At 35.7% G+C, this 72,089-nt stretch overlaps 1 long non-coding RNA gene across 1 annotated transcript; it reads right to left on the reverse strand.

The window, feature by feature from the left end:
* Nucleotides 1-6,420: 6,420 nt before the first annotated feature.
* LOC122838882 lies at nt 6,421-17,570 on the reverse strand. The gene is made up of 3 exons (XR_006371960.1): nt 17,491-17,570; nt 6,824-6,907; nt 6,421-6,483 (listed from the first exon to the last, which is right to left on the reverse strand). It is a non-coding gene; the product is annotated as an uncharacterized LOC122838882 (long non-coding RNA).
* Between the last annotated feature and the right edge of the window lie 54,519 nt (nt 17,571-72,089).

Consider the following 72,089-nt stretch of genomic DNA (forward strand, 5'->3'; position numbering starts at 1 on the left):
ACTATTACCTCCCAGCAAAGAAGAGATGAGAATACTGACTTCCAACGTTCCTTATGCTGGTGCATAAGCAAATTCCAGAGGTGTTCAGCAATTATTACACTCAGCAAAAATAATGATACCTGCAAATGGCCTTTTGTAGTTATATAGATGACACCAAAAACCTGCTGCTGGGGACTCATCTGTGTGGCTCTCTAGCCCCTGTGAGTTATGTGAAGGACCAAAGCACTTCCATTTGCTCAGCGCTGAGACAGATAGTCATTAGGGGAGGTAAACATTCACTTAAGCCTGCACGTGCCTATTGAAGCCACTCAAGAGCCTTTGTGAGGAGTGATCAGGGAAAAGAATGAGTCAGAGGTTTTAATTAGCTAGAGAACCTGTCAGGCTTTGACAATGCTTTGTCACAGCACCAAGGGCTTCACCTCCTTTTTTTTGTTTTTTTGTAGGTATATTTTAGTGTGAGAAAAACACAATGGATTAAACTACTTTAGTGTTTTCCAATGTCTGTATACTTATCATAACTCAAATGGATCTAAATGAAAATAGTATGCTAAAAACTTAATTTTATTATGTCGGAGTACTTTATTTTATTCTGTCAGTGTGCATACTTCACAAAAATACCATTTTTTGTGAAGTATGAAATGTTTGCAGACATCAGTAAAGAAAACCCTTTTGGGGTCAGAAGCATAGCTACGGCAGAAACTGTAGGCCTGACTATACTTTAATCTGAAGGATGATTAGTTGTTGTGGGCTGCACAGTGGCACAGTTGGTAGAGCTGTTGTTTTACAGCAAGAAGGTCCTGGGTTTGATTCCTGGCCTGGGTCTTCCCTGTGCATGGTGGGTTCTCTGGCTTCCTCCCACAGTCCAAAAACATGACTGTCAGGTTAATTGGTCTCTCTAAATTCTCCCTAGGTGTGAGTGTGTGTGTGAATGGTTGTTTGTCCTGTATGTATCTGTGTTGCCCTGCGACAGACTGGCGACCTGTCCAGGGTGAACCCCACCTCTCGCCCGGAACACAGCTGGAGATAGGCACCAGCAACCCTCCCGACCCCATTAGGGACAAGGGTGAAAAGAAAATGGATGGATGGATGAATGGATTAGTTATTGCTTATTTCAGTCATCAAACTGTCTATTAATCAATTAAAGAAACCAGTCTTCTCCAATCTCATTCTCTTTCTGGAGCATCTTCAGGCTTGCTTTATTTTATTTGCACAAACTGCCTTATTAACATCCTCCTTATATTTTCAAACTTATTGTATTTTTTACTTGCATTACACACACAGAGACTAATTAACTGCTGCAGGTGTTTTTGATTCTGTGATGTGTTTTACACATTGTATGCACTGATGTGAACTGTAACATGGAGCGATACTAGACAGTTTTCTTTTATTAAGTAAATACCACCTTTATAAAATAATGCTCTAAGTAATTTTGTTGAGTAAGTCATCTTTTGGCAATAAAGAGGTTGTGATTTTTTTCTGTCACAACTACGTTTAGCAAAAAATTATGTAGAGCATTATTTAAGTAAGTTAACAATATTTAAACCATGTATAATATTCTTCTCCTTCAAATATATAATTTTAATTAGTCTTTTTATACTTAATTTTTTTTGCATAATAGTTCAGAAAGGTATTTCCACTTGACACTCCAGTGAAAATATATTTAACTAATTCCAAATTCCATTCTTGTGGCGCCACATTTTTTAAAGCAGTGACATCCAAAGTCTCTTCTTTTCCTGGTTCAACACATCAAACAACACACCAAATCAAATCAGCAAATGCCTGTTATTTAGCCAAATTGAAATTAGCTGGGCTGAACAGGGAATTGCCTAAAACACCTGGATCTAATTACGGCCTGATCTCGTTGCCTCTGACCCGAAATGTTCACTATTCACCACTGTGCTTTGGATTCTTGGAGCTTTGAATATTGGACTGGTGTCTGTGAACCCACTTAACTTGCTACTTCAGGTTATTTTCTCTATGATGTCTTGTTCAAATTAGCTGAAGAACAAAATGCCTACAGTCAAGCACAGTGGCAGTAGTATGTTGGTTTGGAGCTGCTTTGCTACTTAGGACTTGAAAGACCTGATAAGCTTAAATGATGGAACTGTACTCTGCCTTCCAACAGAAATTTCTACAAGTAAATGTTCAAACATCACTTTATAGCTTTAAGCTCAAGCCCACTTTTGTGTTTAAGAGAGCGAATGTCCAAAAGCACACCAGCTACATCAGATTTTTGATTTAATTTATTTTTTTTTTTTAAATCATGTACCACAATTGCTCCCAAAGGCTGTGAAACCAGTTATTTGGGGTAGGGGATAACTATTTCACACAAGCCAAAATTATTTTGAATGTTTCTTTTGTTTGTTTTTTTTTTTCATTAAAGATTTTAAAAACTGCATTTTGTAGTTGGGTTATATTTGATGATCAGAACTATTTAAGTGATCCAAAAAATGCAAATGGAGGAAATCTGTGAGTTGCCAAATAACTTCATTGTACTTCCTGGAACTGTATTTTTTTCTTTCTAGTTTATACACATAGGACTTGATTTTCACAAAATTTCATTATAAACCCCTAAATATCTGGTGTCTCCCTCTTGTTACTTCTACAATTGAGTGGTTTTGACATTCATATTTTTAGTCATGACTGCAGCGAGAGCAGGTCTCGTTACGTCTGCTCATAGATGTGCATAGATCCTATGATAGTCTCTGTAAAATCATTCACCACTGTCAGAGCTGGTAGACTTTTCACCTCATCAGAGACTTGACTTCATTTGCACAAGCAAAATTGTTATTTGCAAGTGTGGCCACTTCAGTTGGGAAACCATTAGCTTCGCAGATTGAAAAATATACTGTGTTGCATAGTAAACAGCAAACATTATTGGTTTTTTATTGAGTGGGAAAATACATTCCTCTCTAGCAGATGGCAAACTCCAGCACATGTAACATCTAATATGCTGCAGTTTAAACACATAAAACTGTGTTTAATGTAGATTGGATACACTACATATTCACATTCTTAGAAAAATTGTTGAAATCATGTCAGATCTTTCAGTAGTATTATAGAAAAAACAAATGAAATGTACTTAGAACAGGAAGATTTATGATTCTGTGTTGCCACTGGACATAAAAAAATGAAAGCATATGAATAAATAAACACAGAAAAATAACCAGCATCAGCCAGCAGTTCAGTCAGCAAGTGCATACATTTTACATACATTTCCAAGATGTTACATTGTCTTGATGATTTATGTTACTTCACAGAAATCAGGAATGTCTCAGATGCATTTCTTAATTTTTTTCTGTAGTGGACTCCAGCAGAGGTTAGTGAACAGTTCCCCTTAATGACCCATATAACCACCCACTGTGGGATGTTGTTTTTTAGCTAATTTGTAGAGTTGATTGAATTTCAAATCATTGCCTAAGTGAATTGTTTTACTATAATAAAATACATTTCTTTCAATTTACATGAAAATACCAAGCTCTATCCTTAGATAGCCGTTGTAAACTGTCACGCCTGAGATGGTCTTCTTCCCTTCCTCTCCCTCCTTCCCACAGGGTTTGAGCTGCAGAAGTAGTCCCTGGTGTGTGTACATCTGTTGTTGGCTACATCTTGTTCTCCTGTTCCATAAATACGTTTTGCTTCCAGATACCACCAGATTATTGGCAGACAGACACTAGTTATGGGACAACAAAGCTTTACTTTCTGAAAAAGCTGGTTTTGCTTGATATTAACTTTAAGGATTTGTATCACATCTGGTTGGTGGAATAGTAGAGTCCACCATGTCAGTAACAAAAGCTTTGCTTATGCTGAGTAGTTTAAGCTTGAGTATAAATTGAAATTATGCACAGAAGACATTAATAGGGTTAAGAATAACAACATAGAAAAAAATGTTCATGCTATATTAATAGCACTGCCTAGCAGTACCTAAATTTCTTATTGCTAGATTTCCTTATTTTTTCATTTTTTTATTTTCTTCTTCACGCTTTTACTTCTTGATGGTATGCTGAGTTTGCTGAGTGGACCAAGGACTATACATTCCCTCCAGAGACTGAAAGGAAAACAATTTACTATTGGGAGACTTTTGTAGAATAAAAAACAGTATTATAACAACATTGTCATGGTTTATAGAGAACATTCCTCAGATAAATAAAATACCCTGCTCCTGCTTTTAGTGGCTGGCTACTGATCAATGACCCCAGCCAAGAGTCCTCTGACTGTAGAGTCCAGTAGCAACACCCAACAGCTGTGCAATGATCATCCACATGCTACATGCATATTGTATGAAAATTTCTCATCCAATGTAAGTGTCATAGCAGTATAAAAAAATGCTCCTCTCTTTAGTATATAACTACGCTTTGGCAGTGGGAAGACATAAGTGATTTTCTTTTGCATGTATATTTTAACCAATAACCAAGCACTCAAACACTTTAAATTGTATGTCATAACCAGAGGGGCAAGCTAGGAACACAATCTTCGCCAAGGTTAGAGGTGTTTTTGTTCAATTAAGAGTGAGCTGCTCTAAAATATAATACATATTTCAAACACTCATGTGCCATCTCTAAATCAAGTTTTATATCTATCCCCAGAGATTTTGCATAATTCTGTTGAAAGGTAAAGAATGCTAAAAATATGTTTCCACCCTGATAGCTGCCTCCATAAAAGCAACAAATTTCAGCAAATAAACACAACAATATTTTGTATTATTTAGTTATTAACAAAGTATTGACTCTGAAACGAAAAGTGCATGAAGCATTTTAATTAGAACTTATCCCATGTGTTCATTCATAAGGAGACACAAAAAGTATTAGCAAGCATGCCACTGTGACATTGTATATGAAATATATTGTTTCAGAGAATATGTGAAACAATATCTGTATGGGCAAAATGGTACAGTAATTAGGAAAATAAACAAAATGAATAATATTTACTATTCATGTATGAATCCAGTCTAAGTCTATTTGAAATTCTTACAAAACTGGTAACATTTGAAGGACTAAGTAGGGATAGAAAAGGAAGGAATAGAAGAAAATCCAAAACTGGCAAAAATATATTTTATGGAAATAGTACCTCTTTCAAACATATTTTCCCTGACCAATTAAAAAGAAAGTCAAAAATATATTCCCATATAAAAAACAAAATAACCAAGTGTGACATAATTTCAAAAATGTTTAACAGTTTTTCAGAACAGTGGTGTGTGGTGGCCTGGTATTTGTTTTTATTATTCTTAATTTCTTTTTTTTTTTTCTTTTTTAATCAAGACATGGTTTATAGAAAATGTGCTGAATAATATTCAGCTATTAGTTCACTATTATGTGTCACTTAAGTGAACTATTATGTGAATATTAGGTTTGCCATATTCATATTTCCCCATTGTGTGCCACTGGATAAAATGAAGGATGTTTGTCTTTAAGTCTTGTTATAGTTTAAAAAATGAAGCCATTCTTGCCTTAGGTTGGTTAGATTGCTTTATATAGAAACTCAGCCAATTTCTTGTTGCTGTTCTTAAAATAGAGCTACATATGTGTGCGTTTTCTGAAAGAGAGTTGTGATCACCTTTAATTATAACATCCTTCTGATTGCATGTACCAACAAGTAGCATCTATATGTTGATGATTTGCTATGAATGCATATACCATTATGGTCCTTTTTCTCACAATGGCTTTAAGCTGTAGAGCTTTAAGCTTCAGACCTTTATTCTTGACATTTTGAAATAGCAAGGAAACCTGGGAGCCATTGAGAAGTGGTATGAGAGCCTCAGAAGAAGTGCAGTGGAAATAAAAATCTTGGCTATAATGAGATAAATATTGGAATGTTCAGTTGTTGGACTATGCTGCACAAGATGTTTGCAGTAATTTTATGGTCATTGTTTGCCCACATTATAAATAACCTTGTTAAGGTCACCATTGTTGGGGGCCAGAAGCTGCATTGGCTAACTCATTACGCTATAATGACATGCAAAGTCCACCTGAGTCGAGGGCTTTGAGTCTTCTCTTCTCTTCTCTTCTCTTCTCTTCTCTTCTCTTCTCTTCTCTTCTCTTCTCTTCTCTTCTCTTCTCTTCTCTTCTCTTCTCTTCTCTTCTCTTCTCTTCTCTTCTATTTTCTTTTCTTTTCTTTTCTTTTCTTTTCTTTTCTTTTCTTTTCTTTTCTTTTCTTTTCTTTTCTTTTCTTTTCTTTTCTTCTCTTCTCTTCTCTTCTCTTCTCTTCTCTTCTCTTCTCTTCTCTTCTCTCCTCTAGTTACTTAGAAGCTTGCTCCATATTCCATGTGGTGCAGGCATTTCTTTCTTTATTACTGCAAGCTATGTTTAAGATGAGATGGCTTAAAAAGGATGGAATAGAAAGTTTGAACAATACACAACCAGAATTAAACTTTGAAACTGCAATTAAAATGATCACCATATCATGTGAGTTGCTCCAGTGTTTCTCATCTTTAAATTCAAGTTCTGCTACACTATTGGCACATGTTCTCCCATCGCCAAGTATAGACTATAAAATATAAAAACATTACACGACAGCAGGACTTTTCAATATCAGGCATCGAAGGGCATTAGGGTAAAGGGACAAAGGATGGCAGATGGACTAGTGGTTAGAACTAATTCAGCTGTAAGATGGACTGAACTGGGGAGGCGTAGTTCGCTTTGTATGTGTTACTGCTTGTATGGCAGACTTTCTGTGAGTCTAGCTTTGAGGCATGGCCAGATGCTGTTTTGGGACCTGATCTCAAGGGAATTAAAGCCTTGGCGCTGTAAGACCTCATCAGCTGCCATCAACAATGGGACAGTGTAGAAAAAAAATAAATAAATTACAAGAGATCACAAACACTTACCAAAGAAATGGAATGTTGTGATCTGAAGGAGTAGCTGGAGAATGACTGATGCAAGGGAGACTGCAGAGACCTAAACTGTCACAACTAGGACCAGAGAGAGGTAGAGAAAATAAAAAAGCAAATTACAAGCATGGAAGGAAAAAGATTAAAAGTGTGCAACACATAAAATATTGCACTTAAAGATGTGCCATCATACACTCAGATTGGCTACAGTGGTACAGCATATATCAGCGTGCTAGATAAACTAACATGACTTCGGCAAAACATCAGGACGTTCATCAAACTCGCAGTCCTGGGATCAAGCTACAACTGTTGATATTCCTTTCCAGATTTTATAGAAAAAAAAGCTAATTCTGTTATTTTGGTTGTGAAGTGATTGACAAAAGCCACAACTAAGACAAATCAATGCAAAAATAATACAAGTCTCAATACTGTCAGCAAATCTAATTCATAATATGAGCAGGATTTAGGACAGATATTTATATTTAAAATAAAATGTAATCTTAATTAAATATCTATTAATTGGGTTCTTTACTTGACAGGACAGTTATTCTCTTCACACAGTACTAAACATTCAGAGTAAATAAAGTGTTGAATACAACCTTCCTGGGAGACTCCTTTTAATGCTGCTGATGGGCGAGTGTAAGTATTTCATTCCACTTAAAGTGTAACTAAAGCTCCTCTGACAGCATGACCCTGCAGCTAGCAAATTTTGAAAAATTCCAGCAAAGTGGTCGGAGCCAAGAGATATGAGCGAGTGCGGGGTGAGAAGAGAGGGTGGTGGGGCTGCAATCAGGACCACAAAAGTACTTTTGTCAACATATCCACTTTGTCGCTATATTTATCAATTTTTCAGACTCTTTTAGAGATTTTTTTCCAAAACAGCTAGCGGTAAATCTAACGACTCTTTTCTGTGTTGTTGGCGACTTTTATGGTGACAATGCTCTACTGCAGCTCGACTTCAGGCAGCCTGTCTGTTCTGAGAGAGCAGCGAGAGTGGCCATTAGCTGCCATTACCTTCTCCCACCTCCTGGAACTGCTGACTGCACTGCTGTCAGTCTCTCATAATCATCCACTCAACACCATATCTTTGCTAATTGTCAGAGGAGAGAAGACCCATCCCACTCTGTGTACACATTGCAAATAAATCACACATTTGTAAAACTGGGTAAGGCTATCGATCACTGCTCACTGGTCACCATGTACGGCAACACTTGCTACTCTATATTCACTTTTGGGCAAGCAGGGGCAAAAAGAGATGGGAATGCCGTGCTGTGTTTTTATATCCGACGTGACAAAGTTGTACCAAGTTGTACCGCTGCAACCAATAGGAAACCCAAAAGCTTAAGAACAGTTTTACCAGAGAGGCCAGTAGAGAGCCGTGTTTAAGGCAAAATAATGTCAAACTAAAATGTTAAAATTTGCACAGAAACCTGAAGATTGAATCTTCTGAGAATAACTTGTTTAGACAGTGTATCAACAAAAAACCTTCATTTGGGTGTGGGTTTCCCTTTATGGTGTGTTCATAATAAAAATGTAAAATGTGTCAGATTTATCAATTACCAAAGATTCTTTTGAAATTTTATAATATAAAAATAACTCTGAAACTACTTCCTCCCAGAGATATTTAAATATTAAGTGAAATCACTATTATTTATACAATTTATCAATGTCATTTGGATGGCAATGAAACAATTTTCCCTTACAAATTCTAATATAAACAAGTGTCTTCTTGAATAAACTTTCTTTTTTTTCCAATCTTGCATAAATATGTGGATGTCCTTGTTGCAGGCAAGGTCAACGTCTAGTTTCAGAAAACAATCTGTTCCAGGAACCCTTGGTGCCATTCTGGCAATAACAGCCCTTTCTCCAATGTAACCCCCTCAATGACAAATCCAAAATTCCTTGGGACATCAGCTTTAAACAGCTTTCAAATTTTTAACATTTGAATATGTATTTTCAAATGTTAAAAATTTGGGAATAAAAGGAATAAAGATTTTATTGAAAACAGTTACTTGTAAAACAGTACTTAGTACTAAGAAATACTAGGTATTACCTAGGTATTTCTTAGTATTCTAGTTGGTAAAAGCCAGATTTTTACCAGAAAAATGTAGTATATGGAGTATATATAATCAGTATACGGAAATGTTTTTTTCTTGTCTGTTAAAAAGTAGCAGTGTGCTGCAGGATAGCTCATATATCATCAGCCAAAGAACAAACATGATGATGATGATAGTAGAAATAGCTAAAGTCTCCTATCCACATGCCATCATGTATTTAATAGCCTCACAGAATACATCTACCATAGAAATAAACAAACATCTGCGTGGAGCAGTGCCTTCCAAAATCCAATCAGCAACATTAAAAAAGAACATGCACGGCATCTATAGAAAAGTCAGAATTGGAGAAAGCAATCAATTCACAGAAAACAGATGAGGACTAATTCCTCATTTAAATCCTTGGAGTTTAATGTGTGTAAAATGTGAATCCAGAATGCTTCCCTTTCCAACAAGAGTCTGTCGCTGTCATTCCTTATTTAAGGATGAGATACCTTTCCGTACCTTGAAAATATCAAGAAAACTTAGCTTGCCTACAATAAGAAAAATGAATACAGAGTGCTGATTATCTATTTTGTTATGCTTCTTATGCTCTACTAACCTGGCCATTTCCTTCCTGTGCAATTCCACTCAGGACTTTTTCCTCTTTACTTGGATTCACTCCAGTAAATTTTCTACAAGGCTAATCAACGAACAGAAGGAGAAGTTGTGAACGATGACGTCAATTTTCTGCGCTGTGTTAGAAATATAGTCTGCCAGTGTCTTAGCAATAGCAGCGGAGGAAGTGAAGGAAGCCATTCAGTCCGGGTTGGAAACGCTTACAAATATTAAAATAACATTAAGCCACCTTGTTCAGCTCTTCTCTCTTTGAGTGATTGTTTACAGTGCCAAGATTTTCATGTAAGCTTCTTAGCATTGAGCTGATGTCTTACATTTATCACTGGCAAATGTTAGTGATTGGGTAACATTTATAAGTTCAACAGAGTCCAGACCTCCCAGAAGCAATAACTTCTCAATGGCCGAGAGCTCAGACCCTCAGTACAAAGCAAATAGGATAGAATAAGGGGCTGGTTTTTGTCAGGTTTGTGCTCTATGTAGCAGTCTACTTGTTTTTATATTGGAGTTGTGGGCTCTTACACAGAGAACCTCTTTCTCTTGTGGTTCCTTGTTTTATTGACTTTCTGAGAAAGTTCATATTCTGAGAAAGTTGAGATTTTCCTGAAACTCTCTGAAATTTTAAGCTAATTTCTCCTCTACTGAGTATATAGGGATGTTTAACATTAGAAACAAGCACATCCTATTTATGTGAGTAGAATGAACATATCTCACTGAAGTAACAGACTTTTTGAAGATAAACAAACCAGCAGGTTTTCTTTGAGAAACCTCAGGTTTCCTCTTGTCCATGCCTGACTGAAGTAGACGTATCACAGGAGTTGTAAGAGGTTTTCTATCCCCCAAAATACTCTTTATCTTTAAGGCATTACTTTTTCAAATTTCAAACATTAAATAAATAATGTTCACTTATCACAAAAACCCCACAGCACTAACATCACCTCACATCAAAGCATATTGTATGAGTCACGCTGGCCTTTATATGCAAATGAAGGCTTTCTGTATTTATATTAATACAAAAAACTTTTGAAGACAGCGGTTTGATATGCTATGAGAAAAGTATCCTAAGTGCAACATTTACATAGAAACCTATAATACCAGACATAAATTCCACAGGATTTTAACAGGTTAGTTGATGGTAAATCGAAATTCAAAGTTAGATTTTCATATTTCATTAAATAAATAATAAGCAGTCCAAATGAATTTTGGACTGCAGTGGGATCCAAAACGGATCCCACTGCAGTCTCAGACAGGGATTAGACAATATTTAATTTATACTGAGGAGCTTTCATATGTCATGGGGTGCATAAAAAAAAGAATAGAGCTGCTTCTGCAGAATATAAGGGAGAATGTGAATAGGAATGTGATTACAACATCCCTGTTCACTTGTTAACAACATTAAATTCACATCAGAAGAAGCTTCAATTCACAGGGCATTTGCATGCAATGTCAGGACTGTATGGGAAGCCGACCACAAGCATAAATCACGAGCATGTGATGAGGACCTACATATTTGCACAATTATTCCATTTTTTCCTGTTCAAAAAACTCCAATGTATCCTTTGCAGGAGTTCACTGGACCCTGATGGAGCACAGAGGATCCTCCTAACTCAGAAAGTAATTTTCAACCTTTTGAATTTTCTTTTATACTGCTATTTCATCTGTTTTTGTCTGATGTACTACACAATACACAAAACATTTCATTCTGTCCACCACTCTTTAATCCAAGTTCTATACTCTAATCATAAATATGGATCAATGCTACATGAATGCAGGATGGTATTTGAAGTTTCACATTCATTTGGGCTAGTTTTTCATTCCAAGTAAACACAAACTTCAAAGAGGTCTTCTAGCAGAAGAGCTATCATAACTTTTTTGGTGTTTTTTTTTTTAGTGGTTGCTATAGTGAATCAATTTATCTGTTCTCTGTTGCTGATGGTTTTAATTGTACCTGTGAAGAAACCTAGCTCAATATTCAGACACTCAAGGTTGATTGAACTTATTGACAGCGGCTCTTCTGCAAGCAAAACCCTTTCCACATTGATGAATAGTTTTGTAAACAACTTTTCTTAAGATCAGCAAAAATAATCTAAAAAGGATTGGACCAGAAAAGACTCGCATCCACAAAACATGATGGATGGCAAAGATGAAACTCCTGGATGTGACAAAGGGCTGACTAAACTTAGAGCTAGGCAGGAAAGTAGCTTGAGCTAATTATCAGGCTGAGAACAGCTGAGAACAGGAAGCTTCTCTGTAAAGAAGAGACAAACAAAGGAAGAAAATAACAAATGGAAAGCACCAAACCAACAGGAGACAAAGAACCTCAAAAACAGGATGAGTAGGAAGTAAATAAAACATAGTGCATGGAAGAATATAGATCATCAACATAAAGGAACAACATTGTTGTTAAAAATGGAACAAATATTTGCATTTTTAAGTTGTTTCTGATTTGTTTCTGAACTGGGAACCACACTGGGGAGGAAAACAAACAAACACAAATAAACTTCAAGTTCACAGACAACTAACATAAGTAAATGTAAACACATAGAAAGAAAATACATAATGACTATTAAAAAAAAAACAACACACCAATCTAAAGGTAAAGGCAAAAATATTACAAATCCAAAACAACACCAGAACTCAAATCCAATTATCGCTTTCATGACGATAATATTTATTTAATCCGGACAAGAAATATATGGACAGAACCCCCCCCCCACCGCCCCAAAATCTGTTCATCTTTAGAAAATATATTTTTATGTTTAATCTTATTTGCAGGCTATTGTATAATAATACTTAGAAATGTATTTTATGTTGTTTTTATTCAAGACTCCTGCTTTTCATCCACAATAAAAAAAATAAAAAAATCTAGAAAAGGGACTCCTGGCGATTAAGAATTCAGCTCTCATCTATTTTTCACAAGGAAAAGTGTGTTTTGCCAAACAAAGTGATAAAACAACAAGCAAAACAAGATGTACGTAAAACCTTTCTGCCACAAGGAGCGAGTACATTTTAGTTCTTTTGGATCACTACTGGATGCTTCTCTGCAGTAGGATCAACAGATGTTTTGACACCAGTCCAGCTCCTTCTGCTGCCTTGATATTTTCACCAGGGTCCTTCCCTGGTTTTATTTTTAACCGTCATGAATAAATTAATCACTTGAGAAGGGCCAATAAACTAAGCTTTCTGTGAAAATAATGCAGTTACCCACACTGTACTACTTTACCCCAGTGCAATACTTTCAGGATCACATACACAACAACACACTCGTACCTGCTCATAAATCTCTCCCCCCCAAGGGACCCACTGTTTCTAATTGCGGTCATGAAACTTGTGTATAGCTGTGTTGTTTAGCCTGAAAAAGATTAGTACATAACTTGCAACAATGTCAGAGATGGTGCTGCTTGATTTATGTCCAAAAGTAGATGTTTATGCAAAGACTGTAAAATGTGCAAGTTTGGTCTTAGGGCTAATGCCTTTGATATAGAAAAATATTCCTCCATTGTACTGTTTGCTTTTCTTAAATGTTAATGTGAAATTCTGTTTACTTACTTCTAAATGAAAACAAAATAGCGAAATACACTGAGCAAGCTTTACTGACCTTTTCATTTATATGCTTTTAGAGTAACATTTTTGTCTTTCTTTCTACTATGTTATTGCTCTGTGGATTGATTGTTTGTGTACATAAGTTACACAATGTTTTTTTGTTCAGATTTTGAAATCTTTGTACCAAGCATTTCTCCATCTTGGAGAAATGCATGGTAAAGTAAAGTTTTTGTTCATGGCAAATTTGATCATAATAGTTTTGTTATCTTTGATATATGGTAAAAATAAATAACTGAACTGGAAACCTGACTATTTTTTGATAGTCTGTACTCAGGGCCAGCCCAAGCCGCTTTGATGCTTGGGCCAAGGCGAGAGTTTCTGTGCACAATCTGTCTGCCTATTGAGTCATAAACAGAGAGCTTTTTAAATTCCTTTTCACACAAATAATCAAGCATACAAGGCAGCGGTCATGTGAACTCCTCAAATATCTTTGTAGGTGAACCAAGCTGTGTGGTTTGAGAGGAAGGTATTTGATAATGTTACATGCTAAGTCCAATGTAATTGAAGCTTGTAGCTTGTCCAACCACTGCATCTTTTTAACACTCTCTGTGTCCCTGGTAAATTATCTTTGCGTCTTTTACAGATTTTAATAACATTTTTCTTCTTGGTTATGCATTTAAAAGAGTGGGTTTTTCAACAACTTCTTTTGTCTAGGTCTACTTTTACTTGACCATAGCATCTAAGATAATTTTATGCTTCAGGCATCAGAAATGTGCAAGTGTGAATAAATGTAAGAAAACCATATTTAATATTGACAAAAGCAGATTTATGTGACTCTCAGTCAATATGTTTATTTTTTTAAGTCTGCGTTTGAAGTTGTTATGTCTATTATAGGAGATTAAATAAAAAAAATGTCAATACTCCACTATAGCTTTTTATGCTGTGTTTTCTTATTTACTCACTTTTGCTTTGAATACTTTTTATGTTTGGTTATCTCTTAAAGAGGCGGTGTTATGTATTTTCCAGGAACATTATAACATAACATAAGGCTCAAAAAGCCAATTTGTCATTATATTGTAAGCCCCTCTTTAAACACATGTTTAAAAGATGTGTTTTCATCAACACTTGGGTTTGAGAAAAAAAAAAAAAAAAGATGAGACATTCATTGCACCAAAAATTTATTTTGCTTTTAACTTAATGTTTCAAAAGTTCTTGGAAATACACATCTAGAAGTGATTTCATGCAAACACAGTTAACCTTGACATTTTTTAGACAGCATACATATTTACTTTTAAAGCAGGTGTCATTGAAACTCTGGTTAATGATGGAGGAGAGCATTATGAATTCATGCTACTACACCACTTACCGGCACTCAGTCACCCTTGACATCGAAATCTTCTAAAAGACACAGTCCATTCACCGAAGGATTGTTCAGTAAATTAACCAAATCCCTCAACTGCAGAAGTGTCAGGTAATGATTTCCCTAATTACACTTTAATTCAATTTTGTACTCTATTGACACCCTTCAGTGCATCCCTGACTCTTAGCCAATCTCTTGGCATTGCTCTCTCCCACCGCCTAAGTGGCAAGAGAGAGCTCAGTACTCATGTCTTCCCTTCAATGTGGGGTTGCAGCTGTTGCACTAAACTTCTGTTTTAACTGAGGGCTTGCTACAGGGATCTGTCCATTTTGGAGCATTTGTTTTGGATTATTGGATTGAAATTGTGTAAGCAAAAGTTGCATGCTAATTTATTGCTTAGTGATCCACCACAACACTGCAAAACCCTTTATTGCCACAAGCTAAACCTTTGGGTCAGTGGCTTGTGCAGCTTTTACAGCTTATAAACACAGTTTGTTTTTGTTTTTTTAAGGGACCTGATATCCCAACATGAGCTATTATACACTAGAATTTAGCTAAGGCTGTAGATTTTAGAGAAGTTTGCAGCTTATGTTTTGTCCCCCATACAAATAAACAATAGAAACTGCATGATGGGAGAAATCTGAACCACAATTGATTTTTGTTTTGTTTTGAATATTTTTTATACTATTGGTTATCTCTTAAAGATATTCAGGAGAGAGCTGTGTGAGTGTGAGCACACTGTAAAGTTAGCCTGCTGGTCACTTGTTTTTTATGACCACCAGAAAACAAATGCATTACTATGATTGTAATCCAATTACTTTTTTCAAGAAACAACTGCAACTGGAAAGAGTGGAAAGGGTACAACAGTATAGTTACTTTGATACAATTTTACGAAAATACATATAAAATTACTGGTGTAAAATGTACATAAACTTGTACTTGTTAACATATAATAACATGAATATTTGAGAGAGCCATCCAACCATTATCATACACGTTTATTCCTAGTGGGGTCGCAATGGGTGCTGGCGCCTATCTCCAGCAACTAACTCCTCTTCATCCCTTGAAGCTTTTTGGTGACTTTTCTCATCTTCAGAACCTGACAGTTCTGATCTTCATCTTTTCTCTAATATATTCACTCTCCCTTCGATCTAGTAGTTTTTTTTAAAAAATCTCCATAGTAGCACCTGATCCTCTGTTTTCAGTTTTAGCCATTACAAATTGAAATCAAAAGTACCAGTAAAAATGATACATTTACATTTGTGAAAATATTGTTCATAATATTTATGGTTATGCTTATCATCTTCAGCATAAAGCAACCTTGGTACACAGTGTATGATAAACCTGTTGCCTTTCTCATACGTTCTCTCCTCAGGAGTAAATTCGAACTCTACTCAATTTTTTTTCTAAAATCTCTGTCTTTCAGTAGAAGTAACACCACAGTATCTTAATACTAACCCAAACAAAGGATCAATGTTAGTCATTAACAAATATGATTTCAAATGTAACTGAGTGAAATACATTACTCAAAACACACTTGAGTAAAAGTAAAAGTTCTGCTTTAGTACACAGCTTTAAAAAGTACAAACAAGCAAAACCATTAGCATGTGATGTGCACTGGAGCATGGTAATGAGAAACTCATTGAGAAAGCACCGGAAAGGTCTTTTGCTTTATAGCGTGTTTTTGACAAGTAACTTCGTAAAGTATTAAATAAAGTATCTTATTGGAAAAAGGTAATCAGTAAAGTAACTGGATAACTTTACTCTGGAAGTACTCAGTAATTAGTAGCTTGAAATTTGAAACTCTACTTATCAAAGTTAAAAATATGTAGGTGGAATTTTAGAAATGATAAAATTTTTAGATCAACAATTTTAGTTGAATTTTTATCAGTCTTTTAACATAAAGTTATCTATATTTACATACCAGTAGAATTATGAATGGTAAACTGTCAGAGACTTACCCTCTATTCCAGGAAATTTCAGAGAAAATAACTGAACTGCTCGGACTCTTTCCCACCCACTGCAAGTTTCACCCACCCATATTAATGCTGTATCATTTGATCCTCAATAAATGTAAACTTTGCTGGTGCTGAAGCAGCATATTGAACTAATTTGCAAATAAAGTAGCAAGAAACTGAATATATTTGCAACATGTGCATGTAAAAACACAAACTAGCATATGTATAGAGGTAACAAAATTTATTTCTGTAAGGAGGAGAATTTTTTTTCTTTTCACATCCTATCATCAGAAAAATTTGCATATCTCCTAGATTAAATTTCTGGTGGATTTTTCTGAGATAGACGTGCAGGACAAAAAGCAAGCAAAATTCCCTCAACCCTGCCCAAAAACAGGAAAAAAAAACAACAAAAAAACAACAGAAGCATGTTAGGAAGTGAGATGGCTGGAGCAGGTGCAAATATTGCCCATGAAGAGGCAAAACAGAGAAGCCAGTGTCAAGCACATGGAAGCATTTGTGCGAGTGCAGAAATATTTAGAAGGCTAAAAACAGTAGTGACACTTAGACTCCACATCCATCACAAAGGAGACTGCTGTGTTTGTCCAAAGGAGAGGGCTGTGTGAGTGTGAGAAGACTGCAAAGTTAGCTAGATGGCTAGATGGCTCGCCAGGAGAGAGAAATCTTTTGGATTCGACACGAACAGCTTCACTTTCTTACACACATACACACACACAACAGTCCAATGCAAAAGGATCCCCAATATTGTTTAAAATCTGGTTTGCAGTACAAAATTTAGCACCATATAAAATTTTAGTGCTGTTGTAAGAAATTAGGAATGCATTTCAATTCAATTCAGTTCAATTATATGGCACCAATTTACAACAAAAGTTAATTCTATCCAATTATAGATACATTAATAATGATCCTACTTATCAAACAATGTAGTCATTTGAATCAAAGATTGTTCAGATCTCAAGTGATAAATTCCTAAATAAATTTTAATTGTTACAGTAGCTTGTGGTTTATTAAATCAATATCTATCAGACTAAGAAACAGTCTATACAACTATCTAGAGAGATTATGACCAGATCAACATGATCCTAATGTTAATGAAAAGTTACTTAATAGACAAACCTTGTTTGCACAAAGCATTGTTCTTGACTCAGTGGGTGTTTGCTTGGGTGTTTAACAAATTTGCTGAAGTACTCCAAAACGTTTTTTTAATATGAATGTAGCCATTTGAAAAGTGCATCATACAAAGATTCAATTTATCATTTGTCTGTTTCAATGGCTTTTATACTGTGTCTGCCTTCAGAATTTTACAGTATTTACAACCAATAATCTTTGTGATCAAACATCCTTAGCCTGACTGTCTGACTGTATTATATGCATTGCATGGTTATAATCTTTGGGGGAAAAAAGAAAATCTGTTTTACATTCAGGCTCAATCTGTGGGATTCTTTTGAGAAGGTCTCTGAAATGTCATTGCTTTCTGTCCTGAATGGCTGCTCTGCAACTGGTGCCAATAGAAGATCATTTATAAAGGCCCAAAAGCCTGAGTGCATGTAACGGTTCCGTTTCTCTGGATGTTTTCCAAAGTTGCCTTGGCAAACATAAAAAGTCAAAAGGTCCCCAGCTTGAAGTATGGCAGCCCAGTGGGAGTTCTGCTTTTCAGGTCTTCCCAAAGTAACCAACAGTTCACCTTTTTGCTGTGGCCACACTACTTATATGTTCCACCAAGAGAGCTCACATTATCTCAACTTTATATTTTTTAACTTGGCTACATATAAATTTTAGGCTATGTTTCAAAATTGTCACACTAAGATGCAGAGGATTAAACATCCAGGCCCCAAATTATGTATGTATCTTCTCATAAAATTTACTGCTGTTCAATCTCTTTGTTTTCAAGTTGTTCCAGACACCAGATTTAAGACCAAGGGGGACACAAGCTTTCAGTCTGCAGCACCAAGGCTGTGGAAGTCTTTCTCCACAGCATGTTTAGTTGGCTAAACATACTGTGCTTAGCCAACAAAAGCATTATAAGTGCTTTTTGTGCTGTTTCAAAAAGGACTTGTAATGTTTTTAAACCTAATTTCTGTTAAATGTTTATTTTCTTTGTGTGTTTTCAGGAGTTCAACTATTTTATCAGTTTTGGGGGAGGAGGGATTGAAATAGTTTTGTGATAGCTTTGCCTGTGAAAGGCACCTACTTACTTTACTTTTAACTTTTGTGACTTTATTATTTCAGTTTTTTACTAATCAAAAGTAATATAATAAATTAACAGCAAAGATAAAGACAAGCACAAAAAACACAACAAGCAACCTACTTGACAGGAATGAAACAGTGTCCTAGGTAATAAAGGAAGCAATATTATATTTTATTGATTAGACTTTAGCACTATCCAAACTTTGTAAAAAAAAAAAGAAAAAAAAGAAAGAAGAAGTCTTGTATGAAAGACCTATGCTTAATCTGATGCTGCCTGATTTGACAGAAAATACGGTTTGAAGTTCTCTTCCATATCCATTCTTATCAAGTTCCAGATCAGTAGAGCGGCACAAAATTTTACCACCTTATGTCTGATTGGAAAACTGAGCAATTCTCCAGCTCTCTAGAGCTCAGGCCATCAGCTAGCAGACAGGATAACAGTCCTGTCTCCTGGTCTCTCTGTCAGGGGAGTCTTGGTCTGGAGACACCAGGTTTCTATCCAGCAAACTTTAACATTGGGATGATATTTGGATCCCAGTGGGGCTGAGATATCAGTAAGACGGCTTAGGTCTTACTTGCCAGGTACTGTGACAGAAAGTTTCCCAGTGGATGAAAAGGGAACAGTCTCTATGGTACCTTACAGAACTGTTTCCTCTCAGGAACCTTAGGAATGTTATAGACGGGAACAAGTGATACTGAAGAAAATAAGAAAATTAGGGATTTTAAGTGATGCTTAAACCAAATTACCAGGGTGAACATGTTGATAGCAATTGTCAAACCCCAAGCTCACAAAATCGTACACACTGACTATTAAAAACAGTGGTATTTTGTAAACTAGATTTGGTGATGGCAATCTGTGATGAGAAAATAAAACAAAAAACTTATACATATTTCAAAATCAACAATGGTATTTTACCTTGTATGAAACAAAATTGCTTTTTTATGAGATATTGATCTTATTTTTGGTACAAATGCATGCATACACAATGCACAGAAAAAAAAAAAAAAGATAAAAACTACGCAAGCAGATGATGACATTCCAAATTGGTCAATCTTCCATGTTCCCTATCAGGATCGACTTGTGTACACAAACATTTTTCAGTTTAACCTTTGGAACCCTGTGTTGTCCACCAGATGGTGGCAATCTATATTTATGATTCAGCGCATAGTCAGGATTAGAGGCTATATTGCTAGTTCAACCCACCATATTGGAGGATGTCCTACAATTGTTGATCACAACTTTATACAATGAACCAATCTAGATGTTTCAGCAATGGACAGATCTTCATTCCACACAATGTTACAGTACAGGAAATTACACCACCTCACCTAATATCATCCTTTGTTTTGTCTTTTTACACAGGAGTTGGAAAGAGGTTTTTGAAAACAACAAATCAATCATAGTGTCAAAGTATTTAAAAAACCTTATCCGATTGATTTTCTTATCATGGATGGTAATAGAAATTTTATGAAAGTAAAGAAATTGTCTCTTTTGTGTGTTCTGCTTATTTTAGCAACACTATCATGAGTCCATCAATCTTGTTGTGTGAGGGATGAATTGAAGTAAAACCAAAGTATGAATTAAATATTCCCCATTTGGGGAATAGGGTAATTTAGTTATGCATTAATTTGGTGTATGTATACAGTCAAAAGTTATATAGTATTTAAACTTTTTATTTCATTTATCATTATTTAGTATTTCATGAAAAGTTCAGCTGGGTTTTCAAGCATCAGATACAAGTGATTCTACCTCCTGCTTCAACAAATATAACTTTATACAACCTCTTGCTGGTGGATGGGTTGATTACATGAAGATATTTCTTTACAAAAGGGGGAAAGCACATCCTTGCAGAAGGTAGGAAATGACGCAGGGTTGATATGAAATACCTCCATGCAGACCATGACATCCTTCATACCAAAAGTAGAAGTATTAAATGTTGAGGGGGCTAGAAGTGCAGGTAAATATAAAGCTTCGGGTTATAATTACGAAATGGAAAACGGGTGAAGAGCACTAGAAAAGAATGGGAAATCAGGTTCAGAACCGGAAAGACAGTAAAGTAGCATCCCCATACGAAAGAAAAGCCCAAGGGAATGACAGAAAGATCGTTTGAGAGATGGTGGCAGAGGACAGAATATGTGACAGTGAGAAACCAGAAAGGGAGATGACAGGTGTTTTTTTTTTTTTATTTTTTTATTGTACTTCCTTGGGAGTGGCAGCAGAGAGGACATTAAAGGACAGCTAGCTTGAACTGGACCAAAAAAAAAAAGTTGCCTCACTGTAGTTGGAACAATAATTTTGGACAGTAAGCTGCAGCAAAGGAAGAATAAAATATAGCACCTGTCAGTTTCCTGTTAAACCACCAACCCAATTCTGCCTGGTCCACAGCCAGCCTCCAACAGCTGTCAAATAGCTAATAAAAGTTAGAACTTACACTGAACAGTTACAGGCTGATATACATTAGGCTTGCAGTGTCTCATTATTTAGTTCCAGGTTTCAGCACAGTAGACCACTCAGCTCAAACCTGCTCCTCTTTAGCTCTATGTAGTCGCATGCTGTGTATGACCTCAGCCGATGTCTTAATGTGTTTTTGTCAATTGTCTTGCAGACATTATGGTAACCATTACAGTTAATTTAAAGCAATCAATTGTTCTTACAGATAGGTGTGTATCTACCATACTGTCAGTCCGCCGACATCTAACTGGTTCAACGTCTTCCCATCAAGGCTGTCAGTTTGAAGTGATCACAGCAAATAATCAAGTCAGTCATTCTTGAATGACAAATTTTTATGTCAAATTAAATTCTATCGTTCTAACAAGGATGCTCAAGATTAACACCTGATAACCAAAGATCCACTTGATCGGGAATGGCCAAAGATATTTTGAATAAATGACAGAGAAGTCTTAATAAAGACCAACATTGACATGAACATTAACAAGAACAATTTCAACAAAAAGAGATACTCTTAGATCAAAGTAAATAAAATATTGCTGATTTACATCTATCTAGTTAAAGGGGAGATGAGGGCATTTAAAGAAAGGTAATAGTTGTGCCTCGTCATCATATATATATACATATATATGTGTGTGTGTGTGTGTGTGTGGGGAGGGGGGGTGCGTATGTGTAAAAAGAGAGAGAGAAATATATACCAATATACCATCAAAGTCTACATTTAGAACATGAAATTTTGATGATCCGTAATGTTCTTCTTTCTCTTAGTCATCCATTAGTAGAGAGGGCAGTCGCAGTGCTGCCTACTCTATGGTAAGTGACTGAGGTATTGACTTTCCTACTAGTCGTTAAATGATATGATTGCCCAATTTGCTTACAAGGCAAAAAAAAAAAAAAAAAAAAAAAAAAAAACTAACTGTAAAGTGAAAATATTGCGTCAACCAGGACTGCTGCTTGGGGAGTTTGTAACCTTTGGGTGCTTTGGAACACACTTCTCATTGAGAAAAGGAAGAACAAAATAATTTCTCACTGGAGTCTACAAGATTTGCCCTGCAACAGACCGGCGACCTGTCCAGGGTGTACCCCACCTCTCGCCTAAAACGTTTGCTGGAGAGAGAAACCTGCAACCCTCCCAACCCTATTAGGGACAAGGGTGTACAGAAAATGGATGGATGGATGGAGTCCACAAGATTTCTCAATAACACCAGAAGACATTAGGTTTGTTTCTAGTTTTTTTTGTCCCAATGCAGCTTCATCTGAATACTTGCTAATGATATTGACAATGTGGCTAAGTACGCAACACTGATCCCAAAAGTTTTGGATGAGTTCTAGACAGGTGTGGCATGGAGTTGCTCTTGTAAACCAAGGATAGTTCTCTGAATTTCACAATGGCTTTTCATCATTCAGCATGCCTCTAAAAAAACATTTATGACAACAGAGTGTAGTCACATCTGGTGTTTTAAGACTTTTGTGGCATTTTTTATGGCTTTGGCCTGGTCTTAAATGTTAACATGAGGCTGTTTAAATGCTACTGGCAGTTGGATTGGTACTTAAGCTTTTTTATTTTCTTTGCACAGGTTATATTTCTATAACAGTATTGGCGTTTCAAGTGAGAAATTAAATTTGATGTGGAGCTAGCTACTTGCCTTATTGCTGTTTTAAAATTGCTGAGACAAAGATTTTATTTCAGTTCTCTTTTCTTTCTCATTGCCACTATAATTGAAGTGGAAAGTATTCCCAAACAGTAGGTTTGGAGACAGGGTGGTATGGCTATGGATTTTCTCTGTTCTTTTTGGTGCCATTGTGAGATAAGGTGCACAGCAGAATGCCGAGGTCTGCACATAAATGTTCTTCATATATACTGGTTTAAAACAACACTTCAATATACTGTTTAAAACAATACATGTAAACTCAAAAGACCTGTAGCAAAAACCTTCCGTGTAAAAGCTCTTATTCTTCCAACCTCGTTAAAAAATGCATTTTGGAGATCGCTAGTAATCAATTTGGATTTGGAATCCAGAAGTGGTATTTGTTCATTCCAAGTTAGAAGGAGCAAATGATAGCTTTCCTTAATTAAAGTTATGTGATTTAATCACATCCAGAAACAAATGAAAAGCAAAATAGATGGAACATGAATAATTGAAAGTGTTTTTTCTTTGATTGGATTGTGTTATTCACCTCTTTGTACAATTTAAAAATGTATGTTTTTGTCAAATCTGTCCTATCACCTTATGTGCCCCATTTTCTTTTTAATTCAGCTCTGATGCATCAAGACAATTCGTCTTCACTATATAGTCCTTTAAGTGGATTTTACAAATTCCAAGTGAGCATAATTTATTGTGTTAGAGTTTTCAGGCTCCTTTAAGAAAGGAGGGGAGCCAGTATTCCCACTTGACTTTTGATGAATAATCCTCTCTGCCTGAGCTGGATGTCTTAGTCAGATAAAATGTCATGCATCTTAAATTGGTGAGAAAATGACCATCCAGCAGAACACAACAGGCCAACAACCAAGACCATCAGAAAGTTCCATCAGTCCCATCAAACGGCGCCTCCCCGCCTGGTTAAGAATAGTGGCAATACACAGGTTGACATCAAAGGTTTGACGAAAGTGAGCAAACAAAGATGGAAAACTGTGTGACTCTCATAATGATAGCTGAAGTTAAAGCCATGCATAATGTCAGAGTTGTTGCCGCAGCATATCACATAAAATTACATCTGCCTGTTGTGATAACTCCAGCACTTTTGCATCATACTGGTAGAGCCGTTCATGCTTGCGTGTTTACAACGGGAAGATGTACTTCATGATTTATTCATAAAATACTGTATCCCTTCCTTTCACCACTGGCTACCTTTGTTAATATTTTTGAAGTTTGCTGTTGTAGTGAAACAACACTAGTGTTGTAGTGTTGGAGATAAGCCTCTTCATATTGTTTCCATTAATATGAGTTAGTAAATTACATATATCCAGTCTAAAACTTTATGCTCTGAAATCAGTCAAAATTATGTGCAAGAAACTCAAAATGGCAATATCTATTGTAGTTTATATTGTTTGAGATGAGACAAAGTAATCACTTCATGAAGCACAAAGTACCAGATTTAGCTACTTTAGCTTATTTTTTTATCTCTAGCCGCGAAAGTCTAAAGCATGATGCAATTTACAGGTTAAACTGAAAAACACCTTAGTAAGGAAAATAATGACTATAAAGCAAAAGGAAGATGAACCACTAAACTAAAATAGAAGAATTCAGACATTTAACATGATGCTCAGTTATTTTCTCATGATTTCATTGATAAATTGAAATATTTTTGGTAACTTTAAGTTACCATCATTCCAAGTTAGAAGGAAATATGATCTGTTTTAATTTTAGAAATGAAGGTGTACATGTCTTTTAATACTGTTTATGAAAACTAATTTTAACTGAAACTAGCACACCATGTGGGGCAAAAGTTCAGTTTTCAATACACTGCCAGAGTGGCTTCAAATAGTCAAATAAACTTAAAATAATTCATTGGAAAATATAGAGTATAGATTTGCAACCATTTCAAACATTTGATATGGATATGTATGTGCTTAACCACTTTTTTCTTGCTCTCTGTGTCAGCTATGTTACACGCTAACTCGTTGCCATAGCAACTGACAATAATGCAACCATGTTGTTTCAGGATTCAACACCAGAAAACACTCAAACATTTTCCACACAAAGAACAGAACATTCAGTCTGTTACAGTATTATGTTATAGGCTTGATGTTTATTTTGCAATTATTAATAAGTTACCATTATTAATAAGATCACTGTGGTAGATTAGCTACTGCTGCCAATAGCTAATCTAACACTGCGGTGGTTGATTAGCTAATTTAAACATCTGCTCTACTGATGATCTATCAGAGTTGGTGTGCGGGCTGCTTTTTTATTTTGTAACTGAACTGAAACACACCGAATTCCACATCACATCTGCATGTTAAAGCTGTCAAAGTCAAGCAAGCATAACTGAACTTCTCTTTCCCTCCTTTTTGTTTTTACCCACCTTGTTAGCATAGCAAAGTGCTGGACCTCTTTTTCTTATGCATATCAGACATACATTTAAGATCTAAAATGTTATATTGACAACTTAACAGTTAAAAATACTGGTAGTGATTGTTGGGGAGCAGCTTTCTGCCCTCCAGCAGGGAGAGGAAGGCAGGCTCTTCTGTATGCGATGCCACACTGCAAGCTGTCCATAAGGAGACAAAATCTTCAATCATACAGAGAGAAGACCTGCATAGTGTGATAAGATATCAAATAATGTTATTACTAGGTAATTCCTACAGTATTTGATTAGTATCTATGTGAATTTTATTGTAGTTTTACATGTGCTATACCTGCAATTTCTCTGAATATCAATACTAATATCACTGAAAATACCAAAAATCCTTGAGAGTTTGGCTTAGCACATTAAGTATGCTACACTATATACTTGGGACAGCAATGGGGGACTATGTTAGGGTGGGGGAACTGGGAGCGTTGGAAATGAGAACATATTCTACCAGAGGTGAGTGAATAAATTCTTAGTGAAGGCAGAGAGGATGAACGACACTGAGGAGTGAGAGGAATCTGGAGGTGTTGGTCTGTGATGTAACAGGGAGACAAGGAGTTGAAAAAATGATGGTGACTTGGATGACAGAAGGGCAGTACATCTGCTGTGGAAGCTGAGAGTGTTGAAGCTGCAGGAGTGGACGAGGCTGGACAGGTAGTAAGATAAAGGAGCTTAGGAAGAGGAGCCTTACAAGTAGAGAGAAGTGAGCCAGACATTTGTTGTAGGTTTGGTCTAATCCAAAGCTGAGGATAACATTTAAGGAGGACAAGGAAAAATTAGTGAAAGAATAAACGCAAAGGGAACTCTAGGAAACACAGAGTACTTCAGCTTTACTACATAGATTAACATACCTATGCACATGCAAGCACACCTGCAGAAATCAACCCTGTGTTGTTCCTGCTACCAGATTTCTCTGTCTCACCCTGTGGAGATTTAAGGGAAATAATCAACTACATATACACAACATATCAGATTGCTGACAAGTCCTTAAGCTCAAAGTGGGTGTGTAAGACTTCTCAATTAGTAAATTTGGTGTTAAAGTATATTGCATATACCTTGACTATTCAAAAACTCTTAACAGTTTACTGAATTACTTGATACTATCATAAATGTTTCTCATTAGCAATGATTTCTTTTTAAACAAATCCTAGACGTTTTCAACGGGCTGTCAGAAAGTGAGCAAGCAGTAGACTGTATGTATAATGTATTCACAAGAATTGCCATCTAAGACATAGATCAATCACAGGTTTTATGTAATTCAATTAAAAACTACTTCACACAGTACATATGCCACCAAAAGGGGATCTGATGAAAGCAAGCATTAAGATGTATATTACAATAGGAAAAAAATCTTACAAGTAAAATAATAGCTTGTGATTTCCAAAAAATAAGAGCGATTACTAGATATTTTCAAAACCTCTGTGTCTAAAATTTCTTCTTTCAATTGCATGATTTGAAAACAAAACAAAACAAAAATTTGTTCGCTTTTGTTGTGGTCACACTGTTTTCATATTAGACTCCACAGCACATCTAACATGTTGTTCAGTCCTGTGTCTCAATATCTTTCGTACAGGACATCTGCCATTGGTCTGCTAATGTCCTGAAGACATTTATCTACACATTAGATGCAAGGCAGATGAACCTAGAACAAGTAAATTCTTTGTGGACAAACAAAGGGGCCATGACAAATATTTTTGCTGCCCTTGTATGCTTCCATCCTAAAATCCTGCAGCACACACCGCCTCTGACTCGCATCCTCTTGAGATATGACATCTTCCACATAAGACCTACATAAAACTGCAGAAATAGATAGGTCGGCAAACTTTGTCCTCTGTCTTGATAAACATTGTCTTCAAGTGCCAACACTATGTCTTTGTTTTATGAAATATTGATAGTCTTTTCTATTATATCCTCCTCATAAAGTTCAGCTTGATAAAACTGTAATTTCTTTACAGGACATTGAATTAAATTAGATACTGTTGCAGATGGAGCAGGGTATCCTTCCTTTCATTTTTATTGCATTGTTCTTTGCCATCAAAAACACATTTTGCTACCTCAAGTGCTTTCCTTTTTCTGTCATCTCTCTTCATGTAAAATTAAATCAAGACGTTATATCTTTTGCTGCAGTCATTACTTTGTCATTACTTTGTAAACTTTTGGCTTTTCTAAGCTAATACAAGTGTCTTTCAGCTGCATTTATGCATGCTTTTGTGTGCACACACTCAGACTCCTTTCAGCTTCCAATTGACTGAACTGAGTTGCTTGATCTTGTAGAAATACATGAATTAAAATTAAATTAAACTGACTAGTAGGATTTTGAAGTAAGCATTTATTTAATACTGAATATGAATAAAGCATTGTATGCCATGCAGTGTCGGCTGGAAACATAAACTGGGTCATGCAACCTTGACACTGAAAATAGGCTCTAAAACAACAGAAGTACATAACATTTTTGTATCAGTAAAAACATTTTTTGATGGCATGTGTCTGAATTATAACTGTTTATAGAAGCTATTGCCCCAGGCTTGGCATTTTGAAACTTACAGTATTGCTTTGGACACTTGCTACAAGTCAAGTAATCATGCTCCATATATTCTGCCTTTGGACTCAAGTCTGCCAGCAGTGTTTAAATGTTTCATCAACACCACCCAGCCTTTTCCCAGCAAAATCCATTTCATCCTCTCTGCAAGCTCAGTTACAGACAGATAGAGCTTTTCATCCCTAAAAGAGGTACCCTGTGCTTCACTGTAACAGTGTGACAGACAAAAGCTTGGGGGGTTGCCTGTAGCTAGCTCAAAGTCTTCTCTTCATAATGCTAGTTTCCTCTGCCACTGCATATTACCTCCATGGAAACTAGGAGTTTTTGGTTGTATTGGTAAGATGCTGGCAGCAATAGAAGCAGCATATGTAATAACACTATCTGTCTAGTATTGACAAAATGAGATAAACATTCCCTCCTTCTAAGCCACATGCATGGCAGTTAGATTACCAAGAATCTATAACTCCATGCAGGTAAAAATAAGGTAAGGTTGTAAGGTCTTTGGTTTGTGAGTGGACAAAGACCTGAGCATATTGTAAAAAGAAAATAGATTGTCCTGGTGAAATAAAGGTTCATAGTAATAAAAATAAAATAAAAGTGAAGCTTTTGGGCCACAGTTACTATATATATATATATATATATATATATATATATATATATATATATATATATATATATATATATATATATATATATATATATATATATATATATATATATATATATATATATATATATATATATATATATATGTATATATATGGGGATACTTTTCTCAGAGAAGTCCTGAATTTTGTCAAAGTATCTGAAATAATGAACAGTCTGTTTTAACCAAAAACTTCTGGTGTTTGGTAGAACTTTAAAGAGGAAGCAGAATTTAATTTTGAATCATCATACAACTAAATCTACAAAAATAAGCTTCCACGGTAGAACATGTTAAAAGTTTTGAAACAGTCTAGCCAGAGTTTAGAATTATTGGAAATGTTCAACTTTTTGTAACTCTGTTATTTACATTTTCTTCATCGTGTCTTTAATTTTTTTTTCAGTTTGAACTACTCTATAGATATTTTACCTTCATGTTTTCTTTACTTTCACCAGATTTCCTTTGCTCTTTATTTTCTAAATTAGCCTGCTTGTTTCCTTCCCATTTATCTTTTCAATGTTTATCTCTAATTTACTTTTTTCTTATTTCTGTCTATACTTGCCTTATTGTCTTTCTTGCTTCCAGTTTTACCAACTTCTACTTCCTTTTAACTTTGGTCTCCTTATTAATTTTTATTATATCAACTCTTTCCCCCAAGAATTTGTAATTATTTGTGATGAGTCTGCTTGTTTTTTATAGACTTTCTTCTACACATATACACTGAACAGCAGTGCCACATGCTTTTCATTCACAGGCAAGCAAATACAATACTTCATTTTCCATCTCTTGATCCCTGTGCCAACAATTAGATATAACAAATGGCAGTTGTTACATAGTGTATTCTTTCCTTAAATTACATTAAAAAGTCAATTGCAAATATATAACAATAACAGATAGTAACAGTCTGAAATCTATAATTTCATAGCAGATGAACCCTGATTAAATAACAACCCGATGATACTTCCTACAGTTTGTTTGCTCATTTATTTTTAGAGGTCCCTGCAGTACAGAGAAGAGAAGCAATAATCCTGGCATAGTCGCTGCTTTATAAATCAGAACACTGAAGGACCAGAACAGATATTGGAGTTTTTCATATGTATGAATGCATGTGTGTTCTTCAAAATTAATATCCCAAAATTAATGTATTGTGTTGGTATAAACTTGCTGTCTGTCTGTCCTGAGAGAGTGTAAATGCAGCTCCTGTGAAAATCCATCATGTGCCTGTAGCTTTCTCCATGCTCGGTTTATTTAGTCTAGAGTTATGGGTCATTGAGGAGGACTGATACTTTACTAGACTTTGGAATGACAGTGAATTTAAAAGAACAGACCACAAAGCATCTGTGTATGTGTAATTAATGAACATATAAGAAAAATGTTATATGGGCGTGAGTTTTTGGGGTTAGAACTCACACCTTGATAGAGCATTTTCCTCATAATGGTTCTCTTGCTTAAAATCAAGTGGTAGTTTACTGACAGGAGATAGTATTTATTCTTTAAACTGTAAGCTGTGTCTATCTATGGTAACTCCACATGCCTAAATAAGAAAATCAAGGTTTATCAAATCCCCTTCCTCAGCCAGAATAACCCCTTTTGATGAAAAACCTAGTTGAAGGCATAGGTGAAAGGAAAATAAAATACTGGATCTTTTTGTCTGCTACAAGTTTGTCAGCAACGTTGTTGGATTGTCAAATATATTTTTTTAAAAACTCATTCCACCCAAGTTGCACCAGATGTCAGTTTCAAAAGGCAGTACATGACCTGCTATTTTCTCGCATACTTTTTTTATCTTTGTTCTTATTCCACAACAGACATCTGAAGGGCAAATATTCCAACACACATTCTTTTGTATTTAGAACAACATCTCTGTTGGTTCCTGTACCAACTAGACAGTAAGATCAAGCACTTCTTTTGAAGTTGGAAGCTGAAAGGAACAGTCTTAAATTGTAAAGCAGACAAAACTTTAACAGAGCTTCCAGTGAAAACCTTCAAAGGTTATTGATCTAAGCAAAATTATTCAACCACATATTATCACAAAGAAGTAGATTGAGTCAGAAACAATATTCGGTACAAATCTTTGTATTTTGGGCTTAACTGCCCATTTTGCAACAGAATCCAGTCATAAAGCAACAGCCATGATTTACAGAGCATCAGAAGCTTAGTTGGCTTCTTTATTGTGTACCTACTATCCTCTATCCTCATTTGTGTGATTCACCTCAGCAAAATATGCTGAAGAATGTGTTGCTGTCTAAAATGCCTGAAGGAGAAAGGACCAGAGAGAGGAGGGAGGAGGCTTGCGTGAAGAGCTAGTGAGGATGCACTTGTTTATCTCTTGCATTAGTGTCAAAGGTAGGGCAAGGTGATCTTTTATTATCTGGGGCAATAATTGGTACCACCAGTAGCCACTGGCCCCCTTTTACATTCTAGGCATCTGTGATTTCAAAAGGCAGAATGAGGTGTTAATCCTTGTGTCGTAAAATACATTTAAATAAAGAGATAGGCTTTCAAATATGCTTCTAATGCTCACCTGTCAGGAATGCCAAAATAAAGCAAATAGGGTGTAGCAAAATGATGTGACTGTCTAACATATCATATTTAATTGGCATTGGGTTGAAAGAAATGCTCAATTAGAAATGACTTCCACATTTACTTCTGGCTTCTACTGACTTTCTCTTTCTTCTCAACTCAAACCTCTGAAGGGAGGGGCAAGGAAATTCACACCATGACAAAATCTTGCCTTGGGTAAGGATCGAAGTGCTTCAATCCCAAAAATTAGACAAGGGGCAAAACTTATGAGATTTGTGTAACAGGAAACAAGACCAAAATCTATGATTCTGCAACAGACTGTGAGAGAGTGTTTCTAATGTAGGTAATCCTAAAATGTTCTGGTGGGCAAAGTAGCCTATCTGGTGATTCCAATAATATATTACTCCAGTAAAAAATCCAAAAATCAAAGATCAAAACACACACACACACACACACAAAAACATATATATACTGGTATATATTTGTGTGTGTGTGTGTTATATATATATATATATATATATATATATATATATATATATATATATATATATATATATATATATATATATATATATATATATATATATATATATTGAGAGAGAGAAAGAGAGAGAGAGAGAGAGAGAGAGAGAGAGAGAGAGAGAGAGAGAGAGAGAGAGAGAGAGAACATGAATACATACCAAGCAGCCAGCAAAACCACAGATGTATTAATTTATGTCATACAGGCTAGTACTTTATGTTGCCTTTTCTCTTCTGAATGCCACATTTTTTTTTGCTATATTGACTCACAATCTCTACGCAATTGTAGTAAACCTATATCTTTCAGCCCTGGGGCACCAGTAGTACTGGGATATGGACAAGATTACACTTTAATAATGTGGCTAATTCCTATTTGACTCTGAAGCTTTATGAACTGGTTTAGGTCACCTAGAGCACAAAGCATGCAACACATTCCCAGGATAAAAAGTAAAATCCTTTTCCAAATTAAATTCACACCTAGCCATTATCTTGTGTCCCGGGGGGATAACGACCTAATTAGAAAGGGAACATTGGTCTTATGAAGTCAAGGAGGGTTGCAACAGCTTGCTTTGTAATCACCTACTATCAGAAGAGTGTAGATCCTCTTAGGGATTCTTCTTAATATCAAGCCAATTTTGAAATGATTTACCTGCAAGAGAAATAAGCACTCTAGCTATCGCTTTTATTGATTGGACAAAAATTGCTTATAGTACAAGAAGAAACATACCATGAATAAACTTAATTTTAAAGAATGCATGGAAGGTATTTCTCCCCCTTCCCTCACCACAGATATTGTTATCATTGCTCCTCATTATCTCCATTACCCGATATAACCAGCAATAATTCACATTGTTTTTTTCTCTTTAAGTGTAATTGTTACACTCATTACCATTGTGGATTTCCAGCAGTTTATTACACATGTTTCAAAAATGTAATAGCTATAATCACTGCACAAAATAGACTGTTGTCTCATTTTGCTGACCCTGACTCTGCCGGAACACCTTTCCGACATACATACAGGTCTCAATTGTCTCAAGGCAATGACTTGTAGTATTGGTGTGGGACAAAGTGACCTTTCAGTCCACAACTCCATGCTTGTTGTGACACTTGCTTGCAGCAACAAATCTCATTCCACTGATCCAACAGAAAACCCAGAGTAGCCATTTGGCAGAAAAATATTTCTGTAAAAGACAACTCTGTGTTGACAGTACCAATAGTAAATTATGAATATATATATAATTTCAGTCTGAATTCTTTTTGTAATGAGGTTGAGGGAAAAATGAGAGTTTTTATTTTTAGTTTTTTAAGTTTTTTTATTTAAAAATAGCTAAATATGAAATTAACATTTACTTTAAAATTTTGTGTTTTCATTCATAGTTCTTGCAATAAATTGAACACATTGCAAATTAGAAAAATAACCAATATTGTGAAAGCTTTGGTGTGTTTTAAAAATGCACTATGGCATATTTCTTGAGGCTTGAGAGATATTTTACATGTAATATTATGAATTGTTAAAAATAAGTCTTCTTTTATGTTTTCATTTCCATGAGAAATGTTTATTATTCATAACTAATATGCATAACTCTTTAAGTTTTTCAGGCAAAGTTATACTTAACTAGTGGTTCGTGGTTGTGTATTTTATGATGTTACCTGGGGATTGGTCATGTCTCTCTAGTTCTTACTGAAAGCTAAACCTCTAACCTAGTCTATTTATAGAGGTTTTATTTTTAGCCTATATTTTGCTCCACCTTTGAATCAACTTTGTCTAGTGTCCCTGCTGAAAAAAATGTTCCTTGCAGCATGACGCTATGAATGTCAGACTATCATATAAAATGCAGATACAATAAATTAGTTTGCTGTTGCATCATGCCAAAATTAAAAAGGTTCAAGAAGTAAGAGTCCTTTTGTAAGGTAATTTATTTTAAAATATTTTAACAAGACCAAATATTGAGATTATAAAAATGCATTTTGCTATTTTGTGAGGATATGAACTATTTCCCACAGTTGGTAACAATTGCTAAATTGTAAATTCACTCCATTTGCTCACATCCTAGTCACAATTTGACTAAGGCATGAGAATTACAGTTATGGCCATTAGAAATTAACAGCTTCTGATGTGTGAAGGGACATGAACCCCAGGAAGGCAACATACTTCACAGGAAAGTGGTCAGCTTCTTGCACTGGTCCGTGAACACTGAACTAATTCAGTCTGGAAGGATTAGATATACTAAAATAGATGTCTTGTTATGACAACACAAGTATGAGTTGTCTGATGTTGACTTAGTCAGTACTGTTCTCCTGTTGTCCCCAAGAGGGAAGTGTCCAGCATGTAAAAAAATAACAGTACATTTTAACAATGTTCTTTTCCTGCAAATAAATCTGGAAAAGGTAGATAGTAGAACCAACCAATCAACTAAGCCCTGTCACATTTGGTCGAATTTCCACATCAGAACAAATGTTTTTTGGGGTTTTTTTTCAAATGGGTGTAGACTTATTGAGAGGGAAGAGTGACAAATTACAATAAATAAATAACTTATGAAATAATCATTCAAATGTGTCATTAATTTATTTACAACAAAAATAAATACAGAACATATAATAAATAATAATGTGTGTTTCAATGAGATGTTCCTTTTTTCTTTATTTTAAAGTTACACATTTTTTTCTTGATTTAATAAATTATCATATTGAAGCACATCATGAATTAATTCAAAATCAATTCATGATTTTCATGATTCATGATTCTAAATAAAACTCAGTGGGCGTGAGTAGGGTAGCTTCTACATACAACCTGAAATCTGATTGGCTGCTTCAAATAGCAAGTCAAGGAAACTTCTTCCAAATTTGATATGACTCTGAGGTTAATATCTTCTCTGGAAAGTGCATAAATAAATTTGATCACATAATGAAATCATTGCAATTTATTTTCCACAAACTATGGGTGAAAAGCCTCAATATTTGATTTGAAATATATCTAATAAGTCCACAAGAAGTTATCAGGTGTTAGTCAGAAGCCAGGGTTAATTATCCCGAAGTGTATGTAAGTGTCCCTCACAGTTAGTGGAGATATTTCAGACCAAAGTAAGTGCTGGAGTTTGTATTACATAATTTGCAACAATTTATTGAAGATACTGTCACACTTCCAGTGAAAATAAGACTAGAAACAGCCCTAATCTTGCCCAATGAGTTGATGGGTGAAGTTGACAGTTTAAATTAATTCATGATGTGCTTCAGCACAGGAACACTAAATTATTTATTAAATCATGAAATAGTTGTATCTCGTTTTAAAATGAAATAGGTAAATTTTATTGAGGCATATAAAACTAACTCTATATCAAATGATTATTTATTTGCAGTTTTAATAAATGAATGACACATTTCAATAATTATTTCATAATTTATTTATCTACTGTAATTCAGCAGTTTACACTCTCCATATAGACCAGCAGATAATACAAATAGTTTTTGAGCTGTTAAAATGAGAGATTAAAAGTCCTCTAATGCATTGAGCAAATCATTTGGTAAGTACATATCCTACACATGTGCTATGTAACTTTCACCCTAACACAAATAAATAACCAGGAACTATATGACTCACACACCAAATCATGATTCACTGTGTCCTTGTAAGGCATGACATTGCAGCCCTCCAGATGAACTGAACACTTACTGTGAACTGGACTCTACATGACTGACCATAGGAATTCAGTGACCCTTTCAGGGGTCAGAGCCCTGATATTCTCACTGTTGGTGGCATTCTTCTTGAATCAGTTTATAACTGCACAGATTACTCTCTATGCTGAGAGCGAACACTTAAGACATGTCAGCCAGGTTACACTATCTCTGTAAGTGTAATGACGCGTGAGCATATGAGGCAAAATGTAGATTCACCAGTGCGAATGAAAGTAATAAATTATTCTTGCAAGATTTCATTTCTGCATAAGTCAGGAGGAGTCACCGGGGGGAAAACAGATTGTAGATTGTTTTGTGTGCAGAGAGGAAATGGGGGTGGTTGGCTGTGGCATTTAGATTAATGCATCTGCCCGCTTTGCAAAATGTCTTTGAATTTGCAAGTGCAATATATGTTCAAATGTTCAGTATATTACAGTATGTAATTAAGCAGCGATTTCCCTGTTCTGTCAGAAGGGGAAAAATGTTACTGAGCATATGATTTTCAGGGAGTGCAGAGATGAGCTCTTTGACACTCATTGAGATGTGGCACGCGGAGGGCATTGGTTATGATTTATGTCATTACCCTCTACACTGGTGGAAGGAAGTAAGAGGAGGATAACCCTGAAGGATCAGAGGGTCCATTTGGAAGAATTTTACATTTAAAGGTGATAAGGGAAACTAATATTACCAATGCATTTAAGGCACAAATTAGGTTACTGGTATTTCAGAAATCTAAATAAAATGTTTTTTTTAATCAAAATTTTATCAAATTTATCTGTCATCTGATAATAGTTTATTGATTTTGTGTTATTTCCTTTACAAATAAAATGTTCATAAAATAACACATTAGTAGATTTATCTTTTTAATGATCAGTGCAGCTGAACAAACTTCTATTTGAGAAACGTATTTATTTTATCTGTGACTCTGATATTTAATACTTCCGCAGTTAATTACATTTTATAAGATAATTTTGTCTTCAATGCTTGGTCATATTCTTCTGTTTCACAAGCAATTCTAATTGTTTAAATCAAAAATCTACCCAGAAATGAACTCAATCCCAGAATATTTTGTGACTAAGAAATTCAAAAACGGTACGTAGCCCAGCAGCAGTTGACCTTGTCAGCATAATGTTATACAGAATTCCAGGTTTGAGTTAAGTCTCTGCAGTTTTAGGGGAAGAAATGGATTATCTGTGCATGTCTGAGACATGAAAATTGATTCTTGGCCTGTGAAGTTTGAAGACTAAGGTAGAGGTTTACAGTCACAGATCAGGTGGTACACTCTTGGATATGGCCACATTCAGAGCTTCAGTACCAACCTAAGTCTAAATCTCAGGTAGAATGTCTTTTTATTTGCTAAAGGCACATGTTGACTCATACGAGACAAAGTATATCTAATTAACAGTGTGGAATCATGGTTGCACTTCCTGATTAGTGTCTATGCCTCAAACTCTTGTTTTATTTAAACATTTCAAACCAAAACTCCACTGCGTCTATCAGTAGATGTAGTTTTATAGCTTTGATAATATTGGTAAAGTAAAGGTCTTCTTTTGCAATTACTATTCTGTTTTAACACAGCACTGAAAACACACTTGTGATAACACATTGTTTCCTTCAGATTTATATGACGCTGTCAAAAAAAGTTTTTTGTTTTTTTCCCCCCAAGACTATTCAAGCTGACAGATGGCTGCTATACTTTCTTTCCTTCACATAAAACTATATGTGAAGGCATATGGACTATTCAGAGTAAATGTTACTACTAAGGGTGACTGTGGCTGTATGGTAGAGTAGTCGTCTTGCGATCGGAAGGTTGTAGGTTTGATTCCAGCTTCCTGGAGGACAGTGTTATTTGTCCTCTTAAGTGGACAACAGAATTTCCTGCTTCTCATTTCCTTTTTTTGTTTTTTAAATCATTCTGATAAATTTTTTTTATATGAAACACGTAGAACATTTGAGTAATAACATGTAAAAACTTCTGTGAATGACTGAAAGCTACAGTATGCAACTTTTATCAAAAACATTTTTTACATCTCAAAAAGCAGTTTTTCTCACATGTCACTGTGCCTCTGGGTAAGGCACTTAACCCTAAATTGCCTACCGATTTGCGTATTGGTGTATAAATGTGTATGTGTTGTGAGTGCGAATGGGTGAATGTGACTCTAGTATAAAGCGCTTTGAGTGGTCAAATGACTGGAAAAGTGCTATATCGGTTCAGTCCATTTACCATTTACTTATCAAAAATGTCATGTCAGATGCTTGAATATTCTGTTCAGTGTCTTGGCTGATTCTAGGTCTGAACTCTCCAAGACAGAAATCTAAAAGGTTTCTCCTGGAATCTATTAGCCAATATGCTTTAATGAGGGTTAGCACTCCAAGAGCAACACTAACTACCAGCTCCTCTGAGGTTATGACTTTCCAAAATTCTTCTATTTCCTCTCTGACACCTTCGCGTTTTTCAAACTTCCCATGTTCCTTCTTCTCGATGCTGCTGCTTCCACAAATTGCCAAGTCTGTAACTCTTTTCTGCTTAGTCCACCAACATAGTGTCTGGTTGTAAAGCCATTACCGGCTTAACTGCTGCCATTTGGCTCATCCACAAAAAAAGATCCAAAATATATCAAACAATTAAGTTAGTAAATTGTTAAAGTTAAATGAGCTTTTAATTTCCAAAGACACATGTTTTAAATAGACACAGTGACTTTTTTAGGAGTTTTTACAGTTAGATTTATGAACTATTGTGGTGACATCAACATATTTTTTGTAATTATAACAAGATATTAATACAACCCGGTTACATGAACCCACTATATGCCTATATTTGCAGAACAGAAGATCTCAGATTAAATGTGGGCATAATTACTTTTTATCTGATGCCCCACAGCAGACCCTGCCCTCTGAGAAATTAATATCTGTGTGTCCGCTGCATCCAATCAAAATTACATTTCTGCTGAAATGTATTAGCTGCCATCCTACTTGTTAGAGCGCAAAAATCAAAGTGCACATAGCTGTGAATTATTTGTTATGCTCGAACAACCTGGAGAGCAATGCTGCTGCATACTGTTTGTATTTCTACATGCAGTAAAAATTGAAAAAAACATTGATATGCAGTATCTGACCTTAAGACTGCATAATATTTACTTTTTTAACAGAGCAAGTTGAAATTTGTCAGTTAGACAAAAGTTCTAGAACAATTGCTGAGCTCCCAAGCCACATCGGGTACAAATTGAGGCAAGTAGTTGCAACTGTCATCTAGTTGGCTTTTATAGAAATTAATAAATAATCTAAGAGCTAAAGTCTTCACTGCCAAGTGATGCAACACTTAACTACTTTTTGTGTCAGGCAGAATAACCTATTGCAGTCTTACAAAGCAAGATAAACTAGAAATATTTGCATGGGTATTACATATCGCCAGTGTGTGGAATAGTCTTCTAAAAAGATTGGATCAGGATCAGGAAGTAAACACTGATTTTGAATCTTTTTAAGCTCTCAAAAAGCAGTTTTTTAAATAAAATATTTAATATAGTACCAGTCAGTTTAGACCACAGGTGTCAAAGTCCAGTCTTCAAGGGCTGATGTCCTGCAGTTTTTAGATGTGCCATAGATACAAAACGCTGGAATGAAATGGTTTAAACTCCTTCTTGTGTAGATCAGTTCTCCATAGCCTTGCTAATGACCTGATTATTCTCTTCAGGTGTGGGGCAACAGAGGCACATCTAAAAGTTGCAGTCGCTGGAGTTTGACACCCCTGGTTTAGACTATGTCAACCAAAAGACCATAGGCATGCGATGAGCACATTCACAAATCAGGCAAAGTTTGAAAAATTAGGAGTATAAGATAAAGAAGAGCAACCAAAGTAAAAAATTAGGGCAAATATATCTAGCATCACAAAACAAATTCCAGAATCAGACTAGCTTATCAAAAAACCTTTAGCCATATGTATTAGGAAGGCAGGGAACTGGATACAAAGATGTTGTTGGAGAAGGAAAGGAAGGGTCCATATACTTCCGGGGATAAGAGCCAGAACATCCAATTTTGACACATTTGACTGGTGAACAGAAAGAGTTCATTTATGAGTTGGAGAGAAGATAGATATAGTATACTGTCAGTCCAAGATATCATGTGGGAGCTGGGTGTAAGACTAAGAATGTCTAACATTGGTTTACATCTTTCTGACATAGTGTGAAAAGGAAGTGAAAAGTTTTAGTACTGAGAGTTGCCCGCAGTGTTGTACAAGAGAAGGCTGTGTGATTGCAAGAGTTTGACAGGTATTTGTACATAAGAGCTAAAATTTAGGTGTGAGGGCTGTATATCTATCTGGGAAAGAACAACTGTTTGATGGAGTCCTGGTAGCCTTCTCAAGGAAGAGAGTAGTCAGCCAAAGTGATCAGTCAGCAATGTTTCTGTAGAGAGATAAAGAATTTTCCAATGTAATTTCTCAAGTCCATGGAAAATCATTGAGGGGAAAGTTCAAATCAACTCTTAAGTCTCTTTCTTGTTCAACCGCATGCAATGTTTGCCTTCAGTGTTACATTGTTGTAAGTTAGGAATTCAGACTCTGCAGTGTTAGAAAAATTAACACACTGATATTAAACGATTTGATATATAATGCAAAAAAAAACAAAAACATGCTATGTTTTGTTTCTATTATTGTGGAAATTGTCTAGGGTTACCTTGGTGTAAACATAAATATTAATTAATTTTTAAAGAAATAAGATTAAAAGAAGGAGAGTAAGTTGAATTTCTGAATAAATCAAAGTACTTTTTATTTTGTCTTTGTAATGACTTAGGAGCTGATAGCTGGTATGTGACAATCAAGAACGGAAATGTGTTTTCTCCAGGTCACAATTCTACAGATGCTTTTCAGGTTTAGCATTGTTTAATAGTGCAACAATGGCAGGAGTGTGGAGACAAAGTGTACTCATATCATTTTTAAGAGATTCTGAAATGTTTGCTGAAATGTTTGAAGTATAGAAATGTAACATCAACAATGATGTTACTTTATGCTGCTTGAATAAAGTTTGCAAGCAGCAAAAATAATTAAAAGAAAGAAACATTCCAAAAAGAAGGTTGCTATGAGAACCAGGATGAAATGACCCTTGAAGAGTGCAGTGAAGGTCTGAAAAGTTGGTTTTAGAGAACATCCAATAGGGATAAAGTGTGATATCCCAATAAAAATCATGAATGTCAGGATAGTATGGAAAGGTGATGGGGGGATGGTATCAAGGCAGTGAGATTGTAGGAGGAGTGCAGAAGAAGTGACTGACTGTTCAGGGTGATGCAGGGATAACATCAAGGTTCTGCTCTCTGCTCTTTCTTAGTTTCATTGCTGACGGACAAGCTCAAGTACAAGATCTGGCAAGGGTCCCTCTGCATTATAAGGCATTGTGAGGCAGCAGGTTGGTACAGAATCTTTTATTGTACAGGCACGCTTCAATGTAAGGAGGAAAGAAAAAAGTGTAAAACAGAATACTTGTTAATAAGTGACAGGAAGGACAAGAAAATATTCCACAAGAACCATTAAAGGTCAAAAAACAGAGAAGTGACTGTAATTTTTTGGGGGGGTATCAGTTTGAGTAATTTTGCAATAAGGGACATCCTTTCCAGTGTCTAATAAAGTTATTACACTTATTTTAAGATCATTATGATTTTTTACCAGCAAGACTGTAGTCCTCATCTGCTTCCGTTGTGGATTTAGGGAGAACAACATACAAGAACACCTAAGCAGTATCTTTCTGTGAGAATATTGAGTCATATTTAGCAAATTAGTTAGATGTATGACATCTGCTTCTTAAACATGCAAACCTTTCACAATGAACAAGTAGATCATTTAAAATCATGGGGATCATATATCTTAAGGCATACTGTTGACATTGGGAAAGCAAACAAACGTGGTCTGTAACTCTGCACCTCATACATTAGAAGTTAGACTAAATGGTCTGACTGAACTTGGAATTACAATCCTGTTGCAGGCCAACCAAAGGGATCCAAAAACAAGAAAAGTTATTTAGTGCCTTCTGTAACTTGTTAATATTTGTGTCTCATTTCCGTTTAATAATCTAGTTATCCCATTAGACAAACACTGAAGGACCATAAAGTTGGCTGCTATCATTGCAGCTGCAAAATTACACTTTGCTACTTCCATCTTTGCCTTCTATCACAGAATATTACAATCCACATAGTCCCTCCATTATCACTTCTGCACAGCTGTGTGACATCAATATCTTTCTCTTTCACATGCAAGTCACTTTGGAGTTGTAAACTGTTTACACAGAAGTCTGATTCCAGTCAAATTTGTTTAGTAGTATGAACGGCAGAGCAAAAAAATGAGAATTGAGCATCAAGATCCATTGTGTGAACATAGCCAAATGAGTTTCATTTTCTGAAAAATGTTTCAACGACATTGTACTTTTTGAAATGCACCTAAAATCCAATGTCATACTGGAGGATAACAATCAGAATTCAAGAAGAGAAAATGGGAGAAGTAAAAAAATTGAATGGGCAAATGACTCCATTTAAACTTAAACAAGCCATTAGCTTTAAAAAGTCAAAACCTGTGAATAAATTTGTCTTTTATGTGATTTTCTGTTGGGCATTCAGAAACCCTCGAAGGCAAAGGCAAAAAATACTGTGTCTTTGAATGTGGGAGGACTGCTGAGCTGCACAGAAGATAAGGCCTGCCATAGTTCCTGAGGTCAGACAAAATAAGAAGGTCTTTTTAGATTTGTTAAAAGATTCTGAAGGTTATGGGGGAGTTTTTATTTTATGGAAAGATTGAGATTTAATTTGTGCAAGGGCCCCTCACAGTGGTTGGCTTTCTGGAGATGTCACAGGATCTTAGTTTGTGTCATGATGACATGATCTTTTACTTTTTGTGACCTTCAAAATATTGACATGTGATCTGATGAATTTGAGATGACAGTTAGGGGGTTTTAACAGGACAATGCTGTAGTCCAACAGCAGTATCAGAAAGGGCAAATTCCAGTAGAACAACATGAATGCTTTGGAAAACCTTGGTTGTTTTCATTATCTTAAATCTTGTTGAAAACATTTAGAGATAGATGGAAAAAAGATATTTACAAATATGAATACCAGTTCCTGACTCCTCACGTCCACTCTGAAGTTAAAAACATGGACCAAGCCTTCTGGAATCACTTGTATTAAACATAAAGCAAAAGTGGAGAAAACCAGTTCCACTTTTGAGTCTTTTCTATAATTTATTTAGATTTGTTTTTAAACATTTAAAGGTCTGGTCTCATTTTGAGAAAATTTTAAAAACAAAATGTTGTTTTGATATAGTAAGCTTAATTTGTCAAAGTAAAATAAATGTTAGGAGAGTTAAGTCTGTAAATGCAAACTGCTGGTTAAAGAAGTAGTCTGCATTTGTAGCAATTCCTGGCTCTGAATTGGGACAGACAGTTAACATAACTGTCTGGATATAATTAAAAACAGTTTTGCCATAAAAGGGCTTGGCCATTGCTAGTTCCTCCCAAATAAATAAATAAATAGATAAATAAATAAATAAAACCTTGAAATAAATGGTTCATTAACAAACTGAAAAAGCTTTCCTATCCAATCGTGCCATACTGTGAGAGAAAACAAAATCCCATTAACAACACAAAAGGTGCACAATCCCAACAGCTTGTGGTCATGTTTTTATGGCAGTGACGGACAGTTGTAACAGCAGTAGCAAAATTGTTCAGATTAAAGACATTCACCATGCAATCCTCCGGCCACTGCTTAATCCTCTCAAGTAAATACCTGATGCTCAATTTTCACCCAGGCCTTGCAGTGCAGCTTTGATTGTCAGCACAGGGGTTTAACTTCCTCCGCTGAAGGATATGTGAAGGGAGGGATGCACACATGGCCTCTTCAATGTCCCTCGCCTTTGCGAAGGAGCCTGATTGTGCTGATACAAGATGACAGATTAAATATGAAGACAGTAAATTCTGCTCCTATCTTTTCTTTGGCAGGCGTTAGGCTGGATACATATTCTATATCACAATGCAATCACTTCAATCTTAAAATAGAAGTGTAAATAATAAAGAGACTAGCTACTGTAAATAAGGTTATTTAAAATGTATCCTATTTGAAAGTGGATTTATTTATGTGTGTGTGTGTGTGTGGCTCACTGTCTGCTGGCACACATTTACTCTTAATTACTTGTCAAATCATGAAGCAATGCAAGTATTTTTTTTTTTATATATATATTTTTTTTCCTTTCTCAGTTGTAACACAGCAATGAGAAATTTCCATACTCTCTCCACCATTTCAAAACACAACTCGCATGCATTCATGAAGAAAGAAAGAGAATTTCAAAAGGGTGGGAAATATGAGTGGAACCTTATAACATCACATAAAAACCCTTCTTACTCACCCACTGTGCTTCTCTTGAGACTTTTAAATCCTGCATTCAAACAGAGAAGAAGTGCCACAAGCTTGTGGAGAGAGAAAGCTGTATAAACCCGGGTACAGGAGCAATGCAGGCAAATATTACTCTTCACAGTTGCTGCATTTATCCCCTAATTCTTGATTATTCTGCACTGAGCTGATAGGTGTGCTCAATTTACAACAGAATAGAAGACAGATTTCCTCCCTCAGGGCTCAGCTACAGAATGCATTTCTTCTTCTTTCTATTTTTTAATTAGAGCTTAAACTTTAATGGAAACCACTCAACCATTTGGGGCAGTGGTAGTTATTATCATAGGCTAAGTGTTTTAATAAGAGATCATTTAGCATTTTTAGTTACAGAATCCCAGTGAACGGAGCATCTGAGTGGTGTGCCTCCAGGCAATGTAAATATATGCATGTTCAGAGGAAATATCCTTTGAAACTATTTTGACTTCAGAAATATTCCAATACATGGCATCGTCTCAAAAGGCAAAACTTTGTGCCTTTACCTAGAAATTTCATACTGTTGTCTGATATGTTGTAGCATACTATATAAGATTATGTTGGGTATATGAGACATGATTTAGTTACAATTGTTTGGGTCAGTTTGGATTTCAGAATTAGAATTACATTATACTCATACAATTATATACATGGACAAATTTGTTGTCTCATCTTGTAAAGATGTGTTAAGGGCTAAAACATTATTCACTGCAATGTCCACGGATGTTTCTATTAATACTACGTTTTTTTGGCACATTCATTTTATGAGGAAAAATTCCATGTTAAGGAGTGATTGCACTGAACAAATCTCAGGAGATGCACTTTTGGTATCTTTTTGGCTAAGAGGATAGCTTTTATTAGTCTTTCCTAAGACTGGGGTATACAGAGAGAGATTTTTTTGACTATACCTCTTTGCATAATCTGTTTAGATTGCCCATAATCTGGTGTGCTGTCTGATGTTCTTAATTATCTCTTCAGTTAAGTTGAAGGATTTAAGACTGGAAATGACCATGGAAGAAGATAGATTTTATCTCTGGTGAATAATTTTTGTGCTGACTTGGCCATCTGTTTTGAGTCATTATCCTGCTAAAAGACACACTAATGACCCATTTTCAGTTGTCTAGCAGACTGTACAAGATTTGATTTTGAAATGTTCTGTTATTTCAAAGAGTTTAGGAAATCTGACAAGTTTCCTTGGTGTTTTGGGACATTTTCACATCACCACAGCTCTTCCACCAAATTGAAGAGTGGGCATGGTTTCTTCTTCACACATGAATAATTTGGTACATACCATATCAAGTGTTTGTTGCAAAACACATGAATAAAGCACACATTCCAGTTCAAGTTGCTCTAGAATTCAGCAAACTCCACATTTATGATGCCAGGAGAGAAATGGAAGTTCTCCTGGAATGACAGCTAAAGACCAAGTTGATAAGTAGAGAGTGCCTAATGATTATGAGGAATTGGAAATCCCAAGATGGCAATCCTTACACAATGAGCTCAGTGCCAAGTGGACAATGACTAAAATAAATTATCCTTGTTGTTGGATTACATTTACACCCCAGAAGAATAGGACTTCATAATAATCAATTACAAATAACATTTTCTAGAAACACTTCAGAAAAGTTAAGTGTCGAATTTAAAGGTTGAATGTTAGTGTAATAAGTTAAATTCCATTCAAGTTTTTACCATAATTACCAAGGAAATGTTCCCCATCTGCGAGCTTCTTTTGACTTTTTTCATTTTATTGTTAATTCAATCTGTAGACGGGCTTGGGCACTGAAATAGGTGTATTCCTTGTGTGTTAATATTTTATAGGTCATTTAAGAGGGGAAAAAGTAAAAAAAAAAAAAAAAAAAAAAAAAAAAAAAAAACTTTTTGGAGCTTTATGTCATGTTATAATGTTTCTCCCTCATTAAAAACATACCTGGAGTGCTGTTTAGATTTTTTCATGTATGTGTAATGAATTCTTTAATCTTCCATGGCAACCATTTGTGGGTGCCTAAAGGTTTACTCCCACAAAGTGCTGCCTATTTACCCAAAGCTCCTCTTTGGAGCAATAGTCTCCAGTTAAGCTTCCACCGAAGAGTGCACCCTCCCCAGTGCCTTTTCCACACAGCTCCACTAGACTAGCGCCAACAGCAATTAGCCAACACCTGTGGGAACTCAAAGTGTGCTAAGCTTATCATACAAACTACTTGTCAGTCCAACGCTCTTGTAAACAACTGTTAATGACATAATGAGAAGGATTGTTGAGATGATGCATTGAAGGTAGAGTTTTGGAAAGAATGGGAGCTTTTTAATGAAAGAGGGGCCCAATTTCAAGGTGTCAGATTATTAAGTCAAATTTCTTTTAAGTCATGTTTGATGTATCAAAGCATTTTCTGTAACAACTGAAGGTAACAGTTACTCGGTTTTCCTATAAAATTGTACTATGTGACTGGGAAATACATGATACCACCCCTTTATAATGTGGATATGTGTAAATAGAAGATAATAAAATTAGAAAACATTATTCTATTTTGACTAAAATAACTCAAATACTTTCTACAAACATAATTTTGTCCGATGCTGGACAAAATAAAGTTATTCCTAATTCTCATCTGATTTTGTTTGAGATAAATGGTGCAGATATGCAATAAATAGTAAGAAAATGAGAGTGATTTTGTAGAAAATATAGCACTTTTATCAACAAGGACATATTCTTCATTCCACTAATTGAAGAAGAAAAAAAAGATCAATAAACATCACCTTCCCACATCATTCTGGCATGCACTGACAGTAGAGCAGGAGACCAGAGAGCACAAATAGATTCTTTATCAGTAACAAGGCTTTGCGTGTTTACAACACAGCCCTTATCTTTCAAACGCCAATCTGTCCTGGTGCAAGAATCCAATTATGTTCCTTATTTTAACCCCTTTAGAGAATTAACCCCACACCAATACCCTTTGAACAAATAAAAGTGGGCAAGGAACCTGCTGCCAGTGTTAAATGAGGAAATAAATAATGGATGATGGCTTTGCCTCTCCCCCTCTGTTCACCACTGATCCTCCCCACCTGGAGGGCTTCTAAATAAGATCCTGCGCAGGCTGAGCACAGTGAACACAGTTCATTGATCCCAACCCTGTGGTAAGGCCTCTTCCCTCAGGTGGGCATATGAAGGGCTGAAAAGACCATGTCTCAAAAAAAAGAAAAATCTAAACAGAGGTACACAAAAAAGGCTGAATAAGTTACTTGTCCTATGGGAGGAGTAATATAGATCAAAAGAGTCAGCTATCCCAGAGTTTCAAAAAGGCGACATGGTCTCAAGAGCTGCCTAATAATTGGATTTTTGCAGTTAACATAATGTTTGTTTGATGGGTGCCAGTCTCAAAGAACAGATTTTCAAAGAGGACTGTGGTGGAAAAACTGGTAACACATGGCCCACTGTGCACATTTACAGAAAACCTCCAGGCACTTAAATTACACCACTGAGCAATTTCAAATGAGAGTAAATTTGTGTGTCCAAAAAGCCATATTAATTAGTGATATTTGGTTCTCCATAGTGAAGCAAAATTATTTTACTGAAGCCATGTCAAGCATATGATTTTCAGCACAACTCACTGAATGAGAACTACTTTTTCTTGAATTCACAGAATCTCAGTTGTAGATGAATCAGCTAGTTGTAATGACAGTTTAAAGGGCCAGTATTGTGTGTTTTCTAACCACATAGCCACACATTTTATAGCACAATCAAATAACTATGTAAATAAGAACAGTAGTGTCCAATGTGTGGGTATGTGTGGTGGAAATATATTCAAGATCTCAATTTCACCACTGCATCCAGTGGTTTCACGGCATTAAAAATTTACCCACACTGGTCAATGAGGCAACATGTTACTTACACATTGCACAACTACAGAAAATTTGCTTAGATTCATGAGTTTCTATTTCCATAGCATCTTAGTTTAGCATTTCCGTAAAGCCAGTAATAATTGATGGTTTACTTAAGCTTTTTACTGTATTTGAGTAGGAAACATTCTGTGCCCCTTTAAATGAAATGGGACTGCAAATCAATCACTGTGATAGTTGATTTGATGTAGTGACGTTTACACAATGCAGTCAGCTTCAAAAGTATATGGCTGTAGAAAGGTTGTTTGCTGAAAAATCCTGATAGGCCTTAATGACACACGCAACAATACAGATTTTATAGAGTTAGCCTGTACATAATGCCCAATGGAAAAGTTTGAGTATTTCTAAATTTTGTCACCGTTGTTCGTCTTCCTGTCAGCTAACAGGATAACAGTCCCTAAGGGAAATCTCCAAACTTCTGCAGATGGCAAGTCCACCCCCAACTGTCTTCATTTTCTTTGACAGGAGTAGAATGTAATAGCACAGGTAAGAGTGAAAAAATGTGTAAAATAAGTAGGTGATTATTCCTGCAAGGCAGATGGAGCTTTATCAGATTTGGAGGCAGTGTTTCTTTCAAGTGAGTGGCTGGTCTTTGTTTTACAAGAGAACAGTTAATGATGGGGAGTTAGTGACGTTCCGCAGCACACCAAACCCTACAGCTACAGCCAGAGAGAGGCATAAATTCATCAAAACATTCCCCCACTTGGCTTCCCTTACTCACACACACCATTACCTCTATATCCTCCCAGCAACGGTTGGGTTGCATAGACTTGGACTCTAATTTAATGTAATTTCATTTATCATTCTGAATTAGATTTCATGTTGCTACTCAATAATTTAAATCCCTTGGAAAGCTCTCTTAGCTTTCATCTAGGATTCAGGGAACAAAAAGAAAAGAGTTCTGGAGGTAGATGCCAGTGCAGTAACTTTGATTTACTTCTAGGCAACATGTAGAAACAGGACAATTCGAGTATTGTTGCACAAAATCTGGCAGTTCCTAGTGGTTAGCATGAATAAGGAAACAGTTTTATTTATTAATGTCTTTAATGATATCTGAATAAAGTTCGAAATCAAACAAAGGTTCATGAAGATTTGATTCATCAGATGCCTTCAGTGCGGTTTCTTTGTCATTTCTCTCTTTGAGCACTGACAACTGACCACCTATTCTCATAATTTTTCACAAAATCTCTAAGACCGTAGCATAACCATGATAACCAATGTTGGAGGTAAAGGGGACTCAGTTCTTCCAGGTATGGAGCGTTTCACTTCAGGACAATTTGCGGATGCCTATCGGTCCATTGGTGACAAATCCACTGAATTAGTTGACAGGTGTCATAATGTCAATTGTACATGCCTGAGAGCAGCAGAAAATCAGGATTGGGGGCAAATACTTTTTCACACAAGTGTTGTTTACGTGCAGACGAAGCTTATGAAAATATTGTTCTTAAGCTAAGTATTTTGCTTTGAATGATGCTTATGCCTTCTGCGCAAATTTCTTTCTTGAGTAATACTAACATTTTTTGCAAACCATTAAGAATATATATTAACATGCACATTATTCTCTATGTTATTTGTTGCTGAATTTTTGATTACTAGGATATCATTTTCATAATTGATTAATTTAGTTTCTGCGTTCCAATTTTGCCAGTGTGTTAAACTATTCATTCTGATGAAACTGCAAAATATCCATTCCACAAACTTATGAACTTCAACAAATGTATAAAATTCATATTAAAGTAAAAAAAATACAATTAAAATCTTAGATGTATTTAATTGGAACTTGTACATATTAGCATTGTTTGTCAGAATGAAGTACCTTTTGGAAATATTAACATTTTGGCAGGTTTTAAACATAAATGTATGTCATAACTGAGCTCCTCATAGACTGCTGTTTGAAAGAAAGCTTTTCTATTGTTTAATTGTGGAAATTTATTGTGTGTGGAGACTGTATAAATGCATTAAGTTGAACTGATTATACCAGCAAGTATAAAACAATTTTATTTTAAATGGTTGTTGTGCAAACTATCAGGAAAGACTATTTAAAATATACTATGCGTGGGTTATGGAGCATCACCCAGTGTAAACAGCGCAATGTTCTTCATTTTAAAGTCAAGTTTTACGTTGGATCTATAAAATCCATTTTCATTGTGTAGGTGAAGGACTTAGATGCACCACCAAAACAAAAGAATTAGACACCAATCCTTAAATTCTAAAGCCTTAGCCTTAGCAGTATGTAAGTACAGTAGTATGTAAGAAGTCAAAAAGATGTACTTAACTGATTTTGTGTTTATATGAAACAGCCCTCCTAAGATAATTTGTTTCCAATAGCAACAAGTTAACCCCGGAAGGCTGCTGTAAAACAAGCAACTTTTCTCTGCTATTTACTGCTAAACTACTGCCTTCTGTGAAATGTCAGCATGTCCTCATAGATGTCTGGTTTTTTTCAGGATAAGGTTTGATCCAGAGATAAAGTCTCTTTCCTTATCGGTCATGACAGTTCTTGGTTGTTCTACCGCACATAAAATGCAGACGCATGCCAGGCTGTTCACAGGACACCCTGCTGGCATCAATGGCAGCAGGATTTGTGGTGTGGGATTTTCCTGTTCTCAAGCTTTTGAGCAAAAATCCCTGATGCAAAGCTGTCTTGTTTGACAAGTGTGTATGAGTAATACAGTTTTTGTGTTGTTCTGTACCTGTTTATGAGGACAAAATGTGTGTCTGTCAGCCTTGATGACTTTGGAGAGTTATCTCAAATCAAAAGCATGAGTGCGCTAGAGTACCCTCCACTACTCAATCTTCTCTTCTCATTTTTTCCTTCTACCCATCCATCCTTCCAACCATCTATCTATCCACATAGCACTCATTCACTTCTCTCTACCTCCTCTTATCCTTCATCCACAGCATAGAGTTAAGACTCCTGGGGAGATTACTCCCTGTCAGCCTCTCTGGCATGATAGGTAGGAGAAGAGTTTTTTTTTTTTTTTTCATCCCTCTACACGTGGAAGCTGTCATGATTGCCACTCATCTCTAGGTGTGATTCTTGCACAGTGTGCAGATTTTGCGGGGGAGTCATTTAAAAGTTTTTATTTGATACAGAAGCAAAGGTATGCTGACAGCAAAAACGGCTGAGGTGTGGTGGTTAACAGTCAATGCATCTTTAGCATTAAACAAAAACACCCTACTGTCTACATGAGCCTCCAAAAACTGTCTCTTATTGCTGAGTCATAATGTTAAATAGTAATAGGATGAAATCTATGTAAAGATGGGGAAAGAAATAAATCTTATATTTCAAATCAAGTCATTTGTTGTTATAGTTTTTCTTTGTACAACATTCATGAGATGGATGGTTGAATCAAGATTTCAATCCAAGGCAACACAGCACGCCACTACATGTGCAAAATAGATATACCCTCAAAAAACTCTCAACATAACTTTTTCTGAAATACGTCCAGTTGTGCAAATGCAGTGAGGCCAGAATACCCAGTAGCATGAGTGTTCCCCTTCAATAGGCTGAATGGCTGATGAAGAACTTTAAAGGGTTAACAATTCATCTTTAACTGTAAATTAATGTCAAATTTAAAACTATATTAGTATACATAAATATGCTTAATATACATACTATTTTGTACACTGCATCTGACTTCTGAGACTGTTTCTCTCCAGTCATGAACCATGCTGTATGTTGCTGCTATCTTTACAACTTTCCAGCAGAAAATAAACATTCAAGCTCTAAGAGTACAAACATAAAGTCGTTTGTAGAACTTCATTAAGAAATGATTTTAATAATCCCTATTCAAGATTTTTATTTTACAAAATGTTTGCACTGTAGCCAGTTGATTGACAGAAAGTGTGCATTTTTTTAACCAACTGATAACAGTCTGTTTCCTTTCCTTGAGAAGCTTAAGTTAAAAATTATGCAGCTTTTTACAGCTCTGCACCATGACTTAAATTTTGGAAATGTTAAAACTTTCTTGACACCTACCTGCTAAAGTTCAACATTGAGAGAAGTCTTTCTTTTAAAGCACCCACCGTTCTGACATCTGTCTCCTCTGACTGAATATACTGCTTTCTCTAACGAGGTTATTCTGCTCCAAAATGATGCCTCTCACTTTTTATACTGTGCAACCGAAACTGAGCAGGTACAGTAGAGAGCCGTCACGTCTGCTCACACATTAAACAACTTTTTTCTCCCATGAGTCCTCTAAGAAAATTTATTGACATATATGAAGAGTCACTGCACATTTAAATATGTAACTGGAATAAGTTATAGAGTCTCATTGAAAGCTCAGGCAGGTGCTTAAACATACTTTTTTTTTTTTGAAAGGCTGGCTTGGCAAAGTAAAACTTGAGAAAACAAAGAACAGCTTGCTTCACTTATTGTGTGAATGCACAAACTTGGGAAGCAACAATCCCTGATTTTGGAAGACAGAAAGTTCTCAGAAATACTAGACAGTTAATGCCAAAAATTGTGCAAATTAACCATTGAGATTTCTCAATTTATGCTGTAATGTGTAAATGTGCAAAAAGAGACCATATATTACATTTCATTTGATATGGCATTTTTTCCACTTTCCTACCACATTCACAGAGTCAATGCAAATTTTGTCAATAAAAAAATCGCAGCAGTTTTTGCTGATAGGTGTTCTTTCCCACAAACATCTAGAGTGTGCTCTAAATTCTTGACTCGGAAGCACCTGCAATGTCTGCATAAGTCACTCTCATTTTCCTCTTTATCCTGAGACAAACTACTGCAACACCCAAGAAGTTCCTCATGAAGTGAAACTTTGAACGATGTCTAACTCAGTTTTGACAGAATCAATTACAGTCATTTTTATAAGAAAAGTTCAAAGGGGAAGATAGATGGATAGATAGGGGAAGGGAGTGAAACAGTGCAAGAAGCTTACTGGCAGTGATGGTAGTACCAGATGGGAGAGGGAAGAGCTGCCCAGGAGAAGAGCCAGTAAGCACAGACAAGTGGTGCCAGCCCAACTGTGTATAACAGGAGGTCCAGCTATTTAATCAAACCCAACAGTGAAACCACACCAGTGCCAGATGCAATTCAAATCCTCTCATAACCCGAATGCTAATTAGTTTTATATAGGTGTCCCACCATACCCCTTGTCAAAGATATTAGAGTAGCTGCTCCTTATTTTATTTTGTGTAATAAACTGGCTCCATGTGGTCTTTGATACCACATGGAGAAGGGAGATATGTCAGATGTAATTTTGAAAAGATTCAGACAAAAAGTTGTTGAGGCATGCTAAGAGCAATAAAAAGTTCCTTCAGGGCGCCAGATATTACTCAGTAGGTGGTTAGATTCTTTCACTTAATCCAGAACTAGCTTGCAGCTAGCCATTCCTGCTGCTCTGTGTGTGAGATTAAGCTACCAATACAGTTTCAGCCGCCCACACACCCTGCAGAAAGAGAAAGAGAAAAAGAAAAAAAACCCTAATGCTAACTAATAAGTAAAAAATGCACTGAAGATATCCTTTAGATCTAGCTGGTAAAATCTTCCAGAACTGCCCTGTGGGGTGTAAGGAGACAATCCAGCAGAGGAAGAGGCATGCAGTTTGAGCAAGAAATACCTGAAAAACACCTTGATTAAATTCAGAGGTGAGAGATTTTCATCAGCGTGATGCTGCTCAGCGGGGGTGTCGGTGTAATAGTAAGAACCGGGAGTCTCTCCTGTTGACAGAGAGGACACGCTGCTTGTCAGCAAAGTCATCTTTTCTCTGCACAACATCTGCGCTGATTTTGCGCTGCACTGTAAGCAGGTCATTAATCTAAAGCAGGACCACTCCTTATCGCACAGAGCGACAGGCGCTCTCACACTGTGTATACAGAGTGAAAAATAGATACTTGTTTTATTTTTCCATTGACTGTACTTGTCTGTGTCTTTTCCTTGTCCACCTTATCCTTATTAATGGCTCCACTTCATGCCTATGCAAGGTCATTTGAGCTGGCATGGCTTGCTCTCTCTTGAGTGTTCTAACTTCCAAATACTTCCTCCAGAAACTGCACCACACTTCTTGACCCCGTTTTTCTTACAACCGGCAGCCCCAGTGTTGGGTCGATGCACAGTGGTGCTGATGCTGTGGCATTTCCACAAAGAGATGGATGTTGTGGGGTCTATAAGGCAACATGGTGACATTTACATAAGGAAGAATGGATGCTGTTGGGCCAGAGGGAGAGAAAAGGAGGTGGGACAGGAGCAGCAGCCTGGTGTTATCACCCCAGTCCACACTGATGCTCCTTGACAGTCATTTTGCCCCTCCTGCCATGGAACAGAGATGGTACAAGCAATATTTTTCTTAACACCATCTGCCGTTCTAGCTTGCATAAAAAGCAAGGTGCTGACATAAGTTATATGATTTCACTGAACCTTGGATGGAGGTTAATGAATAGATTTGAAAAAAAAAAAAAAATCTTTTCATACTTTGCGTCAATTTGAAGGGAGAGATGATTGAGACCCAAACCTTCCCATCTGCCTGCCATCATGGTCAAAGCAGGTGTTTATAAAAAGTACAGGATGTGCAGAGGGAGTGAATTGTGCCAAACCAGAAGCTGAGCCAGCCAATCTTGAAGTTTTTCAATCAAAATAAATACATTTCATATTATGGCAGAATACTGAATACAGGCCAAGGTGTACTGCCCCTGGAAAATGTTTCATAACTCAAGAAATTATGAATAAGGTGCACTGCAATGTCAGAGTAACCTTCTGCTGAGTATTCCAGATTGATGTCTTTTTGTTAAAAGAAAAAGATTCCGAGTAAAACAAGTGTTATTTATTTTCCTATTTGAGAATGTAATTGTCATCTCAGAAAATGTCAATGTAACATTTTTTGTGCATGAAGAAAAGTTTTAAGAGCTTATTACTTTCAAGAGTTCTGAAAAGTCAATTTGCTTATGGTAATCAAGCTATCCATCAAATACATTTTTTGATTTCACAGGTTCTTCAAACTTTTTATAATTTACTAGGTTTAAGCTGAACCTTTATTTACTAAGCTGCAAATTTGGTTGGATCATAATCATCATTTCAATTTTAAATTGAGCAAATCACAATAGATGTGGACTTAACTAGCTCACTCAAACACACAATGGTGCTTGATCAAATCCATTGTCTTGGAGTTCTTGCATGAACTGGATAAATATCCACTTTTAAGGGGAACCACCCCAGCCTTCAGTCTGTCATACTCTCAAACACGTCTTCTAGTATTCCCCCGTATTTAGCTTCACCCATATTTTTATTATTTTTTTTTATTAACTCTGTCCACTTGCATTCTCCTGCTAAAAACCTGAAACCATCCTATATCACATTGTGGATGAGGATGAATTCATGGTGATCAATGGTGCAGTGTTTTTCTCAACAAATAGCATTTACCACAAAGCCCAAAATGTCATGGGTCTAGACCCTCTGTACAAAGTACAGCATAGAACAACCAGGCTACTTACAATTATGTGCTTTTTTGCAATGCTCCGTCTCCAAAAATCTACGGTAAATACATTGAGGTTTGCAGTTGAAGTATGAATAGATGTGGAAAAGTTTAAGGGATCAACTAATTTGCAAAACACTGTTCCACACCAAAGAATGGAAACCACTAATAGAGATTGGTACAGCTCACATGTTGCTTTAACTTATTGGACTAGTATATTTTAAAATTCTGTACTTTTTTTCTGTCTAACATGGTATTTTTTTTTTTACTGGATGCCTCTGAAGATGATCTTGATTGAATATGAAGGAATCAAATTACCACTTGAGATGAGTTATGAAGGGGCAAGTTTTATTTAAAAAAAGGAAAGGAAAATATTTTTAAGACTTCACAATAGACAAATATATAGTATAATTTTACATTATTTCTTTGGCTCATTCTGTTTTGACTAATACAGAGTTCACTCAAGGCAGCAGGTATTTATTGTAAAACCTGTTTTTGAATCCTGAATTATAAATGTGTGGCATTTCATTTATAATTACCAACTTGAGAAACATTCAGGTGTTGAAAATTATAACATTATTATCAGTTTTTTACTTGAGTGATTATAACATCACCAGTGTCTTAATAAGTCCTTATAAGTGCTACATCCAGTGGGAGAAGATGTATCCCAATAACAGAGTGGCTTGTGCAATCTACCATGGCATTCTAATTAGTTCACAATCTTCTAATGTACTTGTCTCCCAAGCTGAGGCTTTAACACATCACTAGGTCCAGTTGGTTGTTTTTTTGTTTTTTGTTTTGTTTTTTTTTATCTCAGAAAAGTCTCATCAGCTCCATATTCCACTAAGCTTATAAAGCATCACATAAAAAAAAAAAAAAAAAAAAAAAAACTCATCTGTGCCAGCAAATTTTCATAATTGCTATTTTGCTGGTTGTGAAACTGCTTGCATTGTTTCTGAACTGGACAGTAAATGTTGATTGCAGCAGAAGGCTGAGGTTTAGTTCCAGCACTTACCTGGCCATGATAACAATGGTGAATGGTGGTGTAGGTTTCTGCTGTGCCCATTTGTTTAAAGCCCATCCTAACTTTTCTTTTTTCTTTTTTACAGTCCTTAATTTTCTTCTTCTTACTAAGACAGCAAAGTATAGCCATTGAGAAGAAGATGGAGTATCTTACTGAGACAACCCAAATCCTGATTTTACCACTTAGTTGAAATGTTTGATAGACATACATTTGCTTATTATTGTTTTCAAAAAGAAATTGATGAAATCTGTAGCGTGAAACTTGTTACACATGAGGTTAGATTTAAATCATTTCAACTTGCAAGACCAAATGTGTTACAAGCCTCACATTTGTCCCTTGAGTATCTAAAGTGTTGTGTTACAATCACAAACTTATGTTAAGTATTTGTCTAAATATCCTACAAATAAGATAAAAAGTATGACAGCACAGGAAGTCTTAAGAAGCTGCAGTGGTTTACATAGCTAACAATTCACCAATCTGGCCTTTATGCCAGAGTGGAAAGATGAAAGTTATTGTTGTTGTCATTTTGCCAGAAGCCATATAGAGGAAAAAGCATAAGTAATTATAATATAAGTGGAACAAGGTGCTTTGTCAGATAAAACCATTGTAACATTGTGCACAGTGAGCAAAATACTGCATTCATTGCAAAACTGACTTTGCAAGATATCAATTTGTGCCTGAAACATGGTGGCAGCATCATGGTATTGAGTCGCTTTTCATTTGCAGGAATATGGAAGATGATTAATTAACAAATAAATGGAGATAAATATTGGGCACCTCTGAAAAAGATGTTAGAGGACAACAACCCTAAATCTACAGCATGAGATAATATGGAATGGTTAAGCTCAGCAGTATGTTCATGAGACTGAACAGTACAAAGTCCAGACTTAAACTGAACTGAGAAGCTGTGGTGAGCCTTTTTAAATAATGTTCACAGGAGCTCTATCTCCAATCTAGCTGAGCATGAGAAACATTGTATGGAAGCTGCAACTACAGGGAAAAGTGATCCTCTAAAGTATTGACTCAGAAAAGCTAAATGAAAATATTTTCAGATTATCATAAATAATATAAAAAAACATATTCTCCTCCTTCTAGGTTATATTTATATACTGCTTCTTGTTGGTTGTCCATTATAATCAATCCCAATTAAATGCATTCCAATTTATGACTAATGATTTTTTGTTCTATTTATTACTTATTTTCCTTCACTGTATGTTTCGGAAGGAAAGCAATTGGACATATTTTGTTATTCGTTCTATCTCAAAAGAAGGGTAAGATGCAGATGATTGGGTTCAAAGCTGTAAAACACCTTACTTTAGATCTTGAAGTGGATGGTAAATAGAGATATGAGAGCAATAGAAATATATAAATATATTAAAATATATAAATAAAGAAATATTAGTTTTTATTTACTCATCTAACAATTGCACTTCTGATTAAACGTCTTGACCTGCTTGAATAAGAGCCTAATTTAACAATCAAATGTAGAGGCAGCAAGAGGTACCAACATAAGATTGTACACAACCAATCTTCTCTGCACAGCTGGATATTATGCTGGATTCTAACCATGCAGCATATCTTTCTGTAAAGAAAGACAAAAGATGTACTTTTAAGGCTTCCTGGCTGGAAGTTAAAAATGTTCTTATAAATCCTAAACCCGTTTTCATGTTGTAGCTACAATAAAATTATTCTGTTTAACTGTCTGTGTTATACAAATAAATAAGTGACAAAGCTAAACATCTGCAAACTTCCCTGAAACACATATAAGTGGCTCCATTTAAAAACATTTATTTTTGTCATTTGACATGAAACATCTGCAAGTCATGTGATGCATGACAGAGTTATCAATCCCTCTCCCTCACTCTCAAGAGAGGATTTGTGCCCTGAAGACAAACTGCAGTGATGAATCTCAGTAATCGTCTCCCATCCTTGCAACTGTGATGGTGGGGGCTCTGTTCTCAAGGCAAGTAAACCACAGCTGTTTGGATAAATGCAGCAGTGGTTTTCAAAATCCAGAGCAGAAGAACAGCGGTCCCGTATGAGCTCTTACGCCTGTGTTTCTGACAGGTGAACTTAAAGTATTCCTGTTGCAGATTTTGCAGCAAATGAGCCAAAGGGTCTTTAGCAGCCTTACAAATATTGCTTTTTGATATAGAAATAACTCCTGGAATCACAAAAGAAATGGAAAAAGTGAACACTAGTTTCTTTTATGTGTTTTATTTGTCACAGCATGCAGACAAGGTTGCACCTGCACAGCACAATAAAGAGTTGTTTCACGTTGTTCTACTGAACTATCGCTGTGTGCAAGATACATATCAATGTGACTAAGAAAAACTGTTAAGAGGATTGTTTACATGGAAATAAACAATGCAGGATTTATACTGAAAACCAGTCAACTTATAAATGTTCAAAATGCATGATAAAAAGTATGCAACATAAATTGACTATATATATATATATATATTTATATATATATATATATATATATATATTTTATTTATTTTTTTTTCACTAAAATATTAACATTTGAATCAATTCTAATTGCACATTAGGGACCTGAACATACCTCATCTTGTGGATTACTCACCAAAGTGTGTATTAAATCAATATAATCAGCAACAAGTAGACATGTAGTAGTTATAATCTACCTGGGATACATGAATTGCATTGAAGTCACATAGAAATGCAGATAGAGAGTGAGTGTAGAGGGTCCTCTGCATCACAAAAGAGATAGTCTATCAGAAGCTATCAGCCTCGTGTGATGAGCTCCTGGTGTGTGGAGCTAATGTGTGCCATGGTGCCAAAGTCTTTTCATTCCTCATTTCACTTAAAAGCCTGCTGCATGTTGCCTCATCATGATGAAGTTTGGATTTCATTCCTACTTCTGCACCTTTCCAATCTATCTCCCTCACCATCAACCACATGTCCTGAATAACATTTTTTGTGAATAAAACATCTCTATGGCACATTGTATGATACATTATTTATAACAGTGTTTTTTTCTTTCTTTTCAGTCTACATTGCATTAAAAGTAGTAGTTATATTACAAAAAGCAAAATGTAAAAGGGCCTTTGTTTGAATGTGTACTACTGTGTCCTTATAATAGAAAAATCAGAATGTTCTTGGCTGTTTAGCTGGATGCCCTCCTCACTTTTGAAGCTTCTGTGTGGTGATCTTATCTGCTTTTATTTGCTATGATTAAAGATGGATTGTGAGAACTAATGATCTTCCTTCACACTAGTAATAGCTTGGTAAACACCAGCCCCTTGTTCTACACTTTGTTTCATACAGAGAGTCTGGACCCTCAGCTATTGACAAATATTTACTTAAAGACATGGACTCTATTGAAGTTTTAAATTTTACCCGATTGGCTGTGGTGAAAGTAATGAGTTGTATGACGGTTACTAGCATTGTGCTGTAAACAACCACCCCCTGCTGCCAAAAGAGAAGTGCCAAGCTGGATGAGTTGGCTGTTAATGTTAATTCAATATTGAAAGAGCTACCAACAGGACTGGATGGCTTTATTCACTTCTTACTGCCATTGAAAATATGTAGCATAGACAGACTACAATTCTAAAACAGTACAGAAAATTAACATCATTCTTTTTGCAGATTAGCCCAGTTGAAATTTGAAATCAGTTTGTTATGCATGTGTACCAAACAATACAATGCAATGCAGCAGTAAGGCACATTTAAAAAAAAATTAAACCAAAACAAAACAAAGAACTCCACCTGTCACTAAATTCAACATTTTAAAATTGTATTACATTGCTATATAATTTATATATCCAGACATTGGCTGTAGTTGCTTATGCTAGGCTTCTTTGTTTAATGAATAAAATAATCCAACTAAATATGCAATCAGTGCTGTCCACTTTTTAACATTTATCAAAACCTTTAGTTTTTTTTTATTTTGGCTGCAAGCTATAACCATTAAACTGAAAATGAACTGATGAAATATATCTGTTACAATATATGATATAAATTTTACTTTTTTACTTTTTTTAATTGAGATGTACATGTAGTTTTGAACTAAATAAAAATAACAATGACTGGATTGTATACATCACAAGAACAAATTATTAATCTCCAAAGGACATCTAGAACAAAAATGTGATTAATTTTGGTCTTAGCATATCTTGTAAATCATCCCTAAAAAATGGAGGGTGACTTACGAATTTTTTACAGCAATGAAACCCAATAAACACAATTGTGACAAATATTATAATTAATGAACATGTACTTATGGATAAAGTTTCCATCTTTTATGATAAGAAAATTATTCCAATGATTCCTAAACTCAAATGATTCAGGGTTGCCAACTGTTTGCGGTGTAACAATTGGCCTATGAGACGAAGGCTCCTTAGCCAACTTTGTCTGATTAGCTTTGCTAGGACGCCAAATACAGGCTCACACCTTCCCACTTATATTTAGTCTCAGCTGAAAAAATGTGATTGTTGGTGACAACTACTGTGACATGCAAGCCTGCTAGCAGGTGCTTGGAGCTCTGTGCCCACTCTCTGAAATGGCCACAAAGGAATATCTGTCAGACCTTGCTACTGGCAGCGCTATCCACACTCAACGCTATGCATGTGCACACGTGCGTGTTGGCGTGCGTGCATGCGTGTGTGTATGTGTGTGTATTTCAGGACTCAGGATAGGAAAAGTGTGCGTGATTGTGTGCAGGGAAGGTGAGAGGCACAGACAATGAAACGGTAAATACATGCAGTGTAGTCACACAGGAAGGAGGATTTTCTCACAGCTTTTGCTATACAGCTGCAAGTTGGAAAGTGTAGACTTAAATTGCTAATATTCTCAAGGAAAATCCATTTCTGAACATGTTGTCAAATACGGATGGAAGCACTGCCTGTTTTGAGCAAAGGTTGTAGAAAATGCTTAAGCTCTGCGTTAGGCATTCATATGGAAATTTTATTGGCACTAGAGAGAAGTGTTTTTGGAATACTTTGGTGCATTTGGTACAAACAGGCAATCAAAGCATTACTTTAAAATGTTAACAAGGAGTGCAGCACCCTACAGGAAAGTACTAAGAACAGAATACTTTTTTCTTTCATAGGAATTTGTTGTTTCAGAATATCTAAGGAGGACCATGGGCCATGGAATGACCTCTCACCTTCTGAGAGGCAGTGCATTGTAAAACTACCAAACAGACCGTCTTGGTGATACAGCCAAACTAGTAAGAAAAGCTGAAAAATAACAAACTTTTTATATCTTGGATTTGACACTATGAAGGTCTGTAGTCAGGACTCTTCTCTCATGGTCATAAGTCATGGTGAAGTCCAAAATAACAGATGAGAATCCCCGGTGGATGAACTATTGATAAACTCTATTGAAGCCTGGATGAAAGGGAATCATAGTGCTAGCCAAAGGATGGTAGCAACTTAGACTAGAGACAGTATTTTAATGGACTCAATAATTTCCCTCAGTAATCAATAAAGTTTAATGATAAACTGTGTGTGTAGAATGTCAATAAATGTAGACATCCTACATTTACTGTGGTAAACGAAAACTAGTCTAAGCTTATTTTATTCCAGCTATTTCCATTATTTGAATAGTATGTATGTTATTAATGTTAAAGGAGTGAATAAAAGGAGCAAAAATAATTATTTCAGTAATTTCAAAAGTAAATAATGATATAATAATTTGTCTGCCTTGCTTTATTGCTTAAAAAAAATAATAAACTCTCCGGAAAGGAAGGAAAAATCACAAAGCAGATTGTTTCATAGTTCAAATGGAAATACAAATGTCACTTATAATGTAGAGGAGAGACCAACAGCAATTTTCCATATGCATTGCTATGCCGGTTTTATCAGCACATGGGTTTTCTTAAAACTTTTAAGAGAAGTTCTTGGACTTCCATAAGTTTTTTCAGAGTAAGAGTTTGGTAGAATAATTTTAATTCTTCTTGCATATCTGTGCTTTGGCTGAAGCCAGCAGACACCTGCGATCAATGAAGCTTTACGTCTGCAACGAGGTGACCCAAAGCCTTCTGTACAGCTCACAAAATCAGCAGTTCTGGTTGCATTTGGAAAAGGCAAGGCTGATCCATCTCAGTATGGCTCTCAGGTACATTCTTTCAAGTGCCCAGCAGGGTCTGAACTAAGTCTGACTCCAAATTTGAACAACATAATCTTTAATGCAATACTTGTTAAAAGTAATCTCCCCTTCGGTTCCTCCTATTTATTTAAGACAGTACCCAGTCCATATTTCTAAACTAAATGTACTCTGGTATAATATATTGGTTAATCAGTGCCATTTTATTTGTTAATCATACACATCTGTCTCCCTGCAGGTAATTAAATGCTAGTTCTATGATAACTCAAATTATTTGTGATTGCAAATTGTTCATGATTGGTAAAAAAAATGTTCTTCTCTAAATTTACAGGAATCAATAGTCTCAATTATTGCATTACATACTTTTCTAGTTACATGAATACATTCTTTAAAATTTATGCCATGCCAGCAGTCAACTTTTATTTAACCAGAAAAGAAAACTTAGAAATTAAAAAATTCTTTCACAAGTGGCAGCAGAAAAAAAATACTAGCAGTCACTTACAAATATACACTGTCACTCATCAAAAACACAATCATCATAAAAATATTAACTGTCCTAAGTCAGTTTAAATGCAATGACACATAGACTGTGATTCTGTAAGGGCTTTCAAAGTGTCCTGAAAAAATAAAGTGAGTCTAACTCCTTCAATCTAAATTTGATATGGAGCTGATTCCATAACCTTTAACTTTACAAACTTTAACTTTCAATAAAATTAAACAAATAAGTTAAACTAAAACGATTAAAGGATCAAATTAAATTGATCATTTAGAAATGTTAAAACAAATGGATTCACTAGTTTTAGCATCAAGTCAACAAACTTTCACAAAAGTAGTCAATAGTCTTCAGTGTCTCTTGCTTGGTAAAGCTGAAGCCTAAATGGCCACAGTTCCCACAAAATAACATTTTTCAGAACGATCCATTTCACAGGACAGCCAAAGTTGTTGGCAAAGGCAAAAAAAATGTGCAAAATTTGATGCAATATTTTCTTGGTGGAATTAATTCTTATTAAGACACTGAAGTCCTGCCAGGTAAGTCTCAGTCACAAAAGTGTAAGACTGACTACCAATTAACCAACTGACTATGTGTGAGTCGGGGAACTGAGTCTGTGTGAGCTCTTGGCATCATTGTGGCACATTTGTTATTGGAAGATCAATGCCGTGCTGCAGTTAGAGGCTGTGATCTGGTATTCAGCATTTGGTCTCAGTCCTGATAGAATTTACAAACATTGGATGGAATTTCCTGAGGCTGGTGAAATGAAGCACAGAAGATTACATAGGTGTGAACCAAATCACCGTTGAATCAAAGTTCTGTCTGTGGAAGCTGGATAGCAACTTTGGATGTTTCATGGTAAGTATGCAGACATACTTACCATGAAAGTATCATCATATTTTGGTGTGATGGTGTAGGATCTCAAGTTGTCATAACAAATACATTTTAAATGTCAACTTTGTATTAAGAGTGTCATGATTTACCGAATGACGGTTTATGACAACAGTCATAAATATTCATGAAGACTTACTCATGTCCATGACAGGTGTGATGTTTATGATGGTCTAATGACAGTCTTTACACAAACCATCTAAAAAAATGTTACCTTCTCAGATACTAAGAAAAAGATCATTTGAAACACATGGTTTACCTGAAAGGTATGGAAGGTGTAGAAAGTGTCTTTAAGAAAATAACAACTCTCTCACATGGTGCAATAGTTAATAGTAAAGTTATGGCAGATCTTTAATTGTCTACCTGTCTGAGTTTCACTTCAACCATTTCTCATTTGACTCCGTTTTGAAAGATCAATGTCATGGTTTTGTGAGACCTGGTAGTAGCACAGTTACAGTCGTGGAGTTCCACTTTTCAGACCAATAAGCCTCAGTTTTGTGCTTTTTTTATGTTTTTCCTCTAGCTGAACATTTAACTTACCCATTTAGCCAATGCCATTCAAATCACAGTGAATTTTTTTTTTTTTTTTTTTTAAATGATCTGCATTCATAAATATTAATGTCAGCCTTTTTGCACTTAGTATAATTAAGATTGGTTTGTGTGTCTGTGAAATAAACTTGGGTTAAAATGAGTCTTGTCTGAGGTAATGGTTCATTTTTAAGTCAGACAGGATGAATTAAAAAGTGCAAAACATGCCTCCAAGCTATTTGAAATATGTTTGAATAATGCTTACATAAAAAGCTGGATTATAATTGTGTGTTAAATGCTGCTTTATGATTCCAGTGAGGATATCAGTTCAACGTCCAAATTCACAGTATGGTTTCTTGATATGAAATGATGAGGGATGTATTATGTGTAAATTGTCCCACATAAAATGAAACATACTGATCTCTGAGTGTTGACACGTAGATTTTTTGAGGACCCGGCTGCAATAGAAAGATTACTTTTTCATCTGATCATTGATGTTTCATCATTATTGCGCTTCCTCATTTGTGGCAAACTACCACAGCCAAGTGAATTATACTGTGATTTGCTATCCTCTCCCTGTTACAAACCAGCAAATGGGCCAGGAATCCTTTTAAAAGGCAGATGTATTGCAGATTTTTTTTTATTATTGGGAGATTTTTCTGTGTACTTCATTGTGTTTTAGCCATCGTCCATGCAGTGAAGCTTGTTTGTGCTGTTCTGTTTATGTGAAAAGATGTTTTAGCTACAATTTCGCAAAATTATAATGTAAATCACACTTTCCTTACTGAAGTAAATGTGAGGATATGTCACTGTGATTACGCACATGCAAATGAAAGGTTTGAAAGGCAGAATTTCTGTCTGAGGGAAAAAAAAGAAGAAGAATGCAATGGTGATTAAAGGTGTGCCTATGAATTTAACTTGTCCTTTAACTGCTTGGCTGCAATTATATTAACCATGGTAACGATATTAATGTAGAAAATGATTTATAAAAGTTAATCAAAACCCCATGGAGATGTGGGGCAATAAAATAGCGTGGTGCATAAGAAACAGGTCTTCTTCCATATTGTTACTGCTAGTGGTGTGTAATAGAAGGTATGTTGACTTGCCAAGAATTCTATATATGTTTTGCTGTGAAGGGGGGTGATCTATTGCAGATGCTCTGTGAGGTTTGTTTGTGGTGGCACATTGCTTGTCAGAGTCAGATATTACTCAAATAACCTAATTAAAATAAAATATGCTGGTTTAAAATGCAGGCTGTACAGTAGCACAGTTGGTAGCACTGTTGCCTTGCAGCAAGAAGGTCTTGGGTTCCAATCCTGGTCTGAGGTCTCTGTCTGGGTTCTTTCAAGGAATTCAGCCTTTCTCCCACAGTCCAAAAACATGATTGTCAAGTTGATTGATCTCTAAATTCTCCTTCGGTGTGGGTGTGTGTGTGCATGATTGTTATGTCTGTCTTTGTGTGGCCATCTGATGGACTGGCGACCTGTCTATGACCTGTCTGATTCACACATAGTAAAAAATAATTGTGAGCTGGAAGGAAAACTAAACAAGCCTTATTTATTTTCACCAATAAAGAATTCAAATAAAATCTGAGAGGTTCTCTTAATGCTGACAACATGAAACAAAATCAAGTGCAGTTGCATTCAAAAGTAAACATACTCAACTTAGTACAACTGTTGTGTGAAGGTCTCAAAGGATTATACAAGAACATAAGTTAAACAGCAACACAAAGATAAGTCAGCAAAACAAAGAGGTCAGTGATAAGCTTGTGAAAAAGTTCAACACATGATCAGATCTTAAAATCATATCAGAGGCTTCATTCTCAAGGAGCAAGGTCCAAGCAATCAACCAAAAAATTTAAATAGGATGGAGCAAATGCAAGGTGGTAAATGGCTGTACACCTTAAGTCAAAGTTCAGGCAATCAGATCCGTTATGAGCAAAGTAGCCAAAAGGAACAGAGATCAGCAGGTCAAGTGGAAGATTGTTGCAGACAAAACAAGTTTTAGTTGTGTACTCCACATATCTGGCCTTATATACCAGTTTTTCAGATGATTAAATAAAAACATATAAGCTCAGTGTTGCCACAGTACTGTGACTAGCCACAGAAGGAATATTTTTGGTGGGTCAATGTCGACAATACTTTCTCTGACCTTTGTAGCTGAGTGTGAGGCCACACAAGGATGATTCTAAAAGGCTGTAGCTTAAATAAACTCATTATTGGATGTCTCATGCAGAGTAAAATTAGACTAAAACTGAACTTGCACAAACTAACGTTGTACATCTCTCTGGTTATATCTGTACTAGATTTAGAACAGACATAACTAAAATTGCAGCTGTAATTTTGTCAAAAGGTTCTTAAAATTACTGACAGACCTTAATGTAAATGAACAAAAAAATATATCTTTTTCATTCCACTTCACAGTAACGTGCTAGGTTATATTGGCATATTACATATAATAAGAAATACCTTCAAGTTTGTAGAAGTCCACTGACAAAACATTCTCTTCACCCTTCTCAAGCTGATGTACACCCGACAGCGGCTTGTTTTTTTCCAAAGTAGTTTATGGCTGATTCTGATCATGTATGCTCAACAAGAATGAGTGTCTGTGTCTTCTCAAATATAGCAAATCTCCTCTACCACTAACACACCCTTTGTCCATCTACCTGAACCAGCATGGAATGCTCACTGTCTTAACAGCATCTAGCCTAAACAATGTGAGTAGAGTGGCCAAATGGACACATAAAAAGGAGACATTAATGGAGTGAGGGGAAGCATAAATCTTGCCTTGTATTCCATTCCTTTTGTTAGGAGGTCGATTCAGGAGGAAAAGGCGAAGACGCCCCAGGTGAGGTGTATCGCTAGTATCTAATTATACTGACTGTAAGTGCCTTTGACATTGCACATCCCAGTTGGAAAATGGGAAAATATGATTATTTTTCACTTTATATGAAGAACAGAGAAGGACAGTGTGCTTTGTCTGTTTTAATGCTATCTGGCATGACATGTAAGCTTTATTAGATAGTAGAGTCAAACACCTCAGCCCACATATTTGACCAGAAATACATCAAACATAAAAATATAACATAAAATATATGAGTTGCTTATCTCTAAAACTTAATATCACCAAAGGAACAGAGCAGAAAGTCAGCCCACAAACATATCAATGTATAATATGATCCATAACCAAGAAGATTACATTTTTCAAAAGCCAAATATCTAGGGTTGTAATCACTACGGACTCACTTAAACATAAAGCTTGTTGTTGCCATCTAGCTTCTCAGAAAATGCTTACAATAATTCAGTTCTTATTTTGGAAGACAGGGACTGTGTCTTAAAAGATGTTAGTTATTGAGCACAACTGCAGACAAAAAACAATATTCACTGTTTTGTCTGTTTAGATTAGGCCTGCCATTCTGAAAGCTCTAACTTGATTGGCACTTTAATTAAGAAACAATATTTTTGCATTATATAAAAGATAGTTTTCAGTGTAATTTTGTAATTTGAAACCTGCCTGTTTCCTGATCCTCTTTTTGCTCTGCCATTAATCATACACACCCTGTTTGCCTGTGCCTACTTATTGGTTGCCTCTGCCTGTTATAAGCTTTTCCCAGGCAGAAGTTGCCTGCCAGATTATTTTGAACCTCACAGCCTGTTAATGTCAAGCATTTTTTCTTGCTTTGCCCTGATCTCCTGTTCATGACCACTGGCTGTTCCCTGACCTCAACTAAGAACAAAGAATTAGATACCCCTGCCATTTTTGACTTTGACAAATTAAACCCGAACAAGCTGGAAGGTGCTTATTTGGATTTACCCTGATGGATTTTATTTCACAGTGTTGTCCGACACCAGTAGTCAAATAAACCTTCTAAATGTTGCCCTGTGTCTGGTTGAATTCTCAGGTTTTGTGATTTGGTAATTACATTTCTGGAGATAAACCTGCAGTGTCACGGTCTATTTTCTTCCACAAGAGCAATAGATTCCCAGATCTACCACATTAGGCAAGATCCCAAGTCAAGGTTATGCAAAGAAGCTCCAGAAACAATTCAGCATCTCACAGCAGGTTGTAAGACGCTAATAAGAAAGGAATATATGGAATGCCATAATCAGGTGGTGGGAATAGTGTAAAAGGCCTGTGCTTGTATAGCACTTAATCAAGTCCAGACAACCCCCAAAGCACTTCACACTACATCCAGTCATTAACCCACTCGATCACTTGTTGGTGATTGGCCACAGCTGCTTTGGGGCAGTGTAAAAAGCGAGACTGCCATGTACCAGGGACACCCAGGGTCTCGGTCGTTGTTTCAGTCTATGTCTTTGTCCTTGGACACTATGACAGAGACAGACTGAGCTGGGATTGAACTGGCAACCCATCGATTGTCCCAGTGTGCAGAAACATTTATGCAGAATGCAAACTGGAGACCTCTAGGTCAAAGTTGGAATCACTTTCCAAGGAGGGGGAGAGTGACCAAGATAAAATCCTGTGGAATTTTCAAATACAAAGAGATTGGTCAAAGTTCAGACTTGGGCAGAGGTTCACTTTCCATCAGAGCAACTATGCTTAACAGACAGTGAGAAATATTTGGAATGATTTACATCAAAACATACTCCAGTTTTGATTGAGCATGAATTAAAAATAAGCAGTGGCAGAACTTATAAATGAATGTTCCCAGATACACTCTAGCTAAACTGACTGTAATACCATGTTTTACATAAGTAAAACATGGCATTAGAAATTGTGAGCTTAGGGGAGCAGAAAGCATGTACAAATCCAACTTCTGATTGCATATGTTTAAAAAAGAAAAAAAAAAAAAAAGAAAAAAGAAAAGCCTATATCATGTCCATGCCTTTATGGTTGCATGGGGACATTTTAATACTTTTCCAGGGCACTATAATCTAATAGTCATACACTGTTTGTCTTTAAAATACAGAATGTGGAAAAATTTGACTGTGGCAAAGCATGTCTTATGTATTTTGTTTTTTTCGTTTTTACTCTTTGGAGCCATCAGAGGGAATTACACTCAAATAATGACCACTTGCAAAGAGTTAGACAGAATTGTAATGAGATGAGGTGAATGGTAAATGGCAGTTTTAACTTTGTCCTCATGAGTGACTCAACACTTCCACTCTGTGATTTTGCTGTGTCTCAAACGATGCAGAAAATTACTTCATCAGAGCTTTCATGTTAAATGCTTGTTTGTTAAAAAGTGCTGCTGTTTTAAATTGCATTCATAATGAGAAATTTGTTGCAACAGGTATGCCTTTTTACAAAAGCTTTTCAGACTTTGATTTAAAATATATAATCAGAATATATTATGTTTACAGATGTGTTTTGAGCTTTGTTTCATTCATCATTCTTCTCATTTACGCATTCATTAAGGTTTTTCAATTTACATATTTCAGTGGGACCAATCTGAAAATGAAAAATTCACAACAGTCATCTTGCAAGCCAGAAACTTTGGGGAAGTTTTCCACAGAAACTCTTCAGAAATATTGGTGAAACTTTTTCCATTATATTATTTTCAGGTTTTTGGATGGGGTAGAATAGAGCAGGTTCAATCATAGTCTTGAATTAACTTTAATCTAACAAAGTAGAAAAGCTGAGACACACAGTAATGACAAGCAACCATTATATGGCATCACACCCAAGAATCTCTTGTAGCTTCCAGTAAAATGGTAAATGGCCTGTACTTGTGAAACCCTTTCTCTAATCCGGATGGCTCCAAAGTGCTTTACTCTACATTCAGTCAACCAAGTATTCAAGCACATATTCACATGCTGTTAGTGGTAAGCTACCATGTGCATGTAGTATATGCAGCACAGTATACCAGCAAGCCACAACCTTCTCCGTTTAACCACAAGCAAATGGGTCAGGCATTGAATTATGTTATGAATAATAATAATAATAATAATAATAATAATAATAATAATAATAATAATAATAATAATAATAATAATAATAATAATAATAATAATAATAATAATAATAATAATAATAACTTCATTTGTAAGGCAAGGGAATAAAATTGAAGTTGATGAACAACTGTCACACAATTAGGGAAAACAATTGAAGTTTTAGACCACCACTGCTAGGTTAACTGGTCTCTCTAAATGACCATTAGGTATGAGTGTTTGCTTGCATAGTTGCTTGTGTCCCTCTGTTGCATTGGGGTGGACTGACAACCTGTCCAGGTTATGCTCTTAATTAATTAGATAATTATTTATTCTGTTAGGGATTAGATGAAATACAGAGTTGCTAATGTTGATCTGAGACTCAACCACTGTCCATTCCAGTTAGCAAACATATTAATTAGGGTCAAGAGCTATGATCAAATGGTCGCTCCCCAGTGGGGAAGCAAAATATAATGTGCAATTCTCTTTGTGAACATCCACTTATTTAGAACAGCAAAGACACTATAAATTAACATTTAAATATATAAAATAGTACACAGCTTTAGGGTATGCCAATATTCTCCTAAGGGGAGAAGCATTTCATAACAATAATGATACAATTCAATTGTATGATTAAACTTTAAATCACTTGGTTCCTATTTCTTTTCAGACATACTCATCAATCTAGCCCTATAATCCATCATTTTCAAAACAACATATGAATTAATTTGAAGAGAATGCAATTATTTTTTTCTTGTACCTCCAGGCATTACTTTTACCAACTGTCAGCAAGTTATTGGTTACTGTAAGTAGACTTTGAAATAATCATCTCTCAAGAAGAGAAAGGATGCAAACTGAACAGTTTTTAGCTGGAAGATATGTCATGCCTATGCTCAAGAGAAATCAGAAGTGGAGAGCCTTCAGGCTCTGAACTTCTGTGAAATCATATTTATCTGAAGAATAATTTACAGTAAAGTGCAACTGAAGAAAAAAAAAATCTGAATTGAAAACACTGATGGTGGCATTTTGAAAGCATAGCGGTCACGGTTTTTACCACTTTAAGGTATAATCTGACACAGCTCACTGAAATGATCAGAACATTATTCTGACAAATGAGAAAATAAGGTGTAATAGAAAAGAGGGGCAGAGATATCATAGTATGCATGTCAACAGAAAAGAACAAGTGGCTTATTGATAAGTAAAAGTTAGATGAATCTCATCAGGCAGCTATCTGGGTCATCACAGTAGGTTGGTTCTATAGTTGAGAAATAAGTCAAAACATAGATCTATAACTACTGAAATGTGTTAAGCATAAGGACAATTCAATATAGTTTTATCTTGCTAAATTTTTCAGTTGCTTAATTACATACCTGCAAACATTGCCTCTGATATGTCAGTGTTTGCAGCCTGGTGGTATGTAAATTAATCAGAGAATCAAGCTGCTGTTAACAGTCTGCTTGAAGCTCTGGCTTGAAAGGAGGTTAATGAGAGTGAAGAACTGTACAGTAAATGTGCTATAAAAGCAGAAATGAAATATGTTGGAAAATTATAAATTTGCAGAGCTAGCAAGTCACCCTCCCTTATAAGGTAAATTTAATTAGTTTATTTCTTGATCTGCTTCACAATATGACACATTCAAATTACAGTTTGATTTGCTTTCACAATATAAATGCTACCTAATCATTAAAAAGGCAAGCTTTGTGAAATTGTACAGATACGATTGCTAAAAAAGACATCCATGCCCTCACAGGTTGAAAACACTGACAACAAAAACTTTTCCCTCTGAAAGTGTAAAATGGCTTCTGTATTTATTTTGTTTGTTGTGTGTATATGTGTAAATACACGCGTACTTATTGAGTACAGGGTTGTTTTGAACGTGAAAACATACTGAATGCTTTTGGTGCACAACGCTACAGTACTCCAAGCCATCATTGAAATTTGTTGCGGTGACAATGGAGGAAAAGAAATGGGCAGAAGTGGAGCTTTATGTGCATGTTTCTCAACAATAATGAGGTATGTATCTCACTTTTCACTTAATTACTAACCAAAAATGGTGAAACTCAAGTCCTGTTGCATGTTGCTTCAACCAGCCGACCTGCCACACAGCATAACATGCGACATCATACCAGTACAATGTCAACTATATAACTTAGGTATTAGTTTTATTAAACTCTCCTCAGTTTAGTCCACATTACAAAAACTTATTGTATGACTCTATAACACTAGAATTACCAGAGAAGGGCCATTTAACATTTCTACCTTTGGAGCCCAGAGACGGGTCGAAATCCCTGGTGATGCTAGTGATAAAGTACACAAGTATGAAACAAGTTCACCACTTGATAGCTATTTCATAATGTGCCAATTGTTCAATAAACATATTTTATCAACACAGTAACTATTAAGCTAAATACTGGATGTCAAAAATAAAACATTTGTATACATAATAGGCAAATCTATGTATATGTATATTAGCCTCCTTTTGCATTTGTCATAGAAAA

Source organism: Gambusia affinis, linkage group LG10 (genome assembly GCF_019740435.1).
Source record: "Gambusia affinis linkage group LG10, SWU_Gaff_1.0, whole genome shotgun sequence".
In the NCBI taxonomy this organism is placed as follows: Eukaryota; Metazoa; Chordata; class Actinopteri; order Cyprinodontiformes; family Poeciliidae; genus Gambusia; species Gambusia affinis.